Source organism: Martes martes (assembly GCF_963455335.1).
Source record: "Martes martes genome assembly, chromosome: 7".
NCBI classification, from domain to species: domain Eukaryota; kingdom Metazoa; phylum Chordata; class Mammalia; order Carnivora; family Mustelidae; genus Martes; species Martes martes.
In genome coordinates this window covers 103,268,260-103,340,348 of record NC_137894.1, presented here as the reverse complement: position 1 = coordinate 103,340,348, position 72,089 = coordinate 103,268,260, and the positions used below count along the sequence as shown (strand labels likewise).

The following is a 72,089-nucleotide window of genomic DNA, read 5'->3' as shown; positions in this document are numbered from 1 at the left end:
GAGACTTTAGAAATTTCTAGAAGTAGCACTGACTGTGGTTATTTGTTCTCAGAGAAGCTTAGAACCAGTCCTAGCCTGTGACAGACCTGATTTTTCTTCCCTAGCTGTGGATCTCCTGAAACAGGAGGTGATCTTCAATGTCGTCCGCCTGGCTGCTACCATTGTCATCTGCATTGGGTTTCTGCTGATGCTGTTGCCAGAGGAGTGGGACGAAATCACCCTGAGATTCATCAACAGCCTGAAGGAAAAGAAGAGTGAGGAACATGTGGAGGACATCACTGATTCTAGTGTACACCTGCGGACCAGAAGCAGGGCCAATGGGACAGTGTCTATACCCCTGGCTTAACGAGGGACCCATTTTGGATGCACGTGTATGTATATTCTGTGAATATAGTAAAATTTTCTCACTACCTGTACACTCAAATGACAGTATTAATTCTGGATTTGGATAAGTCATAGGTGAAATCATGCCAAGGATAAAAGTTTACATTTATATGCTTATCAAGGAACTGGTGTAAATAATCATAATAAAAATTTTTTATTAAAATATATTCATCTTTGTTCTATTTCTTCTGTTTTAGAGGGAATTGCCTGCCCCAAATTTGCAAAATTTCCTGAAAACATGAGACTCTACTAAGTTATGGGTTTATCACGACCTTACCCTCACTGGAAACTGAAATGTTTTCGTTCCATCAGAGAAAGTTGCATAAGAGGAAAACACATGTAAAGGATACACAATTTATATATACTTAAGTCCAATAAGACCCTTAAGTTTGAAGGCTGGGAAATAATTAAACAACTATCAAAAGAGCATCTTCTATATACAAGACTTACACTAGGAAAAATGAAGGTATGAAGACAGAGAAGACTCCGTCTCTACTTTCAACGTGCTTAGAGTAGTATAGAACGTAAGAGTGGTTATAAATATCTCTAATAGGAGGCAGACATTTAAAAATGGTAGAGGGGTTACAGAGAGCACAGCTCTACAGAATCTGACATGTTGACCACTCCTTTTTCCTGAAATATCCTCTCTACTTGACTCCCATACTGTTTCCTGGTTCTCTATCTGCCTCACTGGCTGCTTCTCTAGGGTCCTCTTCCGAGCCTGGTCTCATCACTGTCAACCTTCAGTGCCTGGTCTTCTTATCATCTTGTTCCACACTCTCTTCCTCAGGGACTTCATCTACTCCCATGGCTTCAAATGTCACCCATGTGAAGATGGTTTTTAAAATCTTTGTCTCCAGCCCAGATTTGTCCCCTGAGCTTCAGGTCTGACTATCCAAATGTCTCCTGCAAGCTCACTTGGATACCTCATTGTTGACTTCCAGTTCAAGAAAAAAATTTGAATTTATTGTCTCTCTTCTCCAGATCTATTCCTTTCTCTCCCTGTTCCCTGTCTAGGCTAAGGGTGCCATCATTCACCAGCTGCCCAAGCAGGGATCAACCCTAACTCTGCCTTTCTTGCTCTCCACATCTAAACTATAAGTCATGTTGATTGTCTCTCTTAATGGTTCTTGAATTCAGACACTTCTCTACTATGATACCTGTTCTGGGCACTCATCATCTCTTTCTCTAATGAATGAAAGGCTCTCTGAGTTGGTCTCTCTAATTTCTAGTCTTGCCTCTCATTCCTTCCATGCCCTGCAGAGTGGCTTTTCTAATATAGAAATGGGATAATTCTCCTCTCCTATGTAAAACAGTTCAGTGGCATCTTATTTTCCACAGAATAAGGTCCAAGTACCTTTGCACGTCGTTCAAAGTTCACCACTGGCTGGCCCCACCTGACTCAAGAAAAGCACCATCCAATGGAACTTCTGTGGTAAGGACAGTATTGTACATCTGCCCAGGGCTCCACAGTAGCCCCAAGGGCCTACTGAGCCCTATAAGTATGGCCAGTGCAACCAAAGGGGCTGCATTTCTCATTTTATTTACTTTCAATTAATTTGAAATTAAATTTAAAGAGCCACAGGTGACTACTGGCTACCATATTGGACAGCACAACTCCAGAGCCTCATGCCATCATTCCACCCACTCTGGGCCCCTGGAATCTGGGCTTTCATGATACTATGAATTCCTGTAATTCTTTAGTCGAGACCTACTCTCTTTTTTGTACTCTCTTTGCCTCTAATGACTAACCATTACCTCAGCTTCATGATGTGATTTTTTTCCTATTTTCCCAGAAAGACTTTTCTTCTCCCCCATTCCTTACAAGCCTCTGCTTACCCTCATGATAGCGCTGGTCACCCTCTGTGGCAATTACCAGTCTACTTGCCCGAGGTCCCAGGAGACTAGGAGCTCCTTGAGAGCAGGAACCGTGTGCCATTCATCGTTGTGTTCCTAGCATGTGTCTGGCGCTTGCAGACATCCAATAAGTAAATATTGCTTGACCCTGGAGATATACCCCCTCCTTCAGACTGTATTAGATCAGTCTTGTTTAAGGACAGACTTTGGTACAGATGAGACCGGTGAAAGTAAGGAACATCGGGGGTTAAATGGGCCACCGCCTTTGTTGTGTTTCCACAAAATACCAATTTGCTGAATTGCTGAAAGACACTTCTCTCTGAAGAGGCTGGTTAAGGCACAGAACAATTTAAGATAGTCTGCACTTTCTGGGGAGATTAGTGCCATAAACCAAGCCTTTCTGGCATCTGTTTTACTCTTCTTCTTTTTTTTTTCAAGTGTCCCCAGAAATATAGGTGAGATGATCACAAGGCAAGAAAAGGGGACTCAGGCTATCACGCCCACTGAGCATCATGGTAAATAAAAACCTTATTTTTTTTTTCATTTCACTGTCATTTTTTGAAAAGGCAATGCCAGTCTTCCGGTGTAGCTAGGTGACATCATATTCACTAAAATAATAACCATGACTCACTTTAAACTTCATGAAAAATTGTACAAAATAAATGAAATATATTACTAATAAATGTGAATTAATTCATTATCTAACTGGAGTTGGTTTTGACTACTTCGGTGCCATATTGGTACAAACACCACTCTTGCCTTATTTTTAAATTACTGTTAAATAGCAGTAATCACAGACTAGCCCACTCCAGCATCTTACCATTACTTAGCATGACATTTAAAATTGCATTTTGACATCTTTAAGAAATGAGTTGTTTTGCTCTTTTTGATGATTCATTTTGAAAAATGAAGTCAGCTACTCTGGAAAGCTCTAATTCAACCTATGACTGATCACCGTAATTAGCTAAGTCTATATTAAGAAAACAGTTCCATTATGGTATTCATTCATTTATTCATTCAAAAATTATTAAGTTCTACCTCTGGCTCTGAAGTAGAGTGTTACATTAGGTGATCAACTAGCCTCTGCCTGCCTCTGGAGCAGCTCTGTCCAACAGAACTTTCTGTGATCATAGTAATGAACTCTGCACTGTGGGCGGAAGGTATACAAGATGGACAGGAGGTGGCCCCTGCTCCTGGGACCTTCAGTCTTTCTAGGTTAAGTTGTCCACATGACAATTAAAATGACTCAGAAACTTATTGGAATCACTTTGGGAATATGAGATATTCCTTTAAATTCGGGGAAAGTCATCATAAATAAAGATAGTAATACCTTTCCTTGCTACCTTTCGTTGTGAAAATCAGATGGGATTATGTATTTTAGTCACTGAAGAAATATGACTGTGCCTCCTATGTGCCAAGGATGAAGCAAGTTCAGTGGGGCTTGGATGATATTTCCAAAGTCACTGCCCTCGGAGGTGGAAATGCCTTGGTGAGGTTACTGTTAGCTTGCCTCTTTATCCAAACCTGGTTCTTCCCCAGTGTCCAAAAGGCAATGGCTTCTGTGGGTGGTCGAGCGGGCAGCTCAGTCCAGGGATTAAAAGCTCCCATGTTGCAGCCACGACTCTTCACTTTGATTAATTACCAACCTCTGTCCTGATTTCATCATCAGTACAATGAAGGTATTAATATCTGTTATTTAAGATTGTTGAGGGCATGAAATGAAACCACGTGGTGAAAAGCCTAACACACTGCTGGAAGTAGTAACTAGCATTAGGGTTTGACCTCCTTCTGGGTCCTTACCCAGAGCGCTCATCCCCAGCACGGCGCCCACCAAGGTCCCAGAGCCTGGTGCTCAGCAGGCGATTTTACCTCAAATAAACCGGACAGACAAAAGAAGCCTGGTGTGAGGAACACACATAGGAAGCAGAAAGAAAGGCTACACTGCTTCCATTTGCCCGGTTCCCCTCGGCCCCTTGTACCGCAGCATTCTTGCCCAGCTAGCGGAACTAATTGCTTGACAAAAAGACAGACTGGTGACTTGGGCTCTGAAATTAAAATCACTTCAACCACGGCCTGATCACTTCACAAACAAATTATAGGCAAATACATTTGGCTCATCCAGGTTTTGCATGCATGTTAGTTTTCTGCAGACACTTTGTCAAGATCCACCAGAGGACAAATAATTTGGAGAAGGACAATGCAAGTGACAAAAAGAGTGAACAGTATAACCGCCTAAGCATTGGAATATTCTTAATATTTAAGTACAAATCCTCTTTCTTACTCAACCATAAGCCCCTGTCACGAATACAAAGAATACCTACTACAAGGTGATTCTGGTTTACCTGACAGGCTGGAACAAGAAGTCTCTATTTTTTTTAAAGATTTTTATTTATTTATTGGACAGACAGATTACAAGCAGGCAGAGAGGCACGCAGAAGAGAGAGGGGGAAGTAGGCTCCCTGGCGAGCAGAGAGCCCGATGCGGGGCTCGATCATGACCCGAGCCGAAGGCAGAGGCTTTAACCCACTGAGCCACCCAGGCACCCCTCTATTATTTTTAATACTTTTTATTTCTTTGTCTCCCCACTCCGCCCCTGAACACACATACACCTGTAGCAATTGAGAATGAAGTAAAAACAGGAGAGTACAAGATGTAATGGAAATGGGATGCTAGTGCCCAAAACCCAGAGGCAGAAAGAACATAAGACCCACAATTTAAAGTTCTGATTGGCCAGTGTGCCCACCCTTCCCTCACCCATGTGTGCCAGAAAAGCAAAGCCTGCTTTGTCACTATTTGTTGGGGATCTGAACACCAGATCCTTTGGGAGCTTGAGGCATCTTAAGAGCAAGAATTTTAACCTGGGATTAGAAACCCCATCCAGGGATAAGCTGCAGGGTTTGTTTCCAAAACTCCTGACAGAGTTTTCAAAATAGTGTGAACTTAGTGGCTTTATTCTGGAGGAATATATTCAGAGAATCCAGAGGCTCTAAAACCAGACTGTTCAATATGGTAGCCGCTAGCCATGTGTGGCTAATGACATACAGCTGGTCCAAATTGAGAGCTGCTGTGTCAAATGCACTGGATTTTGAAGACTTAATATGAAAAAAAGAATGTAGGCTTTTCTGTTAATAGCTTTTATACTCATTACACATTGAAATGAAAATATCTTCGATATGTTGTTTTAAATAAGATATGTTATAAAATTTATTTCACATATTTCTTATGTGTACTTATACCTAGCAGACATTCAAAAATATATAAGAGTCTGGTAGTGAGTACTAAGGAGGGCACTGGGTGTGGTGCATGAACAATGAATCTTGGAACACTGAGAAAATTAAATTAAATTAAAAACAAACAAAAATATATATGAGACTTGTATTTGTGGTTCACATGATGTTTCTGTTGAGCATAAATTCTCTAAAAATTTAAGAGTGACTTGCTTAGAGAAGAAGAGGGAACAGTGAGGGAAATTGAGGAGGTAACAGCTTTGGAAAGAAGCAATTATTTGGTCAGATTCTGTCAGTCAAGACAAAATATACTGAGTTTTTATGTCATGCAAATTCAAACTGTCAGAGAAGGAAGAAATAGAGTAGAAGAGAGTAGTTTGGAATTGCAACCAACTGGAAAGCTTTGTAAAGACCTGGAAGAATGAAAGTTTGAAAACCATCGTCGAATACCAGGTTTTACTGATGCAGAAGTGATAGAAACTGCTTGGGGTTAATTCTGGACAGCCAAAAGACATTAATGCAGATTACAGTGCAAAATTATTTTGGAAAAGACCACTCTGACTTCTAGATATTGTAATCAACTTGCAGAAAAGAAGCTAAATTGTATTCTGCAGAAGGCAAGTAGAATTGTCTGATCTTACGACATTAGTAAATAACAAGTAGTCCAAGTGAAAATCAGAAATTTATTAATGTAAATAGTTTCTGATATAAATCATAACATCAGAACAGATTTGGCCTATAGTACTAACTTATTCTGATCAATAATTAAAAGATGCTCTCCAAAATAGAGTAGTCTTCGGGGACGGGATAGTTTAGCTAGCTATCAAGAAGCTCCCTAAGATGGCATCTACATAGAAGTCACCACTGTTTTTGGGTCAGGGCTTTGCACCAGGGGCTCAGAAGCTAAGTCTTGTCAATGCCTTAAAAATTAGCCCAGGGATCTCAACTTGTGATACTGACGTAGCAGCATAATCCGCAGATGAGAAAGCAAGTACTTAAGCCTTATCCCCGATCTAGTGAAGCAGAATCTCTAGGAGTGCGGCCCAGCAACTCCTCTTAATAAGCCCAGCCTGAAATTAACCAAGCACAAGCTCAGGTGATACAGGTGATTCCAATGTATGATAAAGTTTAGAACCACAAGACTAAAGACCACTGAACTGAAGAACCGACTGGCACAATTGCTCCCATTCCAATCTAATCACACAGTCCAGTAGCAGAGTGTGTTCTACCAAATCCCATACCAAAGTTCCTTTCCATTAATATTAACAAGTAGACATCATAGATTTGCCAACACTTGATTTATAGAACTGGCTGTGACCAAAACAGGCAATACAGGTGCCCATGGCACCCTGAAGTGTTCAGCTGATAGACCATCCTCTTTATGAGCTTGTTCTTTGCTACACATATCCCTTCTAACAACCTTTTCCCTCAGGGGAAAGGCTAACAACTTGATCTTTCCCTAATTACTTCCCTTACGTATGGATTTTACTTTTATAATATAATTAGGGGTGCCATTTACCTAGATAGATAAAAGTGATGCACTGAAGTTCAGTCTTTGTTAAGATTTCTGCTCTATCTCCAACAGCATGCTTGACTTATTCCACTCTTAAAGTCCCAAGAAGGCAGAAAGGAGGTACCTTCCAGGTTCTGTACATTACTTACCTGGGCACATTTGGCCAAAATTTCTCTTTTATTATGTTTTTATTTGCATTAACTCATCTTAATGTTAAAATATTTTCACTTTTCATTCTCTTTCAAAAAGCCTTCTATCAAATCCAACTCTGACGTCTAATATTCAAACTTCACCTATATTTTCATTTTTAGTAATCCTCCTTCTGTCAGCTAACACCAGTCCAATGCCCTCTTTTTACATAAAGTTTCCCCTTTCCCTCAATAACCGCTACCAACAATCCCACATCCCTGCCCAGTGCTGAGTGAACACTGAGATGTTTTGTGTTTCGTTTTGATCATCTCCTTTTGGTTGATCAGTTTCTTTTCTTGGAAATGTTAACTTCATCAACTACATTCCACCTGGACCCTGCAGTTCTTCCTATTCCTGGCCTTTGAAAGAGTGCTATCTTTGAGATGTCATTCCTATTACCTAACCTCAATACCAGTGTTAACTTTTATCACTTGACTCTGTTTTCCAAGGACCTCTCTGGCACATCTGTGTCTCCTCTTCATTCTTATTTTTTCTCTTTATATCTACAATAATATAAAAGTCCACATTCATAATGTTGTTCCTGTGGTTCTATATGTTCTGAAGTAGTTTCTGAATCATCAAGAAAAACTGCTATTCAATATGGTTTTGGAGTTGGTATATTTGAACATACTGTGATTTAGAAAACTGGCAGTCCAGCTCTTCTAAATAAGAACAATATATCAAAAGGAATATTTATTTAATGAAAGCAATCTATTCCTGAACCATAAAAATGACCATTCATGTGGTAATTATAAGATTGATCACATGATACCAAAGTTCAATCATCTATTTATCTTGTCAAATAGTTATATCATTTCTGATATCTGTTATAAATAATCAAAACATTAAGGAACTGTGTAGTACACAAAAGCATTTGGGGGCTTTTGAAAACAGAGACTCTGTCCTCCTCTCTTTGCTTGCGCAGCAATAGCTCATAAGAAGAACTCAGTGGAGGAAGGAAGAAGGAATCTCAGTCCTGCCAAGATAGAGATTTATTCATTTATTAAACAAGTACTTATTGATTTTTTTTTGGTACTTAAAATTCCATCTCTCATTGTGTGGTCAAGACCCAGTATCACTGGGAGAGAGGGAGAGAGATTAAGGACACTGGGTTAAAAAAATAAAATTGGTCAATAGTCTTATGAATACTTCATTTTTCCTAAAATGTATGACTGAGGAGTGGCTCCAGGCTGACACAGAACAAAGAGGTATCCTGGATTTCTTTGCAGACACACATGTGGTTTTGTACAAGAACAAAGGGGCTATGAACCAGCCCAGAACATGGACAGATTTCTGTCTCGGGATATTTTATTTATCCACTTCAGTAAGAATTCTGGCTAGAAGCATGAAAAGATGAGGAAGGGAAAAAAATTCATTTGGATAATGGCCAAGAAATCTGGGCTCCTCATCGTAATTCAGATCAATGTCCAGAATCATGAAATCTCAGTTGGAAAGTTCCTCATGGAATTTTCATTCCAGTCCTGCCTACTGCCTAAATCTCTTCTAACCCATCCTAGAGGAGTAGACACCCCAGGGGAAATAGGTTTTAACTGTTTTAAGTAAACCATCCATTCCAAAACCTTATTACTGTTACAGAGTTCCTCCCTGAATGAGCTGACATTTGCTTTTTTGAAAGTTCTACCTCATGATGCAAACTGTTACTTAGGGCCCACATAAGTCAAATCTCTCTAACATAGAGGTGTTATCACATTCCTTCTGGATTTTTCCTTTAAGTCATATCCTTATGGGCATACCATCCCATGTTGATCTACAAAAATTCTTTTTTGAGTTAATTAACACATCCATCATCGCACATGTTTACCTTTGGGGGGGGGCAGTGAGAGCATTTAAGTTCTACTCTCATAGCAAATTTCAATGATATAATACAGTGTTATCAATTATTGTCGTGTTATACATTAGATCCTCAGGCCTTATTCATCTTATAACTGAAAATTTGTATCCTTTTACCAGCCTCTCCCTAATCCCCCCACCCTCCACCCAGAAACCACTTCTCTGTTTCTGAGTTTGACTTTTTTTTTAAATTTCACATATAAATGATACCATGCAGTATTTGTCTTTCTTTGTCTTGCCCATCTTATACCATACACAAAAATCAACTTGAAGTGGTTAAAATACTTGAATGTAAAATCTGAAACTATAAAACTCCTAGAAGAAACCATAGGGGTTTAGCTCCTTGACCGTGGTCTTGGAAATGATTTTTTAATGAGACACCAAAATGGGACTATATCAAATTAAAAGGCTTCTGCGCAGCAAAGGAAACCACAAATAAAATGAAAAAGCACTTTAAGTAATAGGAGAAAATATTGGCAAACCGAATATCTAATAATGGTTAATATTAAAAATACATAAGGAACTCATATAACTGAATAACAAAAAAACAAATGACCCAATTAAAAAATGGGCAAATGGCTCAAATTGACATTTTTCCAAAGAAGACACGCAAATGGCCAACAGGTATGTAAAAAGATGCTCAACATCACTAACTACAAAAGAAATGCAAATCAAAACTACAATGAGATATCTCTTCCTATCTGTTAGGATGGCTATTACTAAAAAGACAAGAGATAACAAATTTTGGCAAGGATGTAGAGAAAAAAAAAAAAAACAACCAACCACCACCCTTGTACACCATTGATGGGAATGTAAACTGGCACAACCACTATGGAAGTTTCCTTAGATATTAAAAATAGAACTACCATATGACCCAGCAAACCCACTTCTGGGTATGTATTCAGAGGAAATGAAACCATTATCTCAAAGAGATATCTGAACTCCCATGTTCATTGCAGCATTATTCACAATGGCCAAGGTGCAGAAACAACCTATGTGTCAGTCAATGGATAAATGGATCAAGAAAATGTAGTGTATGTATGCTACAATACAACACAATAATATTCCATTGTGTGTGGTATGTGTGTATTCGTGTGTGTGTGTGTGTGTGTATATATATGTATGTATATGTATATCTCCTTACGTATATATACAGCTTTAAAAAATAAGGAAATCCTGTCATTTGCAACAACATGGATGAACCTAGATGGTGTTATGCTAAGTGATACAAAAATCCTTTTTAATGTGAGATGCTCCAATTGGAACTCAATACCTTTTTTTCTTTAATTTTAAGATTTTATTTGTTTATTTATTTTTGACAGAGAGACACACAGCGAGAGAGGGAACAGAAGCAGGGGGAGTGGGAGAGGGAGAAGCAGGCTTCCCGCCAAGCGGGGAGCCCTATGCGGGGCTTGATCTCAGGACCCCAGGATCATGACCTGAGCCGAAGGCAGATGCTTAACGACTGAGCCGCCCAGGCACCCCGGAACTCAATACCCATTTTTTAGTTTTAACCAGCTCACAGTGTGGTGAGAGTATTAATTCCCTTGTCAGTGCTACTCTATTTCACTATTCTTTCATTTCATGTTATTTACCCTTCTGCATTATTTACCCTAAGTCTCAATTTCCACATTTGTACACTATAACACTGACCCTCAAGGAATTGCCAGGAGCATTAGCACCTAATTCTAATCAGGTAGAAAGTGCTCAATAAAAGTAAGCTATTATTGCTAGTCATTAAACATTTAGGGCAAAGAAAGGATGATTTTTCCTGTTGTAACACTGCCCCCAGCCTTCTAATAAACTCAGTTTGTTTGTCAAGTTAGAAGGTGAAGATTTTGATGAGTATATTAGTTAGCTAATGATGCATAAGAAATTACTCCAAAATTAGTATCTTAAAACAACAGACATTAATCCAAGTTTTTTGGGTTAAGAAATCCAGGTGCAGGTTGGAAGATCTGCTACAAGTTCACTCACATGGTTGTTGGCAGGACTCAGTCCTTGCTGGTTGTTGGAAAGAGCCATCAGGTCCTTGTCCCATACCTGAGCCTCTCCCAGGGCAGCTCATGACATGGCAGTTAGCTTTTCTTGGAGCAAGTGGACAGGATGGAAGCCACAGTCTTTCTGTAACCCAATCTCAGAGACATCACTTCCACTGTTTATTTGTTAGAAATGAATCAGTAAGTCTTGTCAGCGCTCATTGCAAGGGTTGGAGGGACTACACAAAGGCAAGAATTGCAGAGGCAAGGTCCACCAGGGGTCATCATGGAGGCCACTTACCACAGTGACGTTACACCATGGTGCCAAGAAGAGGGTGGGGGAGAAAAGCGCTCACCTGTGTGTGCACACAGACACACTAGCCGCCTGTTTCCAGATTCCCAGCTTTGAGTGTTGAGGAAGGTGGGAACGATCGCTGATAAAGTACTATAAAATGTCAGAGAGGGAAAGGATCTTAGACCATATCTAAGACAGTTCCCTCACTCTGGAAAACCAAAGTCCAGAGAAATGAAGTGGCCTGAGCCCAGGCTGACTTCTGGTCACTGTTGTTTTCATTAGAGTTAACATTCCGTCTTTTCTTGGGTGAAGGCATTCATTTTCACAAAAGTAGTAGCATTTATTCTCTCTTCCCAAATTAGTGGATCCCATTTTCCATTGAATTTCAAGGTCAGTGCCTACAAAATGGCAAATTGATAAGCAGATGTTCCTGGTTGTTTCCTGATTGTTCTTCAACCACCTTTGGTCTTACTTGGAAGAGAAAGTAGAACAAGATTCTCCTATTACAGATAAACCAGGAAAGTTTCGTGCCCAGCAGTGTAAATAAAGCACCATTTTCCTAAAACAGCACAGAAGAGTGTAAAATTAAGCTGGAACCCAGAGCATCATTTTAAAAGAACCCATTTTCACAGTAGGAATTTATGAGAGTCTTGCAGTTTGTAAAAGGAATATTTTTCTTCAGTGTGAATGCCTTGATTCATGAAACATTCCAATCTAATTTCACCACCAACTATCTTTTGACCCAGGTGCATGGCTAACTGAGAGGTCCATTGGTCCAATAATAACCGACTGACCAAAAAGTCCCTCTTAGCTTTGGCTGCTGGAAAATGAAGTGTTGCATTCTTTCCTCTGTGTGTTAAGTGCAACACAAATTATTCATGATACTGCTGGAAGGTGCAGTGAGTTAATAAATCATAAAAATGGCTCTGTGATCTTTGCTCATATCCATGAAATCTGACTTGCTGCAGTTGATGGTGGGCCTAGAGAGAATCAAGATGCCTTAATACTGGAAGCAGTGTGATTAAATCAGAATCTTCCAGATCTATGGTTGTTTTTACTCTGACATGTGACATTTCCTTTTCTACTGTAACTCTGCCAGTATACTCTCTATTGTAAAGGGAGAGATGGTTAGACCTTAAACAAAATGGTCTTACTGTCAGTCAGCCAAACACGCACAATCCTAGAGAATGTTCAGCCAGTCCCATGGTTTCTCATCCAGTGAAAAATTCCTAACCTTGTCAAGACCGTGGTTTCTAGCCAGTTTGGTATGCCTTCAAGTGTCAGGTCTTGGTATTAGATCTTGCCTTTCCTGCAGTGAATTATGGGACAGTCATTCCATGTCTTCTCTGGTGCCCCTTAATGGATAGAATGTGGAGGGGTCAATTCCTATTCTACTGCAGAAAGGAGAGCGTGACGCCCTCAGATAAAGTGTCTCAAAGACAACTAGCACTTTTCAGCTACAATGACGAACCCTCAGCCAGCACCTCTCCTGCAATGTATTTTGCTAAGAATATCTATCTCCTTTCTCGCATTGTGTTATATTCTAAGGTTTCACTTGTCTCCATGGCCTTTGTAAGTGACAGTCTCCCTTTGGGGATAGACAGAAGGGATAAAAATCTCTCTGATACTTAAGGCTCCTGAGTCACTTACAATTTGATGAGCCTCATTCAGCATGAGAGGGTCTATATTGAGGGAACTAAGCAGAGTCTAAGATCCAGGTGGGGAGACAGGGGGAAAGGAATAGAAGCAGCCCCTCTCCCCGACCTCTAGTCTTAACACTCCCTCCCCTGCCATTGCCTTTACAAAGAGGAAAATAAAGAAAATTAGAGTATAGTCTTCTCAAAGCCTAAAATGGAATAAAAATTGGCCTCCTCACTAAGAATAAAATTAATCTCAAGTTCTTCAAATAACTAGAGCACTGCCTTCTCTCATTCCCAGTGTTAAGGGGAATGGGCGCTAGGAATAAGGGGGAGTTTATACTCACTGTAGAAAATAATCCGTGCATATCTGAGGGTAATGAGTAAATTCTGGACGAAAAGAGAATTGTATGGTAAGAAAGAGGTGGACTCTGGCAAATGAGGACACTTTTCTCCAAAGAAGCCTTTGAAGTGGTCTTTAAGGATAAATGGAGAGTTATCTCTTCAGGGACTCTGGACATAAAGAACATGGCCTATCCTAAGGATGTACTGTAATTTTCCCGAAACTACACTTAAGGCCATTCCTAGTCAATGTGGCAAATTACACTGATGAGGGAAATCTCGCTAGTCTTCACATACTGCATTACAATAAGGTTGAAACCAAGGAAGAGAACCCATCCCACGTCAGAAATAAAGAATGGACTAGAAGTTAGAGGTGTGAGAGTAAGCCTGATCCAAACAGCTCACTGTGTTACCAGATTAATGTCTTTGGCTAGAATTCTAGCACCCCAGAGGGGGAATCTAGCCCCAGGTTCTACGTCTGCTTGGATCTAGAACTGAGTTACCTGAACAAAGCTGAGGGTCACAGCATGAGTGCCCATTCAGGAATGCCAAATAGAAATATTCTGTCTACTGACTGAAAGATGACGGAAGGAATCATCTCCTTGGGAGGTCTCATCTCCTTGGGACAACATGAATAGGAAAAGAGTCACCATCAGTGCTGGAAACCACGTTGGTGCCCTGCACAGGTGAGGGATCTGAATTCATATTACCTGCAAGGTGCAGGGATTCAAGGGCAGTAAATTAGCGTGAAACAATCTGGAGCTGGCGACAACTCATTGGGTTGCTGGTGGAACTTCTCTACAGAGACAACTTAACAGAAGGATGCTTAGGGAGACTCACTTATATGCTCTAACATTTTAGTACATATTTAAGTGTGAAGTTATTATTTCCATTCTCCTTATTTCCTTCCTCAACCCAAATCACACAGACCTCCATAGAGAAAAACCACTGCTCAATTAAAGTTCATACTCAAAAGTTATACGCCACAGAACAAAAGAGGCATCACGGGAGCAAATGAGAGAATTTATCAAGAACTCCCAATAACGGAATTGTTTTTGAAAAACTCATAAGTAGGTGTTCTTGGGTAGCTCAGTTGGTTAAGCATCTGCCTTCTGCTTGGGTCATGATCCCAGCGTCCTGGGATCAAACCCCGCATTGGGCTCCCTGCTCAGCGGGGAGTCTGCTTTTCCCTCTCCCCCTGCTCATGCTCTCTCTCTCCCTCTCACTTGCTCACTCTCTCTCTCTCTCAAATAAATAAATAAAATCTTAAAAAACAAGACTCCTAAATAAAAATTTTCAAAATGTTTAAAGAGATAAATCGAGAAATAGAATGGCAAGGCAGGAAAAGAACAGTTTGAAAAGCGTACTTTGAAATCAGAAACAATTAAACAGGAGGGTTTAACCAAAGAAGTAGAAGCAGTAGGAAATAGTGTATTAAGAGATTTATTACAAGGAATTGGTGTTTGCAAATGTGGGGTCTGACTAAGCAAGTCCAAAATCCACAGGGAAGGCAATAAGGATGGGAAGATGGATAGCAGCCTACAACCCAAGGGCATGGGATGAAGCCATTGTGCACAAATAGAATTTTCTCTCTCGCTCTCTCTTCCTCCTCCCTTCATTTTTCCACCTCCTTCTGAAACCTGAACCCCATTTTTTAAAGTAAGCTCTGTGCCCAACATGGGGCTTGAAATCAATACCTTGAGATCAAGAGTCACATGTTCTACTGACTGAGCCAGCCAGGTATCCTTCAGACCCACCTTTAAGGCTTTCCAACATATTTCTTCTACCTTAATCACACACTCTTATTATTCATTCCTACACACATTCTCCAGATTTCTGTCTATATAAATTAGAAAAATCATGCAGTTTTGATGTGTGTATTGCACCTCCTCGTGGGAGGAGGATGGAAATAATAGCCTTATACTTAAACATGTACTACAATGTTAGAGCATGTAAGTGAGTTTCCCTAAACCGCAGCTTCATTAGCATCATAGAAAATCTACCTCTAAATCTCAGGAAAAAATAACAAGATTGTAATAGTGGCTGCCTCTTTGGAGTGAGGCTGGGAATCACTTTTAAGGAGACTTACATTTTCTTATACCTGGAGGAAAGCAGAAGTAAAGGAAGCCACTAAAAGAATATGAAAAGTATGCACAGCCTTCAAACCAGGAGAGAGGGAAAAAAGAGAATGAAGAAAACTCAGTGAAGAATGAAGAATGAATCAGTGCAGATCATTCATTGATTCATACATTTGCTCACTCAGCAGAGTTTCACTGAGTGTTAATTGGATGTCAGATACTAAGTCCCTGTTCATATTCATAGTGGAATAGTCAGGAAGTGCCTATCTTCCTAATGCAGGAAAACTTAAAAATAATTACCTCCTAGTTTGTAAGTTTCTCTTGTAATCTATTAAAAGTACAATATTTTCAATAGTTGACCTATTCTCTAAACCCATCGGCTTTTCTGGCTCTCTCCTTCCCAAGACTCTCATTTGTTCCAGGATTTGGTTCTGTAAAATAAGAATGAGCCACAGGGACTCACACTCAAGAGCTACCATGAGGCAGTGAATTTCTTCAATTCAAGTGTAACTTCTGAGCTTGTCTCCCAAGAATCACTGATTGTTTCTTTCAGTAGGAGGGTTTAAATTCCAAAATCTGAAAAAAGGAGAAAATGATAATGAAACTTAGAAAATAGTTGATTGCAGTCATTTTTCCCATTTCCTGAAACAATATAATATGAAAGAATTATAGGATTTTGAACTTGGAACAAACACAAGCAATTGTTTTCTCTAACCTCATTTTAGAGATGAGAAAGTGAGACTCAGGGAGGTTTGCATAAGGTTACAGAAGACACCAGCTTGGTTACCAAGTCTCTAATTACTAATTCATGAAGAAAGCAAAGAGGTCTCACTTGAGGAACCCCCTAAAAGTCCTCTCACACTTTCAACCTACCATTTTCTACTCATTATTATAGATGCTAAGCAAACGAATGAATGGTCCCTGCTCTCTAGGAGTCTACAACGCAGGGTAAAGTTGTATGCTGCAGTGTTCGCGCAAAGTAATTTGCTCACCTGAGTCTCACATTTCCTTTTATTATTTACTTTAAGATTGCAAGTGAAGTGATTCATGGAGATCTCTAAACAACGTTCCACTTGCTCAGGGTTTTTCAAAGACACCAAGTGAAGTATGCTCTATCCTTAGGGGCTAAGCTTAGGGAGAGTCCAAATGATCCCACCAGAATCCCAGGAAAATATTGGCTTAACCTCAGGAACAGCAAATACTTTCCCTTTCTTTATGCTTCAAGCCAACACTGCATGTCCGATTGAAAAGTATTTTGGAAGGGAAACCAAGACACCCAGGCCGTGGGCTTTTTTTTTAACCCCCAAAATATTGATTTCCCATCTGTGTACTTTAGCACTGGGTTGCTGAAAGGGTGAGAAGAGATTAAAAATGAGAACGCAGAGTTTGGGTGGTTTTTTGTTTTGTTTAGAGAAGTCAATCCACCTCATCCTGTCTCCCTTAACCTGCAAATTGTGGGTGTTGGATTAGTTCAATGAGGCAAACACAAACGTCCTTAGGAGTGTGACAGATGGTAGAAACAAGCAAAAAGGGGGCAGACTTGGTGTAAAACAAGAGAGTTTGTTGGGGTCCATGACCAAATTGGGGAATGCAAGCCCATAAAAAGAACGCAAGTCAAACAAAACAAAACAACCCTGGGGCAGCGAAACTGGGGTCCCCAGGTGAACACTCTGTAACACTCCATGAGAGGTACAGCCTTGACCACAGACAGGCACATATATTTAAGCTGTGGATTAGAGGTCTCTCCACCGGACACCCCACCCCCACTCCAGCCCACCCCACCCCCAACCAGGAAAATCAAGTAGCTCAAGTACAAATGTTTGGAGACACAGTGAGGTGGGGGTAAGAGGTAGGGAAATGGTACAGGGAGGAGCCTGAGGTTGTGAGGAGAACGATCTTATGGAGTGATGGCTTAAAGCAAACAATTGATAATAACTAATAATTGATAATTGATAAAAACTAATCCATTCAACCAAGCTCCCACCAACGCTTTCTCAGGAATTGAAGCGTTAAGGAGATCCCTGATAGATAGAGCACATCCCGAGACTTCTGGCCTTACCCGATTTTCCTGCATCACCAGTTCTTTCATGGAGAGTTTCCTTCTCCTTTTGCAGAACGTTTCTGAAGATGGTATGCTGTGTACTCATTGGCAAAGGCGCTCTGCCACTACTGCCATCAAGAAGTGGAGGAGTCAGTTTCCCCTCCTTTTGAATCTGGGATGGCCCTAACTTCCTTTGACCAACTGAGTACAGCCAAGATGATGCTAAGTGACTTCTAGGCTAAAGCCTAAAGAGGCTTTGCAACTTGTGTTTTCATCCTCTTCAAAGCCTAAAGTTCTCACAAAAAGAAGTCAGGATTATCCTGCTGGAAGGATAGATGGAGGAGAGTTGACATCTCTAGCCAATAGTCAGAACCTCGGCCCCCCGTGTGTGAGTGGAGCCACCTTGGACATTCCAGCCCCACCTAACCCCCCAGATGCTTTCAGCCATGTAATCGACCCCAGAGGGAGCAGAAGAGCTGCCCAGCTAAGCCCAGCCAACATAGCGCTAGATAACAAAACAGGGAAACAAAGTTATGGCCATTCAGATATCAGGGCTCTTAGTTCAGATATTTGACTTTCTAGAAGTCAAGCCCTCATAGGACATTCTGAACATGAGCATGTTTTTCAGAGAATCTGTCTTCAGGGACTCCCGCATGGTTTTCCCTAGTTGGATGGGGTTTACTGAAGAATTTGAGAGCTGTAAAACAGGACAAATATCATCAAGTTTGAGCACCTTGTTTAGTAGAATCTGAGACCAGAGGGGTTAACAAGCTGGCTCAGGGTCCCACAGCCATCTAGTGGCTAAACTGGGACTCAAATTCAGGGCTCAAGAGTTTTAATCTACGGCTCTTTACAATAAAGCATGCTGCCTCCCACTGTTCCACAGGAAGATGGTCACCACACCAGAATTATAAATAAACTCCCAGGCAAAACAATAGTCTCAGAAAGAATGGTTGCAAATATGTTGCAGTCTAATGGGCAAAATGTTGGGGGCTGCGGTATTGAAAGCACAGGCTCTAGGGTCAGAAAGTCTGGGTCAAAGTCCCAAGTCTTCCCGATTATTTCCTGTGCGACCTCTTTGAGCCTATCTCTCATCTGTGAAGCATCCCAGGGCTGTGTACAAGGAGGGGCTTTACAACTGCTAAAAGCACTCCACAGACGTTAATAGGAACTATTAATAGGAAAGCAGCCTGTACTTAGGACTTGACACTGTTTCCTTAGACACCCAGGAGAATTTTCCGAATGTTGACTTTGGAGTTGAAATTTGCCTCCACTGTGAAAATCAGTCAGACTAGAAATTATTCAAAAGAAAGCCTAAACCTGCCCCCAACCCCTTGCCTGGAAACCTTCTCCTAGGCTCCCACAGGAATGATAGGGCCGCTGAGGGCTGATGTGGGAGTGAGGGGAACAATTGAGGGTGCCGGAGTCAGCTCCACACCAGCCCCACTCCCCACCACCCCCTAATGTGCTCTTGAGCAGTGTTGACCCTAATCACCCTGAGTGACGGCATTAGACGAGACCCAAAGCATCATTCACCGTTGTGGGGCACAGTTTCCAGGGCTTCAGTTACATTCCCATCCCGGGGGCCGGGGGTAGGGGATGACACCTGCTCATGTCTCCGGGGAAAATACGTGACACCCGCTTGCTAAGAAGTACCCTGCCCGGCCTCAGTCTATTTTCTGCAGCCGTTCTCATGTGTATTTCCCAACTGTGCACGTTCTCTGTGCTCTGGCAACCTGACACGTTTTTTGGTGACGTGAGATACTGCTTCTCTTCGCTCAACCTGCTCAAGATTCAGTCCATGGAAAATAGAAATTTGCAAATCAGGATCAGAAGCAGTGACAGTACCATCGATGTTGCGTGCGTGTGAGAGAGGCGGGAGGGGCCTGGCGGCAGGAGGAGATGTGCCGGGAATACATGAGGCTGAAAACTTAGCTTGAGAAGGCGTCACAGCCCGGAATCAAAAAGGGAGGCCTCGGCAGGCACTGGGAGCGCCCCCCACCCCCCTTGAAATGCTGCGGGGGGGCAGGGAGCCTCGATTTTAGGAAAGATAGAGCTTACTGAAAGAGCAGAGAGAAAGGACACAGAAAAATGGGGTTAGTGTTAGAGAGCAGCGGAAGGCAAGGCATGCCGGGCAAGGTTGGGGAAGACTGAGCCAGAGCAACAAGCCAAGGGCAACTTGGGGGCTTTGCATAGCAGGCTGTCTGTCTCCCTCTCAATAGCCCCTTCCCTTCATCTTCCAACCTACGTAACAACTGAATTGCCTAGTTTAGCGTCTTATTAGAATGCAAGCTCTGTAGGGCATGGGGGTTTGGGCCAATTTATTTTCAGTAATGTACCTCCAGCTCCTAGATTAGTAGGTGCCTAAGAAATAATTTGTTGCATGAAAGAATGGATTCACTAACATGTAACAGGTTGAAAGAGAAAAAAGAAGACAGTGAGCTTTTAGCTCATTGAGATAGAATCAGTGACTTTGCTGTGGAAACCAACTGAAGGAGGACAAAACCGTTTCCTCGAGTGGCTGGGTTTGGAGGGCAGGAGTATTTGTCGCAGATAGATACAAGTCTCTCTAAACTGAAAGGCTGAAGAGGCACTACCACTTATCCCCCCATAATTGTGTAATGTCTAAGTCCTATGATAAATCCGTCATCCTGTCATTCTCATAGGGACCCTGTTCTCCTGTATAAGCCTTCATTGAAAAAGTTATTGATAGCAGAAGTAGTTCCAGGAGAACAGAGGCTGAGGATTGGAATCTGGCATTCGTTCTCTGATTGGTTGATTTAAAGGCATTGATGGCCAAGTTTCCGCTGGTCAAAGGGACACAGTATGGCACAAAGTGACAGACTCATCACCTAAGTACTGTCTGTAGTCACCTGGAGTCAAGTCCCTACGGAAGGTAAAGGTTTTAGATGACCAAGTAGTAGCTGCTATAGAACATTTTAGTGGAAATATAGTGTAAGGACCATGGGGCTGTTTCCTTGTAAGTGAGCCTGAGAGCTTGGAGGAAAAAACTGATGAGCTCAGGGCTCTGCAGTTCCAACCCTGCCTAAGTTATCAGAAAGTCTCCATGACTGCTCTGAATGAAACCGTATCTCTCCATAGCCGCAGGGTTGAAATTTCTGAAAGCCAAGCCCAGGGTCTAATTCTGTAGTGGAGTGCCTTCCTACAAGATAAAGTATCCGCAGTAAACCAGAAGCAAATACACAGGGCCAACTCCTCCCAGCTAGCATGCTCGTGTCTAAGAATCGAGGGCTGAAAGGGGTAATAGCTTTTCTCATTATTAGGTATAAGAGCCCAGGTAAGGAGTTTTGGCTCTTTACCTTGATGCTGCAACTTTGAATTTAATAGTTCTGTAAAGCATCCTGCCTGAGGGAAAAGTGATTCGACCAGTAAACACAGTCAGTGTTCCATAACATTGGAAAATGGGATTTCCCTCTAGTCAGTTTGAGTTATCTGTGTTAATGAACAACGGTCAGTTCTGAGAGGCTGATTTTTGTTGATTATGTCAGTTGGTCTTCCTTACCACCTGGCTTCCAGGTGACTTTGACCAATAGGAGGCAACCGCGGAAGATTCACAGGGTGGGAGGAGAGAGATTGAATTATTTATTCCCGACTCCCTCGCTGCTGGGTCATGGGTTGACGGACAGTGGCTGTATTCCTCTACCAAAGACCATAGTCCCATCAGATGGACCTCTTGTATAGCTATAAACCTTTGTGGGTTCTAGAATTTGACATTTGAGGCCCAGTCTTTCTGCTGTTGTTAGATGCTGAGAGCTTGATTAACCCAACCCCCAGCTCTGTAAATAGTTCATTGAGTCACCCCTTTGAAATATGTGGGCCCTCCTGCCAGCTCCCTGTCTAATGCCAGAAAGTTGTTATCTCTGTCTCATTCTGGTCACCTTATTTAATTTTATTATTTGCTTTTGTAATTATTTTTTAAAGATTTTATTTGTTTATTTGCCAAAGCATGAGAGAGAGAGAGGGAGAGGGGAAGGGCAAGGATGAGCTGGGGAGCAATAGGCAAAGAGAGAAGCAGGCTCCCTGCTGAGCAAGGGGCCCAATGTCAGACTCCATCCCAGGACACTGGGACCGTGACCTGAGCCGAAGGCATATGCCTAACGACCGAGCCACCCAGGCACCCCAAGCTTTTGTAATTATTAAGGTGATTGCCTTGGTCTGTCTTTTTCTTTTTTTAAAAGATTTATTTATTTATTCCACAGAAAGATAGGTGGGGGAAGGGCAGAGGGAGAAGAGAGAGAGAAGCAGACTCCCTGCTAAGTACAGAGCCAAATGTGGTGATCTCAGGACCCATGAGATCATCACCTGAGCTGAAACCAAGAGTTGGATGCTTAACCAGCTGAGCCACCCAGATACCTCTGGTCTGTCTAAGAACATATTTGTACCATCTCTGAATAATTCATTTTGATCATTAGAAGGAAAGTTTTTAAAAAAGTGGCAGAACAGTTAGGCAAACATTTTTCAGCAAAAAACCATAAACAGGGGCACCTGGGTGGCTCAGTGGGCTAAAGCCTCTGCTTTCGGCTCAGGTCGTGGTCCGGGGGTCCTGGGATCGAGCCCTGCATCGGGCTCTCTGCTCAGCAGGGAGCCTGCTTCCACCACTCTCTCTATCTGCCTGCCTCTCTGCCTACTTGTGATCTCTGCCTGTCAAATAAATAAATCTTTAAAAAAAAAAAAAAAACCATAAACAAATTTGAAAGATTAGAATTCATCGAAGTTTAAAAACTGTTCCTTTTCAAAATATACTCTTAAAAAATGTAAAGGTAAGCCCACACTGGGAGGAAATATTTTAAAGGTATAAATTTGATTTAAAACAAAACAAAACAAAACAAAACACAGGGACACCTGGGTGGCTCAGTGGGTTAAAGCCTCTGCCTTCGGCTCAGGTCATGATTCCCAGGGTCCTGGAATCAAGCCCCGCATCGGGCTCTCTGCTCCGTGGGGAGCCTGCTTCCCCCTCTCTCTCTGCCTGCCTCTCTGCCTACTTGTGATCTCTGTCTGTCAGATAAATAAAATCTTTAAAAAAACAAAAAAACAAAAAACAAACCAAAACTTGTATTCAGAATACATAAAGAGCACTTAGAACTCAAGAATAAGAAGACCAAGATATCTTAATGGGCAGCAATAAAGATTTTAAAAGGACAAAAGATCTGAACAGATATTTCACCAAAGAAATAGATGGATATAAAGTAAGCAAGTGGAAACCCAAATTAAGATTACAATGAGAAGTACCACACACCCACTAGAAAGACTACAATTTAAATGGCTGAAAATACCAAATGTTGGCAAGGACACAGAACAGCTAGAACTCTCATATATTGTTGCTGGAAATATAGAATAGTAAAACTACTTTGAAAGCCCAGTTGGCAGTTTCTTAAAAAATTAAATACACACTCAACATATGACTCAGCAATTCTACTTTTACACATCTACCCAAGAGAAATGAACCTGGGCCCACATGAAGACCTGTACACAGATGTTCGTAGCAGCTCTATCATCACAGCCAATGATTGGAAACTACTCAAAACAATGCCATCAACAGGCAAATGGATAAATAAATTGTGGTATAGTCCGACAGTGGAATATGACTTCACATCAAAAAGGAATAAATTGCTCATGCATGCAGCAACACGGTTGAACCTCAAAATCCTTATGCTCAGCTAGAGAAGACAAACACGGAAGAGAAGAAATTCTGGAAGTTACAAATCTAGTCCACAGCCACAAAAGTAGACCGGCTGTTGCCTGAGACTGGGGTGTGGGGCATGGAGAGGAGAATGACTAGGACGGGGCCCAAGAGAACTCTTGGGGGAGATACATACGTAAAATGTATGCATTTCATTGACTGTCAGCTATACTTCAGTAAAGTTGATCAGAAAAAAAAGAATAAACTGTTGCAATTCTAGGGTACTCATACTCCTCTTCACAAATCATTTGTGGATTGCCGTCACAGTTGTTCCCAGCAGCCCCTAGACCTGGATGACAGCCAGTAAACACGCTCCCAGATGCTAGAACATCAGTCATGATGAAGAGATCGTATTTCAACTCTTGTTTGGGGGATGTGATGTATTCCCTGACCTCAAGAGGATGCTACCACCTGCAATGGAATAATACCATATTCTACAGATAAAGAACTAGAGGCTGATCTATGATCTTACTCTCGACCATAGTTTAACACTCATAATTTTTCTCCTTTCATCACATAAATTTCAAGACTGTAGGAAAGCTATGCAGGATAAAGATTGCAAATGAGGAAGTGTGCCCAGATTTAAAGGTGGCCAGTTACCTTCAAGACAAGTAATTCCAAAGAGACAGTCTTCACATTCCAGTAAAAATAGCTCTGATTCAACACATACAAGGAAAAGCTTAGCGGTTCTCGAGACAAATCAAATGCAAGCACTGCCTACTTTTTCTTTGCTACACTCAGCAAACAAGCATCATCCTGAGCCAACAATTTGTCTTTGACTAAACAGGCTTTATTTCTCAGTTATTACTGTTTTATACTTTCAGGGGTGAAGTGATGAAGCAAAATCTCTGCTGAATAGACCATAAAGTTTGTCACTAGTCCAAGATTTAGACACACAAACGACCTAGACAACATTATCTAGAGCTTTAAAACAAACAAACAATCAAAAAACTTACATGGAATCTGGCACGTGGCCAAGGAAATGATATGAAATCGGCACAGCGTGAGACCATGGGGAGGATGGCATTTAAGAAAAGAGGGTTGGCAGACAGGCTGATTAAATGCATACATTGTGTAGACTTACTTCCCTAGAAGCCAAAAACCTGAAAATTCAAAGACAGGATTTTTCTTGTATTATTTAAGAATACCAGATATTCATACTAAAAAGGCAATGGTATTTCAAGAGTGTAAAGTGGTGTCTAAATCAAAGAAAAGCTTGGATTAGATAAAATTTAACATTGAATGTATGGACTATACTCTGATTATTTAAAAAAGAAAAACCCAGTATTTTATGATAATAACTCTCAATAAGCCAAGATAGTCAATTTATTAATCGAAGCTCCTGAGAAGCAGGAACTATTTCCTGTTTATGTGATCCCAACACCCAGCAAAGTGCCAAGCACTTTGGCACAATGTAGCACAATTTGGCACAATGCACAAAATGTGCATTCAATAAATGTTAAAGTGAAATAAATGAAAGCATGCAGTATGGTCAATTTTTTTAAAAAGGAAAAAAGTCACATATGTGTATGCATGTATATATACACACACACACACACACACACATATATACACACATACATGTATATATATGTGGCTTTTTTCCTTTTTATAAATACATATTTTTATTTTTATAAATATATATAAATATATATGGCTTTTTTCGTATATATATGTACATATATGTATGTCATATATTCATGTGAACATGAAAAAAATGTGACAAGATGCACACTGAACCAAAAAAGACCTCATGGATTTGAGTCAATGGGGAGAATTTAGCTCTTCCTGTACTACATAACACAGTGGTCAGAATCATAGACCCAGGAGTCAGACTAAGTTTAAATCCCAACTCTACTTCTCATGTGTGTTGTTGAGCAAGTTCTTAGCCTCCCTGAGCCTCATGCCCTCAGCTGTGAGTGGCAATCCCAATAGTTCCAATCTTACAGGTTTAGGATGAGGATCGAGATCATATATAGAATGCACCCAAGGTACTTCGCATTTAACAAGTACTTGATTCATGTTAGCTAATAAGTTGCACAGGTAAATATGTTGAGAGATGGCATGCCTACAAAGGTTTTTCTCATTCTCTCATATTAAATCGTACTTGTTTGATTGGGTATAAAATTCAGCATTGGAAATCTTATTCCCTCAGAATTTGAAGACATTGTTCAGGTGTCTTTTAGATTCTGACAATCCCATAGAGAAGTTTGGTACCTTTCTGATTTTTTGTTTAGAACTTGAGTTTTCTCTGTGGAAGCTTTTAGGATCTTCTCTTAGTCCCATGAGTGCTGAAGGTTCACCATGACAACTTAGCACTTTCATCCATTGTGCTACACATTCAGTGGACATTTTCAGGCTCGCAACTCAGGTTCTTCAGTTGTGGGAGATTTTCATAAATGATTTCTTTGATAACTTCCTCTCCCCTGTTCTTGCTGCGTGCGCTCTCTCTCTCTCTCTCTCTCTCTGAAATGAAATGTCTTCTGCTGTTGCTGCTGCTCTTGCTCTCTATTGTTCCCTATTTTCTTTTTCCTTACCTTTTTCTTTCATATTTTGCAGAAATTTCAACGAATTACTCAAAATTTCTATGGAGTTTAAAACAATTTTTCTCCTGTGACATTACCAAGAGCTCTTTTTTGCTCACTGAATGTTTTTTTTTCTTTCTTCTTCCTCCTCTTCTTTTTTTTTTTTAACTTAACATCTGTAGTCTTCTTCATCTATGTAAAATATTCCCCTAGACTTTTGAAAATGTGAAAATGATAAGAGGTTGGTCTTTCCCTCCAAGTTTCTTCTCCCTGTGTGGTCTCCGTTTCCTTCATTTTATTTTTCATTTGTTTTATTTTCTATCTTTCATATTAAAGTTTTCGTCAAATGCCTGGCATTCCTTCTCTGTCTGTTCAAACTTAAGAGTGGGGCACTAAAAGGATGACTGGATGTGTTTGTTGATTGCAGGCTTCCCTGGCAGATGAAATGGCCAGGCCATGTCACTGGAGCCTCTCTGGTGTCAACTATCTCTAGGTCTTTTCTCTTGAGCTAGCCAGAATCCCCAGAGAGATACCTTCCATTTCCTACCTCAGAGAAGCCTGAGCTCTGGGAGCTAGCAGGGGAAGAGAACCAAAAGTCTCAGCCCTCAATATATAAACTTTTAATTGATCACCTTGGTTTTGGTACAGCATCAATCTGTAACAGTTACTGGTGTCCCTAGGGCAGAAACTCATTATTCCAGAGGATAAGTCACTAGCCTTTCTGTGGGGTGGGGAGTATTAATTAAGGAAGGGCAACTAGGGTTTGAACTGTCTTAACAGGCTTTCAAATTATCCACCTCTTTAGCCCTGCCTTCCTCCCTACTTCTGGATGTACATGAATACCTCCAAGTTTCTGGGCCACTGAGTTGCTCAGTGATGTGAAAATTGAGATGCTTCTATGGTCTTTTTTGCTCTTGGCTTATAGTTTAGCTTTTTCAAAGGTGTGCCAAACAAGTTATTCATCCACGTACTTTTCAAGTTTTGGTTTTCTCCTTTTTCTGTCTTGCATGGAGTTCCGCTTGTAAAAACATAACTTTACTGTCATTTTATTTATATTTCACAAAGGAACAGAGATAAATGTAGGTACACATCCACTTATCAACCAGAAGTCACCCACAAAGTTATTTTCAAAGGAGAAAATTTCAGTAGGATTCAATAATGGATTGTATATAAGAAGCAAAAAAAGAAATAAGTCAGACATAATTCCAAGATTTCTAGTCTGGGTGATCAGGAAAATACGATGTCATTTACAGAAAGAGGGAAAACTGGAAAGGGAACAGATGGGGTGAGGATGGTAACAGATGGTTCTCTTGGGTTTAGACATATTGAAATTAAAGTGATGGGAAACATCCAAATGGATGTGTTATTCAGACAATTGGAAATGCAGTAATGGAACATGGGGAAGGGTGAAGACTGGATATGTAGATTTAGGAATAAACTGTATTTAAGTCTATTAAGGTAAGTAAAAGTAGGAAAATATTGAAGAAATGCTTAGAAAGAATAGGATGGCAAAGACCTAGACTTGAAGAATACCAAAGAATAGGGAAAAGAAAAAAAAAAGAAGTTTTTACTGAGGGAAAAAGACAGATTCATAGTTAATAATGGAATATAGTCAGTATTGTGTGATACTGTGAAATGTAATAACAGTGCATAGGCTTGAACAACCACCAGGCTAGGAAGTGGCTGAGTTCAGACAGAACTTTGGGATAGAGCAGGAGGCCAAAAAAAAATGGGCCATCTTAGGGTATTAAGATCACAACTAAAGCTGAGGAACATGGACTCTAATGGAGACTGTGACACCAATACATTAGACTAAGGGAAAAGGCCAGTTGAGATCAGAATCCTACAAGTCAAGGTCAAAGCAGAGGACAAGTGCTGGTGAGTCCATCCTGGCCAGTATGCTGGGGGAGGATATAAGAAGAGTGATTGGCGGAGATTCCAACAGGTAGGTGTTGGAAGTCTCTGCGATGCTGGTGCAGGGTTCAGAGACCCAGATACGGGGGAAATTTGGGCAAGTCGCTGAAACAAGTAATGAAATACATGAAAAGCAAAGGCTCAGATAATGAAGTACTCTGGTCAGAGGTCGGGCAGCCACAATATCAGCTTAAGGTGAATCACAGGCTGCTGAAGTAGGATCTTCAAAGAGCCTCCCTACTAGGAACACATCTTAATCCCAGATTTGAGCTGGGCTGAGCTAAAAAGTGGCAGTTAAGGGCACCTGGGTGCCTCAGTTGGCTAAGCCACTGCCTTCCGCTCAGGTCATGATCCCGGAGTCTTGGGATTGAGTCCCATATCGGGCTCCCAGCTCCACGGGAATCTGCTTCTCCCTCTGATCGTCTCCCTTCTCATGCTCTCTCTCACTCTCTCTCTCTCTCAAATAAATAAATAAATTTTTTTTTAAGTGGCAGTTAAATAAAGAAAACTAACCTATTAAAATACAACATCCTATAACCCAACAAATCCATCTTGGCATTTACTCTAGAAAATTACTGAGTATGCCCAAAGAAACATATCCAAGGATGTTCAATGAAACACTATTTGCTACCAAAGAATCGAAAACAACCTTCAGGTTCATCAATAAGGGAATAATTATGTGCCTCCATACTGAAATAATGCATAGCAATAAAAATAATGGGGAAATTCTTCGTGATTGACATCAGAAGATTTCCAGTACATAATGTTGAGTTGGGGAATAAAAAATGGCACAATGTTATGAACTATATGAAACTTTATGTTTTTGAGTGGAGAGAGAAAGAGGTCTGCCAAATGTACAGGGTTCTGGCAATCATTGTAGATCATTACATTTTGACATATCTTATACTGCAAAGACGCTGAGTCAGGAAGAACTAAAAAAAGGCAGATGGCTTCGGATGGAAGGGAGCCATCCCTAACCTTCAGGAGAGCCCCCACAGTGGAACAGTAGAGCAAGAAGACTGCAGGTTAGTGGGCATGGTCTCTACACCTCCTTACCTGGGCCTTACTGGTAAGAGAGCAAAGAACACCGAAGCCATCACAGAAGGAAAGTTCCAGCACAGAATTTTTAGACCAAGGGAGATCTGGGGCATACGCTTGAAGTGGGAAGGGAGAAAGCCCTTAGAAAGAGAAACTGTGGAGAACACAGGGGTAGAAAGCAGTGGGCTTATAGACTGTTGATGTTCCAAAGGAAACTGGGAGCCCATCTTGCCCCTTTATTTTACAGTTGAGGAAACTGAGGCCTAGGGAGGTGTTACAGGTGAAGCCCAAGGTTTAGAATCCAGACTCCAACTCTTACTAGCGTGGGAACTGCTTTGAGCCACTATTTCCTCATCTTTGAACTGGAAATAAAAACTGCCTGCTTCAGAGTGGCAAGTCTTTGTTTCTATTTCTCTAATAATTATTATTCCTATTATTAATGAACATTTATAGATATCCACCATGCCAGGCCCTCTTGTAGTGCTTTGCACAGACTAACTTATTTAATTTTCATAATAACCCTGTAAGAACTATTATTATTCCTTTTTACAATGCAGATACATGGAGAAATAGTAAGTTACACAGCCAGAAAGTGATGGGAGCGGGGTTCAAAGCAGGCAGCTTGCTCCTTAGTCCAAGCTCTTAATTACTCGGTCTACTGCCTCTAAATTCGGTTACATGAAGTGCCTGACACAGAGCCTTGCAAGTGGTGAGGGGTCAACAAAATGAAGTACTAGTTCCAGAAGGAGCTAGAATACAGGCTTCTTGGTGGCCCAGTCTACCCCTTGACAGCCCTCGGCATTGGTTACCTTGTTCTGAGCTACCCTGGAGAAGAAGGAAACATGAAAAAACAAAACAGAAAACCAGCGACTCTCTCAGCAGAGGAAGTCAGGGCCCAAGTGACTCTCAAAATGAGAACTTCTGAAGGAGGGGGGCCTTATGGCCCATCAGTCAAACCTCATTTCAAGCTCATTTGCTCTACTGGAGGAGCTCTGAGCGAAGGATTGCTTATGAGGGGAGCATGAAACGCCATTTGGTAGTCTTTCTGGCTCTGTGGAGATTTTTTACTCCGTTTTATAGTCTCAACACAACTGACTTTTATCTCTTTTGTTGTGACCCCTCATCGTGGGCATTAGCACACAGGATATAGTGGTCTGTAGTGGCTTTCCAGGAGGCTGGCCCGTCTCCATTTAAAGACGGTGAATGGAGGGGAACACTCCTTCACCTTCTCTGTGAGAAGATCTCCACCTCCCCAAAATAGATGCCCTCGTTTGCAGCCGTGGTGAAGTGGTCAGGGATGGAAGTGCTGACTGCCGCTGCGCAGGTGGGAGACTGACCCAGGGGAAGGGAGGCTGCCCTTCAGCTCTCTAGGGAGGGGGCATGCCACACTCCTCAGGCCACACGTGCCCCCAACAACATTTTGGCTTTTAACAAAGCAGTTTTGGCATCCAAGATGGTCTTCAAATGGAGGGACTAGAAATGCTTTGCGTGAGTCTTCACAATGTACATCACAATGAAGGCAATCACAGATCAACAGCTGTGAGATCCAAAATGGTCACTGTTCTTCTTCCTCTTTGTGCCTGTAATGAAACTCATTAGGAGCTTAATGAGAATTGAAGGACTTTTTTATGTTATTCTGAAGATGTAGCACTGATTAGAAACCCAGAGTGTTTTTCCACAAAGCCTGGAGCAGAAGCGGGGCAGGGCAGTGAAGTATAGGTAAGATGTCCTTTCGTTCCAGAAACACTCACAAGGACCTGTTATGGGCTCTGCATTGAGTGTTCAGAGGGTGGGGGTGAGGGATAGCAGAGTATAATCACTACCTTCAGAAATGAAAATTTACTACACAGTAAGACAGAGAGCCAGGATTCTAGGCTGGTCAGAGCACTTGAATTCATCTCCTGGTTAATATGTACCACGTAACTCCTCAAACTTCCTTTTCTGCATTGGTAAAATGGAGTAATGACCGGATTGCCACCATAGTGTTGTTGCAAGAATTAAATGAGGTAATGTATTTAAGAAATTGTCTAGAGTGTCTACCACATAGAGCTCATTGTATGTTAGTTATTTTTGTAAATAACCAAAAGCAGATAATAATCACGTTAATCATGGTGATCATGAAGATAAAATTCATAAAGAAAGAAGTGTTTTGAATAGGAATATACTTTGAAGGGATTTGGCTCCCTAGGGGGTTGGAAGTTTCAGAAAATATTTGACAAGAATGGAAGCTGTGAGTTCTCCCAAAATAAGGATTCCTCTTCTTTTCAAAGGATCTCAACTCTAGTCCCACTTCTAGACTGCTCCATGGCCTGACCCCACTGTCTTTGCACTGGTCATTCCCTGGGATCTGGACCTGACCTCATGGCATTGTTTCCTAGGACCCTGTCCCTCCAAATGCAGAAACAATCTTCCTAACTAAATCTTTTTCTTTTTCTTTCTTTCTTTCTTTTTTTTAGTTTTTATTTATTTATTTGAGAGAGAGAGAACACAGAGGGAGAGGGAGAAACAGGCTCCCTGCCGAGCAGGGAGCCTGACACAGGGCTCAATCCCAGGACCTGAGATCATCACCTGAGCCAAAGGCAGAGAGATGCCAATTGACTAAGCCACACAGGTGCCTCCTTTCTTCTTCTTCTCCTTTTTTTTTTTTTAGTTTTTATTTATTTATTTGAGAGAGAGACAAAGGGAGAGTGGGAAGGAGAAGCAGACACCTTATGGCCTCTGTCAGTTATCTGCTACTCACAGTCTCCTCATTTAGCCTTAACATTTTTCTTTAAAACTTTTTTCCTTCTTGCGGACTTCTTTCCTGCCCTCCAGAAACGAGGTAAGATCAGAAATGTGACCAAAAGTCTGGGCAACTACTTTTCTCTCTTAGGGATATTTCCATGTGTCCTTTGCTGACCTGGCAAGACGTGTGAATGGGGGAAGGAGATGAAGAGTTTCTTCCAGGTGGATTGGCCCTGCCGTCACATACTCCAAACCCCCATGCTTGCCCTTTAGAGTGAACACGATTAGTTCATTGGATGTCATTTTTTTGGAATGGAAGAGCCCATGAACTTCTTCCCTGGACCTGGGTGTCAAGGAAATGTAGCAAGGGTGAGGGAAAGTGACGAGCCCTTCCAGAGGAGTCTGCCTCCGGGCCTCCAGGTTAGCAGCAGCAACAATTCAGCCCTGGGGTCCCCCTGTAGAGTTCTGGCCCCCAGGACACACCTGGCTATTGCAGAGCAGCTCATCAGACTAGGCGGAGGGTTAACGAAAACAGAGATGGTGGGAATGTCATCAAATCACTTGAAGCTTTTGGATCTGTTCTGAGGCTCCACCTGATCTGATGGCGTAATAGACCCATTTGACATAATTGGAAGAGGAATCTGGAAATTTCTTTGCTTGTTTGAGGACTGCAGCAGCTGGCATGAGACGAAGCATCATCTGGAATGAATCTGGGTAAGTGTGGGAAAGGAGGAGCCCTTCCAACCACTTGGCCAGTGTCCTGGGCTCTGTGTTAACATCCCTAGACTGACCTCAGGGTGCAACCTCTGTGGTCCCAAGGGCCTGACTGTTATCTCCACATGGAACCTGAAAAGATAAGGTTCTAATGTTTCTATGAGGGCCAGGTCTAGGGAAATGCAAAGGGGACTAGCCCTCCCCTTCTCCATTTATTTTTACTTTTTAAGTAGGGTCCACACCTAGTGCGAAGCCCAACTCGAGACTTGAACTCATGACAGTGAGACTGGGATCTAAGTGAGATCAAGAGTTGGATGCTTAACTGAGCCACCCAGGAACCCCTCCATTTATTTTTAAAAGAGGGTCTGAGACTCCCCTGTCAGAACAAGCTCGGTCTTTCGTAGGCATCAGATTTGTCGTGGTGGACACCAGTCTGCAACTTTGAGGTTGAAAGTGGTCCACTGCATTATGGTTAGGAGCACTGGCTTTGAAAGTATCACCCCATGGGTTACTCACTGTTTGGCAGGGGGTGAGGAGGAGCAGCTTGACCACGGATGGCTCCGTGGTCACCTGGAGAACCCATGGATCAATCTTAGCATCCAGACTCCCCATGGATGCAGCTTGCCGGCTGCAGGACCAGCTAGAAATCAGTGTTGCCCACTGACTACACCTGCATCTAACAAGCCTTCAGACCTAACTCCCAATTCACAGACAATACAGGGGCTGGAGAAACAAGTGAAATGACACCAGAAGGAGACAACCCGATTTGGAAAATGGGACATTCCACAGGCTCTCTAACAAGTTAGTGGCATGAGAGGGTGGGAGGGTTGCTTGAGAGAAAGAAGATATGACCATTTTAGAGATAGAACAACACCAAAACACAGAGCACAACAAAAGGTTGTGGCCTCAGACAAGTTACTGAACTTCTCTGAGCCTGACTTCCTGTCCTGCAAGAGAACAGTGGGTGGTACTTCAAAAGGATGTGGTGAAGACCAAGAAAACACACAGGACATCCTGGAAAGAGGGCCAAAGCAGCCATGTGGGGAGCACACTAGACATCCGGGTACTCATTACGTGGTCCCTGTGGCCCAGTCGGATGGTGGCCGGCCTTCCTGCTTACCGCTTATCAGCCCCTTTACATAACAATACCGAACACACCCTGTTGGAAATATCATCTCCCCAAACGCAAAGCCCTTCATATGCTTGGTCTTCCTGAATTAAGGCTTGAAAAGTCCCCAGAGTCCTGCCCACACAGGGATCCAGTGAGACATGCTCAGCAGAGGCTGGTGGTGCCCTGCCCTGCCCTCCAGGCCTTTGCCACTTCAGGATGCCCTGCCAGCACTCATCCTTCTGTATCTGGGGCTTTCTGTCATTGCTAGAGCCTTAGTCAAGACTCAGTCAAGTCTTGACCTCAGTCAAGACTCTGGTCAAGAGTGTGGCCAGCTGGACACGCCAGGAAATCCACATCTCTCTCATCCACATGCCCTCCTGGCTGTTCCAGACCCTCACTTCTCCACTCACTGGGACGGCTTCCAAGTGTGTCCTCTACATCATTTCTTACCACCTGGCAACAGGGCTAAGTTTCACTCACACACAGCAGAACAAGCTAGATCATACCCCCTTTATTAGTTTTAATTCCTTCTCTGCACTACTTTCCCCACCCACCACCTGTGTTTTCTCAGAGAACATCCTAAATGAACCACGTGCACTCCAAGGTTGTCTAACACCACACAGATGAGTTTGGCTTTTACCTTAAAAGTTGGGGAGGTACTCATTAGATTGCAGCTATTAGTACATGTCCCAGAGATCCAAGTTCTGCCCCACTCTTTGCCTTTCCATCATCAGTCAGTGCTGGATTCTGGGTCCAGGAGGAGTCTCAAGTGCCATGTCTCATTCACCTCAGACACTTTCCGTATAGAGCCTGGAGCAGCAGGCTCTCCTGGCTTCTCATGAACAACAGCATCCCCAACCTGCTTGCCCAGGGGCGACAGGCAAGGAAATGGGAGCTGCCCCAGAGTCCTTGTTTCCACAGGACTTATACGTATGCACGGTAGTCATCTTGGCAGTGAACTGTTACGTAGAAATTAGTTAATTTCTGCTCTCTGCTAGGAGGCATATGAAGTCTTAGCATAAAATCCTGCAAAGGGCATCATGCCAGTTATAGCAAGAAACATCTAGAAGGGACGAAGGTCACAGGGAGCCCCAGGCTAACCTTCCATGGGATAACTGAGAGAGCCCTGGAAAAGATCCATGGGAAACTGCACTGTGCTAATAGAGAACTCTAAGCCCCTGCCTTGCTTCAGCATGCTAAAACATGCCGACAAGACCCAGAACAAGCCATGAGCACTGAGATCAGGCAGCTGGCCAAACCATCCGCGAGGCTTTGTGTACTGCTCTTGGAACTACTTCAGAAAGACTATGGGTCCAAGGGGGTATTTTGATGGGAGACTCTTGGGAAAATCTCCATAGAACCCTGACAACTTCTGGGTAATATATTTTCCTTCTTGTGAGAAGCAGATGGAATAAACAGATTGAACCTGTTGTCCTATTATTCTATTGTTCTAAGTAAGATATACCAAGATCTGGGTCTCTTACTAGGATACAAACTGGTAGCAAGGGAGCAAATTTAAGATTAGCAAATTCTTTGCCTTTATCCATTTGTTTAGCAATCGTGCTGATTTGCTTTCTGTTTCTGTTTTAGGAAGAAACGAAAGAAAGGAAAGGGAAAGAAAACCAGAAACCTGCCCCCATAAGGTCCCCAAAGTACGCATTGCGTTAAGATCAGATGTCATCATGGGCATGTGATTTCTGCCCTGGGGAAAGGCATACGTGAAGTCAGAGCGGCACGGAGCTCAGGAAGCCCTCTGTCTTTGCTGCACTTCCAAGGGCCCTGGCCAGGTTTCCGGGGCCACCTGCAGAGAGGAAGACTGTCAGGCAGAGGGCCAGAGCAGCGAGGAGGCTATCTGTTTATTGCCTAGCATTCCATTTAGTGCAAAGAAAAGTAATATGGAAAGATCTCTCTTTATGGTGTCCTCTAAGTTTCATCTCAAAGCCATTAAAAATAAACAAAGTACAGACTTTCCCAGAATAGGGAGACATCCTTGATCTGTGCAGAATGCAGAACAGTTGCAGTTTACAACACATCACTGACAGCAGAGGTTTCTGGACCCGGACATTAGCCCTGGCCAGGCTAGCATTTCGTTCGGTGACACCAGCCACCAGCGGAAGCAGCACTCTGGGCCACTCTGATCCACCGTGAACTTCAGGACACCTGGCTTCATCATGTACCTCTCCACCCTGTTTTTATGCCTTCTTGAAGGCCAGAAGCTCACATTTTCTTTTTCTTTTTCTTTTTTTTTTTAAGTTTTTATTTATTTATCTGAGAAAGAGTGAGAGAAAGAAAGCAAGAGAGGCAGGAGGGTCAGAGGGAGAAGCAGACTCCCCGCTGAGCTGGGACCCTGATGTGGGACTCCTTCTGGGACTCTGAGGTCATGACCTGAGCCAAAGGCAGACAGACACCTAACCAACTGAGCCACCCGGAACTCACATTTTCACTTCTGAGTCCACAATTTAAATTTCGGGGGGGGGGGACTCTAAAATTTGTTTTTAGTAGTCATTAGTCATTAGTCATTTGCCTTAGGGGGAAGAAAATACATGTTCTGCAATTTAGGCCTATTCTGAGTGACTGTTTAGAGCAGAGACCATATTTTAAAGAGTAAATTTCAGTGTAAATTCTTGACACAAACATCTATGGACAATAGTTAAAGTGTAAACTTATTTTAGGAAAGGAAAGAAGAGAGGGTGGGAAGAAAGAAGGTAGATTTCCTAAAGGTGTCTTTAAAAGGATTATTATAACCAAAGGTTGATGTTCTCCCAATGAGAGATGAAATATATAAAAACTCCTTGAGCTTAAGTGAAGTCGTGGTAACTCTCCATTTTAAGAAACTCATGTATGCACTGGCTGTTCTCAGAGTAGCGTTATGTGATGGTCTGGTTTTAACATTTAATTCAATGATGCACTTGCAGATTTGGGTAAAGATATAAATTTGATTCAATTGATCTCATTTAACAGTTTATGAAAAAAAATCTTCAATTTACCTTTCTTCATTTGTTTTGTTCCAGCATTTCCCTACCAAGTAGGTCTGATTGTACTGTTACCCTCACACTCAATGTATAGATAAATATAATGGGAAATAATCGCTGGGAGGAAAATTAAGGTTTGGGTCATACATCAACTCTGCTTAGCTGGCATCCGAGCACATAATTCACATTGCTGAACAGACCCCAATGATTGCTTATCCATTACAGATCAATTGCAGAAAAGGCTGTAACATTATTAGAAGCGTAATTTAGGAATCCTTTAAACATTTAAGATTTAAACCTCACTTACTGAATAGCCAATACATAGTAATTAACCCATGTGTGAAATTAAATTCAGCCCTAAGGGGTATTTGTATACAAGTTGTTTTCAATCCTGTTTGAAGCCTTTCTAAGCAAACTGTATGCTCAACGATCAAAAGGCAGTTTTAACCCACTTGACTCCAAACCTCTGCCATCCTCTCTTAAGGAGAATCACCATACCATTCATCACCTGCTTAATATAAAACATCCAAATGTATATATCCATAGCCCATTAAGGAACTCATTTGTCCAATATTAAGCTCTTTAAATTTTGGAATGTACGATCCATTAACATTCACAGTCATTGAGCAGTTGAATAGTTTTCTCTTTGTTGCTTTTTAAAACCCCACTGCTACTGCAGTCAGCATTGCTGTTGATCACATAGTATCTGCTGAGCTACCTGCAGAAAATCTGCCTTTCTTTGCCCCTTCTCTCCAAGCATCATCTTAACCAAGGTGGAGGGCCGAGAGAGTGGGGCTGACCCCGGGAAGCCCATCAAAACTAAGAAGAGAGTTTGTAAACCACAATCCTATAGACAAAGATAGGAAAGTTTTCACACCAGAAAAACCATTGCTGTTGTCTTGCCAGCTCTGAAAGTTATAAGGACATGTAGAGGTCACCTCACCCACCTCAGATACCAAACTCCTATATAAAGCCTTCTGTCATTCAAATGTGAAACGTTCTACTGTTAGAGAGCAGGAAAATCCATGTATCCCAAGGAATGTGTATTGAGTTTCTGTAGAATTTAAATCCCCTACACAAGATTCCTTAAGTTTTGCACGAGGCCAGTTAGGTATGGACCAAGAACAAAAGCAGAGATTTCTGGCTGTGAAAAGCAACTTTGAAGTTTTACCTCCTACTTTCCTTTGGCTCTAAAGACTGAAGAGGAAGGTTGAGTAAGAGTAGGGTCCGTAGGCTCTTGGCTCACTCTGGGTCTTGAAAAAAGGAGTGTCTTGAAGGAAGGTGTTCAAAAAAAGGTCCATGCTTTCTGAGCTGGTGCGAGGATATTGTGTGGGAGCTCCATGGTCCGGTTGCCCTTGGAGCTGCTCCAAGCTGGGGACTCTAATCCCTCGCTTGCCAGAATAGCACACTTGGCTACTGGGCCCTGCTTCACTGTGTTGCTTCTGGGACCTCACCACTTCCTCTTCTCTCTGGGCCCACTGTCTTAGTCAAGTTTTCTCTGGGCTCTCTAAGCATTAGAAAAGTTTAATCCTTTCTCTGACTTAAGAGATTGGTAAACTTACATTCTTATTTCATATTCACAAATTGACTGTTACAGATAGCATCATGTCTTATCACCTTTCCACACAGTAATGCATGAGCATAACCACGCTTGAACTGGAAGGACAGTTACATGCATCATCGGTGGTCTGGGGAGTCCAGGTTTTGGTGAGTGAGAACTTTTTAATGTTTTCCAGGTCTTATGGTTAAGAAATCACATCTTACATGTAACACTATTGCTGAGATTAAATTCTCCTGTTACTTTGTTAATGAAATCGAAATTATTTTTCGTCATCCTCCTTATAAAAATCCTCTCAGCGCATGAACACTTTTTAAAGGGTAGTTCTCTCTCTCTTTTTTAAAAAGATATTTTATTTATTTGATGGAGAGAGAGAGCACACAAGCAGGGGGAGCAGGAGAAGCAGGCTCTCCACTGAGCAGGGAGCCTGATGCGGGACTCGATCCCAGGAGGCAGACGCCAAACAGACTGAGCCACCCAGGAGCCCTATACGATAGTTCTTAAACACCACTGTCTTCTCCATTGAATAGACCCAACTAATGTACCCTTTCCTCATCGGTCTTTTTTATATTTAGGTGTAAACTGCTTAGGCAGAAATATGTCTACTTTAATGTAAACTGCTTTAGACAGGAATATGTTTATTTTAATGGATTCTGACCAATAGGTAATAAGGACTCTCCTATTACATGCACTACTTTCTTGGGAGGAGGAGAATACTGGCTAATATTTACTGAGAGCTTAGCATATATTGGGTATTACTCATAGAGCTGTACATGGAATCAACTGATTCATTCCTCATGAAGTATGATTATTAACCCCATTTCACAGATGAGGAAATTGAGGCATGGAATGGTCAAGTAATCTATGCAAATTATAAAGCTTAGTAGGGGCTCATAATAAAAAGAGAAACAAACACAGTATAAATCCACTGCTTTGATCATTTCCTCAACAAGTACCCAACTCCCCCCACAAAGCTCATATTCTCCACAGATACAGTCTCTTGAAATTAAATAATAAAAAAGCTAAAATTGAGAGAAAAAATCCTTCTCACTGGTCCACATCCATGAAGTCCACCATTTCCAGCATAATTTCTAATTATCTGGTTGTTTGCTATACTTCCTCTGCCCTTAGAAATACTTAAACTGATTGTACCCAGAAATAAAAGATCTTGTTCAAGGATTTTAATCTTTATAATTAAGCTAGTCTCCAGTTGCCAGAGGTAATTTTGTTTGCAGATACTGTTAATATGTGAGTCTTTCTTACAAGCCTCTGCCACAGAAAAAATTGTGTGTAAAATGCAAAGGGAGTAAGTAGGAAAAAATTAAACTCAGATATCTTCTGAGATGAACTCTGTTGGCTAGCAAGACTTTCTAAATCCACATCAGCCTCTTAGCAAACAGATTTGGAAAAAATAAAAAAATATATTTCTATGAACTTCTCAATAGGGAAATGATGAAAACATAAGTAATATGTGATCATGAGCAATTAACACTTGAAAGCGAGTTTTGTTTCTAAGTATGAAAAATAAAATAAGAATCACCCATAATCCCATTCAAAAATCACTGCTTAACATTTCAACACCTTTTCTTCCAGTCTTTTTTGTCTATTTTTAAAGCACTGTTAATAAGCTACCTTTGAAAACTCAAGGTTTATTTGAATCATCTATTCAAGAAGTTTGTCCCCTGGGTATTTACTCAAAGAAAGAGAAAACACTAATTCGAAAAGATACAGGCACCCCTATGTTTATTGCAGCATTATTTACAATAGCCAAGATTTGGAAGTAGCTCCCAAGTGTCTATCAATAGATGGATGGATAAAGGAGGTTTACACATGCACAGACACACACAATGTAATAGTAACCATAAAAAAGAATCAGATCACAAAAAAAAAAATTAAAATTAAAAAGAGAAAAAAAAGGATCAGACCTTGCCATTTGCAACAACATGCATGCAGCTAGGGCATATTGGGCTAAGAGAAATAAGTCAGACAAAGACAAATACCATATGATTTCACTTCTATGCAGAATCTAAAAAACAGAACAAATGAACAAACAAAAAACAAAAACAGAATCATAAAACAGAGAACAAACTTGCTGAAGCTTCCTGAAGGAGAGAGGGTTGGGAGAATGAGAGAAATAGGTCAAGGGAAAGAAGAGGTACAAACTTTCAGACAGAAAATCAATAAGTCACAGGGATGAAAAGTACAGCATAGGGAATATAGCCAATAATATACTAGTAAACTTGTATGGTGACAGATGGTAATTATGCTTATCGTGGTGAGAATAGTGTAATGTATAGAATCGTCGAATCACTATGTTGTACACCTAAATCTAATACAAAATTGTATCTTAACTATACATCAAAAAAGAAGAAAAAGTTGCCCCCCTTTTCTCCGGGGAAGAAATTCTACTATCTCCATGCCCTCCTGTAATGTATTAATCCCCTTCAAAGGCAATTCAAGGTATTGAAAGAAAAATAAGATTATTTTAGCCACTCTGCTGTTAATGATCCTATTTGGAAAAGAAATTCTTCAATTAAAATGAAAGATTAACAAACGATGATTAGCATGCATCCGCTCGCCTCTGACGGTGATTTAGCTATTATCAGTTGGTAGCTCTCAACGATGGCATTGAAGGGCATGTGCAATCAAATAGTCAAGTTTAAGGCTTCCTTAAACCTCCGCCCTCCATCCCTGTTAATGGCCTTCCTGGTGTTACAGATTTGTTTAATGATCAACCGTGGCTTCGTTCCTACCCACGAGTCTTTCAGAAAGTAGCATAACCGAGTCAATGTTTAACTGGATTCTTTGGGTCTGAAATGGCAAAGGAGTTGAAGGGACATCTCCATGGAAACCATCCTCCCAGGCAGTGGCCAGAGGGTTTACTGTGCGGTGAAAGAAAGCTAGAAAGATGCCATGAAGTGCTTTGTGGAGCTGAGGTAAAATTCTGACGTACCTTAATTAGGACGAGCTCAGTTCAAGGCCCCAAACCACTTCCCTCATAGTTGTGCTTTGAATGTCCTTAGCGTGAAATGGGCCTGAGCCACTCTAAGGCTCACCCTCGGGTGACTAAAGTAGCTCCCTTGCAAGACAAAGAGGGAGAGGCTCCCTCTGCCAGCCCCGTGGACTTGGCACTCAATCAGAATCTGGAAGAAAAGAGTTCCTACCTGTTCGCAAGCCTGCAGGACCCGAAGAAAGCTCTGGAAAAGCAGCTGCCACCTCTCCGGGAGACCTGGTGTGGAAGATACTCCGCAGGTACGTGTGGCACCCACCGTGAGGTGTGTGGGTTTGGGCCAACGGAAGCTACGGACAGAGGCACTTGACTGTCTGTCCCCACAGTCGTACCAGGAGGTTTCCAAAATTGCTGAAATGTAAGGGGATATCTTTCAGCTCGAGGGTGCGTGTTTGTCGAGTACTCCGGGTGCACTGGAACGGGTGTGTAAACTGCTCACCGAAGGCTTTTTACCATTCCACATGAGAAGGAAAAAATCATTCTGTTTCAGCTTAGTTTACAGTGCTTTCAATGTTTATACCTAGCTTTGCCAGACGATTAAAATTATATAGATAAGATGTGATAAATTATGACAATCATATGTTTCAGTTGGATTCTAAATTTAAATCATTCTCTCCAGTACCATTGAGTGCATCGGGCTTTGTTGTTTTGAAAGCAACACTTTAGGAGTGAATTCATCCTAATGTGAATTTGGAAACCACCCCAAACAGAATTGATTTATTGCAGTACAGATGAGAGAATGAGTCACCCCCTCCCCAACCCCACATTCTTCATGCAGAATCTGAACTAAGTTCTGTCATCTGCCGAATGAGGAGAATTTTCCCCCATGATGATTGGAAGCTCTGAGCCTGAAGTGGCTATAAATTATCCTGGGATATTTTATAAGACATGTAAAATTTTTATATCAACCACAAGGATAATTAAACAGTGATGCTAACTTGGGAAGAGAAATACAAGTATATAATGCATGCATATGCACATATCTATGTAATTTTATTCTTTATATTCTGGATCAATAACACAAACAAGTTCCCATTACTGGTCAACTTGGCCAGAAAGCCTTATATCCTCTTTCTGTATCTGGTGGATCTCACCCAGACTGATTCTCGTGGCTCTTTCTGTAGAACGAACAACCTTTGACTGGTATATGGCCTATTTTTATGTCTCCAACTTCCTAGGCACGTGAACGGGAATTTTCTCCCACATTCATTGAAGAGTTCCTTTATTATTATTATTTTTTAATCCAAACCACGCATCCAGAGTTTTAAGATTCTGGTAACTGAATAGTGAAAACTGATTGAAAACTGATTCTAATGCCTTAGTGTCCCACCTGAAAATATTCTTATTTTGAAAATATATTCAAAATATTCTTATTTAGACAAAATCACATTAAAAATAACAAAGGGATGGTGAAAGTTCTGATCGCTAATTTTAGGAAACCCATATTCTGACTCAGCTCTACCAAATGCCAAATTGTATGAGTTTGGGAAAATTACTGCATCAACTTCCTTCATCTATAAATCAAGGGTAAAAATATAACTGCCTGACACAGCCTCTATCTACCATTTGGGATGAATCAAATTAAATAATGAAGTGTTATTACTCAAGTCATAGTATAAAAATAAGGAATAGCCAGGCTGCTGAAAAAATGTTGCCAGAAATACTTACATTTTTTAATCAAAAATTGTTTTTGTTGTCATTACTGTTGTTTCTGTCTTATTCAATATGCCAGCATCTTTTGAAAGAAAAAACCGACATGGTGAAGTTCTTATGGTGGTCATTCAAATAGTTGTAAGGGTAGAAACACGTAATTACGCAGGGAGTTTTCCATTTAGAATGCAAAGTGAAATTGTAGAATAGTCGGTGCAACAACCTAGAAATTAGAATGCTTCCGATTACTAAGAGGAAAACACAAAACTTTCTTCATGCAGCGTTGATCATGGTAGCTGTCCTAACGCTCCAGGGTAATCAAGCTAAAAAATAAAACCCATAATGGACCTTTTCAGTCCTAGCTCTGTTCCCTAACAAGGCTTAGTTCTGTAGTGTAGGCTCACTTCATCAGGAAAGAATATTGATATGTTGTATTATAGGGCAACTTGTGAGCATTTCTTTCCCTAGTTGGGAGAACTATTTATTTTTTTTTTTTTTTTTTTTTTTTAAAGATTTATTTATTTATTTGACAGATAGAAATCACAAGTAGGCAGAGAGGCAGGCAGAGAGAGAGGGGGAAGCAGGCTCCCTGCTGAGCAGAGAGCCCGATGCGGGGCTCGATCCCAGGACCCTGGGATCATGACCTGAGCCGAAGGCAGTGGCTTAACCCACTGAGCCACCCAGGCGCCCCGGGAGAACTATTTAATTGGGAACGTACAATGCTAAACACTGCATACTCCTATCACAAACTCATGCTCCATTTTTTTAAATCATCTCTCTATCTAATATCTACCCATCTATCTATCTACCATCCATTTATTTCATCTGAAAAGAAAATTCATTTTCAATTCTTAAAAGTATATTTTTTTCTGATTTCCCAAATTTATTTTGGAGAGATTTCATGAAATTAAGACAAACGAAAAAGTTCCCATTTTCCAGACCAACTTCTGTGTTTGAACAATATTTGTAGTCAATACATTGTTGATTTTTCCAATCCCTTATAATATAAATCCAATATGAATTCCATCTAGTATAAATCCAGAGAAGAAATGAGGAAAGCAGAAATTAAATCCTGGGTCTAGGCTAATATTTTATCACTCATGTAGGACCTCTGCCTACGTGTTTCATCTCCACATTCAACATATAGGTTGGACATATATAACTAAAAAGGTACCAAACTGTATTAACAAAGTCTCATGATTAGCCTAATTTAATAGCCAATTTGTTTATGGTTTGTTTTTATTTCTCTCCCAATCCTTCAAGCACCCAGGGCCATGTATTTTGACATTCCACTGGAACACGGAGAAACAAGTATTATTAAAAGGCATCCACCCCGAAGACTTCAAGTAAGATGAATTTAAAAGGGTTCATAAAGAATTTCTTGGATTTCATGGTAACATCCCTTTTTAACTCTAATCATAAAGGAGGGATATTGAAAATGATTAAGTTAATAAGAATAAGAATGTTGTTATAAAGAGAATGTTGTCAGTTGCAAAGACCTTACTTCTTTAGGATTTCCTTTTGTAATGATTTCATTTTTAATACCACCACCAAGAGAAGGAAGCATAGCATCAAAGACACAGGCATCATGGGATTCAAAAGATCTGCATTTTGCACTGATGAGCTAGAGGACTATGGAGAAGTCACTTGCAGTGAACAATAACAACAATCATAATAGCTAGGACTATTTAATGAGCACCTACTTCAAGTCAGATATACTCTGCACAACTTGATCAATGCCAATCATTTAATCTTCCTACACCTCTGGGGGAAAAGAGGTATTATCTTTGCTTACTACATGAGGTTTAGAGAATTAAGTAACTTGCCCAAGGACAGTGGAGGTCAGGTATCAACCAGATCTCCAAAGCCCATGCTCTTAACCATCAGCATCATTGATCTCTACATACCTTCTATCCCATTATAACCTTCCATCGTTCTAAATGTTAACTGGTTGTTGCAATTGAGGACATTGGATTCCAAGGCAGCAAAGCAAGAGCTTTAAATGCATTCACCTTAATAAATATTTAATGAATTCCCTCTAGGGAGCTATAAATTCTGAGAACACTCATCCTAGAAGGGGAAAGAGATCTGAATGGATCCTTGAAAATGGGCATCAGCTAAGAGAAGGGGTTGTCTGGGCTCTCCTGCGAGCAGGATCTATCACTGACATCTGAAAAAAGGAATTGGGGGGAAAAGAAAAAGAAAAAGAAAAAGGAATTGGAACCAAATCCCCCCTGCTACACAATTCACCCAGACATCTGGATAAATCCCAGAGGCATATGAGCTCATTTGTTGGAGATTATTTCTGTTTCAGTTGGTTTTTATGTACCTGTCTTCTCCAGAAGCTCACAGTTGTTGTTGGAAGTGATTATATCACTTGTTCACAAAAAAAAGCATTTTCCCCAAAATATTGGAAACCTTAAAACATTTTGGCTTAAATAAAAAATAAAGAATAATTATATCAAATTGATATATAATTTTAAAACCTTTGAGCGAAATCTCTAGCTAAACTGGACAATTTTAAAACTTACGTTTTATTCCTAAATCAGATGTACCTCTTCAAAGGAGTGTGCTTAATATGTGTTCCTGGGTCAGCAACTGAATAACTCAAGCAGGAGATATTACTATAACCAGTGAAAAGGATTTGTGTAGCAGTCTGAGGTTCACAAAGTACTTTTTATATCCATCTAAAGTTAAAAGCAACTAAAGTTAGGCTTTGATTCTCAAATCAGTTCGCTCAAAAGGAGAACGTTGGTGTTTCAGAACCAAAGACTGTATCCCCACATTCTAACCAACCACCTTAAAAACCAAGGCAAATGAATTATTTGAGCGCAAAGACTGTGTCTTATTCTGTCTTATATCTTCAGCCACTGACACTTAATATGCAGCCTCAAAAAGGCTTATGAATGAATGGTGAATGAATAGGTGAATGAATGACAATGAGCCCCATTATCCATGGTGGGAATAAAAATCAAAATGCATTCTCCCTGCTATCGCAGACCTATAGTATCCCTGAATTGTAAGTCTGATTGGCTAGCTGCCAATGTCATGAGTTACAGGAGTGTTTGTTGAAACCAAGAGCTGGGAGGCAGTTGGGCTTCAGGTAACAGCTTTGCCTTGGAACCTGAAAGGCACAACTCCCTCTGTGTCTCCCCTGAGCTCTTCTCTGTGCATTTGCTTTATTCTTCCTGCAAATCGACTTTCTCTGTTCCTCAAGACCACTTGGTGAAATATGGCCACCCTCAATTCCTGAATTTGCATTCAGGAATCAAACAGACAGATTAGCCTGGCTCTCTAGGCTCCAATTCGAAATTCCTGGGAGAAAAGATCTTATTGGCTCAGCTTTGCTCATGATTCCAGTTCTGTTCCAATAAGCTATGACCAGAGGAGATGCTCACACAGTAGAAGTGTGGGCAGAGACGGCCCCCCCTCCCCCACCCCAATAAATTCTGGAAGCAGCTCCCAGAGAAGAGGGAAATCACTGGGAACTTGGCAGACACTCCCAAAGATATCAGCTATAATTATCTTCACAAATGAGGCTCAGCACATTTTCCACCACAAATGGGTTTTTGAGAGAATAATAAATGCTGGGTTCCCATGACATGCTAATTAATAGCCTAATCTCTGCCAAAGAAAATTCTAAAAGTATTTTTAATTATTAAACCAAATCTAATTGCATCCTAAATAATTTGAGTTGCACGTTTGGCACTCTCCACTTCCTAAACATCTACTTCTCAAGTAAAGAGCGGGTCATGAACTAAAGTTCTCCAACTCCAACTCCAACTGCTGAATTCTGAGAGCCTCTGCCAGGGAACTCTGAACCCAATATGCTCATCTCGTGTTGAAAAGTTGATCTCGACTGTCCCTCCTGGCCTGATTCACTTTCTCATTCAACCATCTCCGGTCCTACCTAAGGTGGAGATGGTCAACCACACCCCCCCACCCCCCACCCCCCCACCCCCCGCCAAGGCCCCATGTAATGTTAATTTCCTGGGATGACTTCCTCCTTCATCTCCCAAGATTTGCTTAAATCTCACCATTCAACAGACTTCTCATGATAACTTCATGACAGTTGTCACTTACCCTTAACCTGGCACTCCTGGTTCCCATCAGCCACCATTATCTTTTCTTTTCCTCAGAGCATTGACTTCTAACACACCAAACAATTCACTTCCAGTACGTTCATTGTGTATTTTGTTCATCACCTCCCAGCCAGTATTAGGATATTGTCTTTCACACAGGCAGAGATTTTTGTCGCTTGTCTTCACTAATGTATCTAAGTGTCTAGAACAGTATCTGGCATGTAATAGGTGATCAATAAATATGAGTTGAACAAATATCGAATGAATACAAAGGGGGAAAAATGAGTGTAAACCCTGCTGGTGAGAGATAAGGAGGGCTGTTCCTACCTGGACAGCTTCATTGTGCTGTTTTCACTATTATATAATTTGTCACAAACGTTTCCCTTTCCTTGTCTTTTCTAACTCTTTGCCCATTTTCAATTATTTGTTTCTTTGTGATTTGTGGGAGTGCTTTTGTGTCTTAGATCTAGCCCTTTGTTAGTTACATGTGTTGCAAATATCTTTTCTCCATCTATGGCTTGCCTTTTCATTTTGCCTATGTGTGTGTGGACACAAAGATTTCCACTTCAAATGTCAAATTTCTCAATCTTAGTGTTTATGTTTTGTATTTCTTGTATATTGTCTAAGAAATTTTTATTTTCCCCAAGGTCATAAAGATATTCTTCTTTATTTCTTTTTAAAAAATATTTTATTTATTTATTTAAGAGAGTGAGTAAGAGAGAGCTAGCACAAGCAGGGGGAAGGGCAGAGGGAGAAGCAGACTCCCCAGTGAGCGGGGAGCCTGCCTCAAGGCTTGATCCCAGGACCCCCAGGGACCGTGACCTGAGCTGAAAGCAGACGCTTAATCAATTGAACCACCCAGGTGCTCCTCTTTTTTATTTCTTTCTGAAATTTATAATATTTGCCTTTTCACATTTAGGTCTTTTTTTTTTTTTTTTAAATTTTTTTATTTTAATAAACATATAATGTATTTTTATCCCCAGGGGTACAGGTCTGTGAATCGTCTGGTTTACACATTTCACAGCACTCATCATAGCACATAACCTCCCCAATGTCCATTTCCCCACCACCCTCTCCCATCCCCCTTCCCCCCCGCAACCCTCAGTCTGTTTCTTGAGATTGAGTCTTTTATGGTTTGTCTCCCTCCCAATCCCATCTTTTCATTTTTTTCTTTTCCTACCTCCCCCCAAACCCCCCCACCTTGCATCTCCACTTCCTCATATCAAAGAGATCATATGATAGTTATATTTCTCCGATTGACTTATTTCGCTAAGCATGATACCCTCTAGTTCCATCCACGTCGTCGCAAATGGCAAGATTTCATGTCTTTTGATGGCTGCATAGTATTCCATTGTGTATATATACCACATCTTCTTTATCCATTCATCTGTTGATGGACATCTAGGCACTTTCCACAGTTTGGCTATTGTGGACATTGCTGCTATAAACATTCGGGTGCACGTGCCCCTTCGGAGCACCACGTTTGTATCTTTAGGATATATACCCAGGAGTGCAATTGCTGGGTCGTAGGGTAGCTCTATTTTCAGTTTTTTGAGGAACCTCCACACTGTTTTCCAGAGTGGTTGCACCAGCTTGCATTCCCACCAACAGTGTAGGAGGGTTCCCCTCTCTCCGCATCCTCGCCAGCATCTGTCATTTCTTGACTTGTTAATTTTAGCCATTCTGACTGGTGTGAGGTGGTATCTCATTGTGGTTTTGATTTGTATTTCCCTGATGCCGAGTGATGTGGAGCATTTTTTCATGTGTCTGTTGGCCATCTGGATGTCTTCCTTGCAGAAATGTCTGTTCATGTCCTCTGCCCATTTCTTGACTGGATTATTTGTTCTTTGGGTATTGAGTTTGATAAGCTCTTTATAGATTTTGGATACGAGCCCTTTATCTGATATGTCGTTTGCAAATATCTTCTCCCATTCTGTCAGTTGTCTTTTGGTTTTGTTAACTGTTTCCTTTGCTGTGCAAAAGCTTTTGATCTTGATGAAATCCCAATAGTTCATTTTTGCCCTTGCTTCTGTCGCCTTTGGCGATGTTCCTAGGAAGAAGTTGCTGCGGTGGAGGTCAAAGAGGTTGCTGCCTGCATTCTCCTCAAGGATTTTGATAGATTCCTTTCGCACATTGAGGTCCTTCATCCACTTTGAGTCTATTTTCGTGTGTGGTGTAAGGAAATAGTCCAATTTCATTTTTCTGCATGTGGCTGTCCAATTTTCCCAGCACCATTTGTTGAAGAGGCTGTCTTTTTTCCATTGGATATTCTTTCCTGCTTTGTCGAAGATTAGTTGACCATAGAGTTGAGGGTCTATTTCTGGGCTCTCTATTCTGTTCCATTGGTCCATATGTCTGTTTTTGTGCCAGTACCATACTGTCTTGATGATGACAGCTTTGTAATAGAGCTTGAAGTCTGGAATTGTGATACCACCGACTTTGGCTTTCTTTTTCAATATTCCTTTGGCTATTCGAGGTCTTTTCTGGTTCCATATAAATTTTAGGATTATTTGTTCTATTTCTTTAAAAAAAATAGATGGGATTTTGATAGGGATTGCATTAAATGTGTAGATTGCTTTAGGTAAAATAGACATTTTCACAATATTTGTTCTTCCAATCCATGAGCATGGAATATTTTTCCATTTCTTTGTGTCTTCCTCAATTTCTTTCATGAGTACTTTATAGTTTTCTGAGTATAGATTCTTTGCCTCTTTGGTTAGATTTATTCCTAGGTATCTTATGGTTTTGGGTACGATGGTAAATGGGACTGACTCCTCAATTTCTCTTTCTTCTGTCTTGTTGTTAGTGTAAAGAAATGCAACTGATTTCTGTGCATTGACTTTATATCCTGACACTTTACTGAATTCCTGTATAAGTTCTAGCAGTTTTGGAGTGGAGCCTTTTGGGTTTTCCACATATAGTATCATATCATCTGCAAAGAGTGATAGTTTGACTTCTTCTTTGCCGATTTGGATGCCTTTAATTTCTTTTTGTTGTCTGATTGCTGAGGCTAGGACTTCTAGTACTATATTGAACAGCAGTGGTGATAACGGACATCCCTGCCGTGTTCCTGACCTTAGCGGAAAAGCTTTCAGTTTTTCTCCATTGAGAATGATATTTGTGGTGGGTTTTTCATAGATGGCTTTGATAATGTTGAGGTATGTGCCTTCTATCCCTACACTTTGAAGAGTTTTAATCAGGAAGGGATGCTGCACTTTGTCAAACGCTTTTTCAGCATCTATTGAGAGTATCATATGGTTCTTACTCTTTCTTTTATTAATGTATTGTATCACATTGATGGATTTGCGGATGTTGAACCAACCTTGCAGCCCTGGAATAAATCCCACTTGGTCGTGGTGAATAATCCTTTTAATGTACTGTTGGATCCTATTGGCCAGTATTTTGGTGAGAATTTTCGCATCTGTGTTCATCAAGGATATTGGTCTGTAATTCTCTTTTTTGGTGGGATCCTTGTCTGGTTTTGGGATCAAGGTGATGCTGGCCTCATAGAATGAGTTTGGAAGTTTTCCTTCCATTTCTATTTTTTGGAACAGTTTCAGGAGAATAGGAATTAATTCTTCTTTAAATGTTTGGTAGAATTCCCCTGGGAAGCCGTCTGGTCCTGGACTTTTGTTTGTTTGGAGATTTTTGATGACTGTTTCAATCTCCTTACTGGTTATGGGTCTGTTCAGGTTATCTATTTCTTCCTGGTTCAGTTGTGGTAGTTTATACATCTCTAGAAATGTATCCATTTCTTCCAGGTTGTCAAATTTGTTGCCATAGAGTTGCTCGTAGTATGTTCTTATAATTGTTTGTATTTCTTTGGTGTTGGTTGTGATCTCTCCTCTTTCATTCATGATTTTATTTATTTGCGTCCTTTCTCTTTTCTTTTTGATAAGTCTGGCCAGGGGCTTATCAATCTTATTAATTCTTTCAAAGAACCAGCTCCTAGTTTTGTTGATTTGTTCTATTGTTTTTTTAGTTTCTATTTCATTGATTTCTGCTCTGGTCTTTATGATTTCTCTTCTCCTGCTGGGTTTAGGCTTTCTTTGTTGTTCTCTCTCCAGCTCCTTTAGGTGTAGGGTTAGGTTGTGTATTTGAGACCTTTCTTGTTTCTTGAGAAAGGCTTGCACTGCTATATATTTTCCTCTCAGGACTGCCTTTGTTGTGTCCCACAGATTTTGAACTGTTGTGTTTTCATTATCATTTGTTTCCATGAATTTTTTCAATTCTTCTTTAATTTCCTGGTTGACCCATTCATTTTTTAGAAGGATGCTGTTTAGTCTCCATGTATTTGCGTTCTTTCCAAATTTCCTCTTGTGATTGAGTTCGAGCTTCAGAGCATTGTGGTCTGAAAATATGCAGGGAATGATCTCGATCTTTTGGTACCGATTGAGACCTGATTTATGACCCAGGATGTGGTCTATTCTGGAGAATGTTCCATGTGCACTAGAGAAGAATGTATATTCTGTTGCTTTGGGATGGAATGTTCTGAATATATCTGTGATGTCCATCTGGTCCAGTGTGTCATTTAAGGCCTTTATTTCCTTGTTGATCTTTTGCTTAGATGATCTGTCCATTTCAGTGAGGGGAGTGTTAAAGTCCCCTGCTATTATTGTATTACTGTCGATGTATTTCTTTGATTTTGTTACTAATTGGTTTATATAGTTGGCTGCTCCCATGTTAGGGGCATAGATATTTAAGATTGTTAGATCTTCTTGTTGGACAGACCCTTTGAGTATGATATAGTGTCCTTCCTCATCTCTTATTATAGTCTTTGGCTTAAAATCTAATTGATCTGATATAAGGATTGCCACCCCAGCTTTCTTCTGATGTCCATTAGCATGGTACATTGTTTTCCACCCCCTCACTTTAAATCTGGAGGTGTCTTCGGGTCTAAAATGAGTTTCTTGTAGGCAGCATATGGATGGGTTTTGTTTTTTTATCCATTCTGATACCCTGTGTCTTTTGATTGGGGCATTTAGCCCATTAACATTCAGGGTAACTATTGAGAGATATGAATTTAGTGCCATTGTATTGCCTGTAAGATGATTGTTACTGTATATTGTTTCTGTTTCTTTCTGATCTACTACTTTTAGGGTCTCTCTTTGCTTAGAGGACCCCTTTCAATATTTCCTGTAGAGCTGGTTTGGTGTTTGCAAATTCTTTCAGCTTTTGTTTGTCCTGGAAGCTCTTTATCTCTCCTTCTATTTTCAATGATAGCCTAGCCGGATATAGTATTCTTGGCTGCATGTTTTTCTCGTTTAGTGCTCTGAATATATCATGCCAGTTCTTTCTGGCCTGCCAGGTCTCTGTGGATAGGTCTGCTGCCAATCTAATGTTTTTACCCTTGTATGTTACAGACTTCTTTTCCCGGGCTGCTTTCAGGATTTTCTCTTTGTCGCTAAGACTTGTAAATTTTACTATCAGGTGACGAGGTGTGGACCTATTTTTATTGATTTTGAGGGGCGTTCTTAGCATCTCCTGGATTTTGATGTTTGTTCCCTTTGCCATATTAGGGAAATTCTCTCCAATAATTGTCTCCAATATACCTTCTGCTCCCCTCTCTCTTTCTTCTTCTTCTGGAATCCCAATTATTCTAATGTTGTGTCGTCTTATGGTGTCACTTATCTCTCGAATCCTCTCCTCGTGTTCCAGTAGTTGTTTGTCTCTCTTTTGCTCAGCTTCTTTATTCTCTGTCATTTGGTCTTCTATGTCACTAATTCTTTCTTCTGCCTCATTTATCCTGGCAGTGAGAGCTTCCATTTTTGATTGCACCTCATGAATAGCTTTTTTGATTTCAACTTGGTTAGATTTTAGTTCTTTTATTTCTCCAGAAAGGGCTTTTATCTCTCCGGAGAGGGTTTCTCTAATATCTTCTATGCCTTTTTCGAGCCCGGCTAGAACCTTGAGAATCGTCATTCTGAACTCTAGATCTGTCATGCTACCTATGTCCGTATTGATTAGGTCTCCAGCCTTCGGTACGGCCTCTTGTTCTTTTTTTTTGAGGTGAGTTTTTCCGCCTTGTCATTTTGTCCAGGTAGGATTTGCTTTCTCCTGCTGTGGAATTCCGCTGTTCTTGGTGACTGAAGTTGGTTTTGGATGGTTTCTTGTTGATCTTCTGGGGGAGGGGCCTGTTGTAGTGATTCTCAAGTGTCTTTGCCGCAGGCGGAATTGCACCGCCCTTGCCAGGGGCCGGGCTAAGTAATCCGCTCGGGTTCGCTTTCGGGAGCTTTTGTTCCCTGAGCGCTTTCCGTAGAGTTCCGGAGGACGGGAATGAAGATGGCGGCCTCCCAATCTCTCGGCCCGGAGGAGCCGAGAGCTTGGGGTTCCGCTCCTCAGTGCGCTCTCAGAGCAAAGCGCCCAATAGCCCCGCCTCCCTGGCTTGCGGTCGCGCCTCGAGGAAAGCAGTCAATTGTTGGAGCTGGAGAAAAGCGCCGGGTCGCTTTTGTCTCCGCGGCCTCCGGCCGCGCTCCGAGCCCACCCAGCCTGCGACCGGCACAAGGTAACCCTGGGCTTAGAGCTCACTCCTCGGCTTTGTCACTATAGCCGGCTTCCCCGCTCTAATACCTGCGAGCTCTGCGGCACTCAGACACCCCCAGTCCTTCTGTGACCCCGCGGGTCCTGGGGTTATGCTGACCCCGCCTGGGTTTCCCCCCAGTTTAGCCTCTGGAGCGATGTCTCCCAATGGAGCCGACTTTTAAAAGTCCCGGTTTTGTGCTCCGTCGCTCCGCCGCTTGCCGGGTGCCGGCCCCTCCCCCCGGGGTCTATCTTCCCGTTGCTTTGGATTCACTTCTCCGCAGGTCCTACCTTTCAGAAAGTGATCGATTTTCTGTTTCTGGGATTGTTGCTCTTCTTCTCTTCGATTTCCCGTTGGATTTATAGGTGTTCACAATGGTTAGATAAGCTATCTAGCTGATCTCCTGCTACCCGATGTCGTCTCAGCCTGCTACTTCTCCGCCATCTTGACTCCTCCCCCACATTTAGGTCTTAATCTGTCTGAAATTAATTTGTGTGCAGATGTGAATTTGGAATTTAATTTTACTTTTTTCATTTGAATAACTTATTGTCCCAACACTCTTTATGGAGTCATCCTTCTTTGACCATTGATTTAAAAAGTTACCTCTGTCCTATATTCAGTTTCCAGAGCTTCCTGAGTCTGTTTTCAGGCTCTCTCTTCTGTTGCATTGGTTTATTTGTGTATCTCCATAGGAATTCCGCACTGTCTTAATTATGTATCTTTAAGTTTTAATATCTAATACAGCAAGTCATTTTATTTTTCCTTTTCAGAATTATCTTTGTTGTTTATGGTTATTTATGGTGCTTTGCTCTTCCATGTGAAGTTTGAATCTTTTTATCAAGTCCATTAAAAACCTTGCTAACGTTTTGGCTGAAATGCATTCATCAATTAATTGGGGAAAATTCATCACATTTATAATACTGGGTCTTCTAAACCACACATTTTGTGTAAATCTCCATTTACTCTGATTTGCTTTTAGAACTTTTAATAACATTTCATAATTTCTCCACAGGGGATTTGTGTAAGGTTTTTTTTAGGTTCATTTCTAGGTATCTATATTAGTCAGTGTTCAACCAGAGAAACAAAACCAGTAGAAGGAGATTATATATATATTACATATATATATTATATTATATATATATAGATATATATATGATATATAGATATATATCTATATATATCATATATATGATATATATATTATGATATATATTATGATATATATATGATATATATCATATATATTATGATATATATATCATATATATGATATATATAGATATAGATATATCATATATCATATAGATATATCATATATATGATATATGATATATATAGATATAGATATATCTATATATATCATATATATCTATATATATGATATATATATCATAATATATATATCATATATATGATATATATAGATATATATCATATATATCTCATATATCTATATATATAATATAATATATATGTAATATATATATAATCTCCTTCTACTGTATATAGATATAGATATATCTATATATATCATATATATCTATATATATCATATATATGTATATATATCATATATATGATATATATTATATATGATATATAGATATATATTATATTAGATATATATGATATGTATATAGATATATATATCTATATACATATCATATTACAAATAATTGGCTTACATGATTGTGGAGACTGACAGGGCAAGTCCGAAACCACAGGGCAGGACATCAGGGAGATCAGGCTGCAACTGCAGCTGAAGCTGCTGTACATAAGTAGAATTTTCTGTTCTTCAGGGATGTCTCAGCTTTGCCCTTAAGACCTTTCAACTGATTAAACCAGGCCCACCCAGATTATCTAAAATAATCTTCCTGACTTAAAGTCAAATGATTATGGGGGAGCCTGGGTGGCCCAGTCAGTTAAGTGTCCAAGTCTTGATTTCAACTTGGATAGTAATTTCAGGGTCCTGAGATCGAGCCCAGTGTTGGGCTCCATGCTCAGCATGGAGTCTGCTTGAGGTTCTGTCTCTCCCTCTGTCTCTGCCCTTCCCCCTGCTTTTGTGCCCTCTTTCTCTCTCTCTCTCAAAATAAATAAAATCTTTAAAAATAAAAGTTAAATGATTATGGACTTTAATCACTTCTACAAAATAATGTCACAGCGACACCTAGATTAGTGTTTGACTAACTGGAGGCTGTAGCCTAAGCAAGATAATGTTGACCATTAAAATAACATCAGGGGGGTTTCCCCTCCTATTTTGAATATCTTGAGTGAAATCATGGTTTTTGTCTTTCTCAGCCTGACTTATTTCACTTAATGCTATACTTTCTAGGTCTATCCATGTTGGAGCAAATGGCAAGATCTCATCCTTTTTTATGGCTGCTTAATATTCTTAATATTCAACATTCTGATAATGCTTGTAAAACAGATCTTCCAACTTCCATTTTGATGCAGCTCTCTTGTACTGGGTAAAAAGGTAGAGAACAGCTCAGCCCTTCATGTCAAGTTGTGATCCTGGCTCTAGTTTGCCATCTTACATGGAGCATTTTTAGGTCCCTTTTAATCTCTAGAAATAACTCACTGCCATCAGGAGCCCCAAATGCCTTATGGATCAGCTTCCTCTAAATATGTATTTCTGTTTGTTTTCTGGTCCATGGAGATATATATCTTGTATTAGAGCCCAACCACATCTTTTTTGGCTTTATGTTTTATTTTTCACTGCTAGATGTTTGGGGCAAAGAAAGTTATTGAAATGTGAACTCATTGCAATGCCTTGATCAAAAATTCCTCCCTGGGCTCATGATTTCTTGCTTCAAGGCTGCCCTGGACACCTTTACCTTCTTCTGAGACCCTTAAAGGACATACATTCTTAAGTCATTAAGCCAATCAAAATTTACAATTTCCTTGAGCTTCTCCTGCCCATCGTTCCCTTCCTGCTACCACACAGAAGCAACTGTCTCAGGCTATCACGAAGCTCAGTAACTTCTGCTTGTTCTAATCTCCAGTCTTTGGAGTTTCCCAGCTGACACTTCAACTGATTGGCCTGACCGTTTGTTTCACTTGAGAAGCCAAATAACCCAGAAACCTTTAGACAGATAATACATTTTTTATAACACGAGATTTAAAAAAAAAAAAAAAAGGTCATTCTACCATACCAGTTCTCCAGTCATTCCTTCCCTTGTATTCTCTCTGAAGGTAATAAAGGGAGGCGGTTTGCATCCCAAGCTGGGAAAAGGAACATTGATATGAACCCAGAATTCTGGGGCAATTTCATTTGACTGGTTGGTTTGTTTAGAGAAGCCAAGCAGCCAACATTTCTTCTGCGGTGCTTCTCAGGCCAAGTGCAAGTACTTCTGGGAGGGATCCTACTTGCAATGTTAGTTGCTGCCATCTAGTGCCCTATGTGGTGGAATAGTGTGATTCTTCTTCAGTTCTTTTGAAAGGCCACGAAAAAAGAAATTGCCTGGAGAGGGTTCTTAAAGACACCTACTCTTTAACCCTTATGAGAATTACAGGTTTAATTAAAATGAGGCTGAAAATAGAAGAACATATATTTATATTTTCAAAGAAAAATCCGACCTTAAGAATTTATAGATAGATTATTTTAAGTAGCTGAAAATATTTAAATAGCTGGCGTCTTCAGACTCAAATTTTTAATAATGCAGCACAAATAAATATTCTGTGGTCTACTCTGATGTAGTTCCTTTATTCACTTATTCACAGTATGGAAGCCAGTGGACCTCAACCTAGAAAATCAACAGAATGCCCTGGAAATACATTCCAAAAAAACAAACTGAGAAGCTGGACCTCACTGAAATTAAAACCTTTTGCTCTGCAGAAGGTAATTTCAAGATAGTAAGAAGGCAAGTAGAGACGATCAAAGAGGGCTAGTAAGCGTATAAAATTTGTTCAACATCATATGTCATCAGGGAAACGGAAATTAAAACAACAGTGAGATACCACTATACACGTATTAGAGTCGTCAAAATCCAGAACATTGACAACACCAATGTTGGCAAGGATGTGGAGCAGCAGGAACTTCTTATAAAATTAACATACTCTTCCCATACGACCCAGCAGTTGTGAGTCTTAGTATTTGCCCAAATGAATTGAAAATTGATGTCCACACAAAACCTGCACAGGGATGAGTGTGGCAGCTTTATTCATAATTTCCAAAATTTGGGTGTAACCAAATGTCCTTAGGAAATGAATGGATGAAGATATTGTGATATTGATACATCCATATCACAGAATATTATTCAGCACTAAAAAGAAATTAACTGCCAAGCTATGAAAATATGTGGAGAAAGCTTAAAGACTTATTTACTTATTTTAGAGAGAGAGAGAGAATGAGCAGAGTGAGAGGCCAAGAGAGAGACAGAGAGAGACAGAGAAGCAGACTCCATGCTGAGCATAGAGCCCAACATGGGGCTTGAACTCATCACCCTAAGATCATGACCTGAGCCAAAATCCAGAGTCAGACTTCACCAACTGAACCACACAGGTGCGCCTATCTGGAGAAAATTTAAGTGTGTATTAAGTGAAAGAAGCCAATCTGAAAAGTCGATATACTGTATGATTCCAAAAATATTGATATTTCAGAGAAGACAAAACAACAGAGACAGTAAAAAGATCAGTCGTTGCCAGAGGATAAGGTGAGGAAGGGAGGGATGAATGGACAAAACACAAAGGACTTTTAGAGCAATGAAACTATTCTGTAGGATACTACATTGGTGGATACATGTCATTATACATTTGTCCAAATCCATAGACTGTACAACACCAAGAGTGAATCCTAGTTTAAACAATGGACTTTCAGTGTTAATTATGTGTGAATGTAGGTTTATCCATTGTAACACATGTACTCCTCTGGTAAGGAATGTTGATAGTGGAGGAGGCTGGGCACATGTGGGGGCAGGAAGTATCTGGGAACTCTCTGTACTTTACAGTTTTGCTATGAACCTGATCTTCCTTAAAAATTAAAGTTTATTATTTATATATATGTAGTGTGTATATTCATTCCCAGAACATACTCTAGACCTGTTGAATCACAATCCCCAGTGAATAACCCAGGTTGTGTGTGTGTGTGTGTGTGTGTGTTTAATTCCAGGAGATTCTGATGATAAGCCAGGTTTAGGAACAAGCAGAAGAGGAAGGTGCATGGTATTTGGAACGGATAAACCTGAATTTGAATTCTAGAGTTGCCATTTTCTATCTGTGCAACCTCGGACAACTATTAACCTCTCAACAATGAGGGATCATCATAATTACCCACAGGGTTCATGAGAGGATTGAACCAGATGACATTTTTGACCCTGGGAGTGACAGACGGGGGCAACTGTAAAGGTTCATGGGCCTCATCACCAGAAAGAACTAGATCCTGAACCAAGTCCAGGGAGTGGCAGAAACATGTCCTTGTCCTCCCCTCAGACCCTGATTACCCCCTCCGGTCACTGCTAATTCTTCTTCTCACAGGTGCCTGGATAACTATTTACCCTTGGTCTCTATTCCCCAAAGGTTCTGGTCTGATCGGCTGCTACCTCTTTATACCAGCAGGTCCCATTTCCCCAGCAGAGAAGAGAGCCAGACAAACCTCTCTCTTACTAGTCCTCATCACCTCTCATTACATCCTTGCACGGTTCTCATATTAAAACCCCTCCTTTCTACACCTAAGGTGAGAATGGAACAGGGAATTACTTCCCACCACAAGTGCAAATTGTCTAGCACAGGCACACATCTAACCTAAAGATGAGTTCTTTCCCTTTGTCTCTCCTCCTAGTCTCCAAATCCTTTGCCCTCATTTTCTTCCTTGCCCGGCGAGGTTTGAGTTGTGTCAGGAGAAAGGAATGCAGGTTGTTTTCTTTGGAACAGCTTGGGTCCAGGCCCAGAGGCCAGGAAAGTGTTCTACAGAGAAGTAGCAGGAGGCACAGGTCATGCTTGCCTTGAGCGCTGGCTGCTCAGCATCTATTTCCCTGCCCCACCCTCCCACCCCACTCTCTTTTTACTCTGGTCATCTTGAAAGCCAAGCGGGCCTCCAGGTCTACCCCTTGATAATGCAACCAATCAGACTGCAATAAAAATTAATTTCAAAATGAACCATCATTTGCCTTTAGCATTGAACTAAGGTGGGAGTGGTGCTTACACTTGGTGTCCTCCTCATTTTCCTCCTACTTCTTAAGTCATCTCCAGCTTCTCTGGAGATCTTAAATACAGGTCACTCGCCTAAGAACTAGAAGAGTCCAGCGGGGTGGTTAAGAAATGAATAGAACAAATTCTTGGTGCTTCTTTCATCTCTAATACTCTAAGACCCTTGTTGTTCGATAACTTTGGACTTGGTCCCTCGATGCTGACAGAAAAGGATTCCTAATGTATTTAGATCAAGAAGTTACTGACAACAAAGTAATAGGACAATAAAGAACCCAGATAAGTTGAAAAGTCTTTTGCATAGATATGACCATAATCCTGTTGAAATTGCTGTCCCTATGTGCTCTCAGGAGTAAGTGCTGCTTTTGCAAAGCATTAAGATAGTTTAATGTCTGGCTTTTATGTTTCATCATCTCATGGCATGAGGAATGCTGAATGCTCTAAATGTTGGACTTCTAGAGGCTTGAACCCATTGACCTGCCACAAGTAATTACTTCTGAAACGCTCCTGAGCAAGCAAGAAGCCAGAACAACTCACAAAGCAAAGGTGAACGGCAGCCCTCGCTGGAGGGGGTGGGTAGTGGGGGCAGGTGGGCTCTCCTTTTCATATACTCCTTGCACAGAAGACCTCAAAGACAAATCTAACCATGAGGTCATTCAGAGTTAGGACCTCCCAAAGCTATACGTTCTCTCCGGGGCCTGCCTCCAACTGGCAAATACTCTCGTCTCTGAGGTAAACTCTGGGCCCTTCTCCACTTCCTAGTGAAAACAGGGAGATGCAGGTAAGAGAGAGGAGTTTCCCTTGGACATCGCTAATTCTAGAAGTGTTCAAATTTATGAAAAATCTAGTGGAACTCTTTCTTTTTATTCTTCTCCTCCGGTGAAACCTTTCTCTTCATTCTCAGTTTTTAGGGCAAATCATTTCTATGAGGTGTTCCTAACTTATTTACCATAACCTCACCAAAAAAGAATCCTTGGGAAAGGTCTTCTGAAGAGCTTTCCCCTTTTGTTCATTTGTCATATTCTGCTGAGCAGACTCCCCTGGTGCAGACATGAAAACGGGAGGTAGTAGATTTTCAACGCTTTCCACTCCTGATTCATTTTGGCGCCAGCCAGCTAGGCGCTGCCGCACAGCTGACTGATTTGGTAAAAGATGTCAAGGCCAGGTTTGTGACGCTGGCAGCACTGTAGAGAATGTCCCCTCAGGAGGCTCGCAACTGCCAACACAGTCCCTGTCCCCAGGGCAGCAAAAGGGTATCACTGAGCACATCTGACTGCCGTACCCTTCCCTCACCTGTCCACAGCAAGTAACAAACAAGGGTGTTTTCACCACTGGCTGCCCTTAATAACTGTCTTCACTGTCCCCCTGGAGTTTGTGATGCACTGGGGGAGATCTCCAAAGTCGCAAATAATCGACTTCCTAATATACCAGGGCTTATATTGGTATATGGGGGTCCGGGCTATAGAAATGGGTTCCATTAGCTATTCTGTGGCTCCCCTCTGATGTCATAGCCAGACGATGGCGGAAGAGGCAGGAAGAAAGAGGCCAATCTTACCCAACCAGAACACGTCTCTGGGGAGACAGTAATGAGCATCTATTGACAGGGTAAGCGATAGTTCATCAAAATGAGATGCGGAAACATAGTTCCACTTACGGTTTGCAAAACCCTACACGAACCTTAAAAACTACATTATACACACAGCGAATCTCCATTCACTGATAGCGACACAAAGGACTCAGTGGGGAACTACAATGATCTACCTTTGACATCTCTTTGACAAGAGATCTCTACGGATTATAACTGATGGCTGATTAAGATCTCACTTTGGTCCAAAAAGCAAAAAAAAAGAAGAAGAAGAAAAAGAAAGAATAATCACAAGTTGTGGATTGCAGAGTCAGTAACAAATTACCCCATTCTAACGAGTGTGTCATCTTTCCCAGCAGGAACTGGAAAAGAAGATGCAAACTCCAGGGTACACTCCCAGGAAGAGACAATATTTACATAAGATGCGAATGCTGGAAATGAACCGTAACAGACAAGAGGTAAGTATGAGAAGAGAGAAGAATGCTGGCATATTCACCACGTTTACTCCACATAATCACTGCCTTCGCACTCGAATGGCTTAGCATCCAGTCCCCGGGCTTTACTTAGCATTTTAAATTTGGTCATTGGCACCGAAGCCTCAACTACTAGAGCTGGGAAGCATCGGGAAGATCCCTTCTGCCACCGAGCCTTTTGAGGCTTTTCTTTGTTTTGAGTCTCAAGGATGAATCTTTGTCCCAAGTCTCTCTGTTTTTTCTTTCTTTCCTTCCTCCCCTCCCCAACCCCCCCACCCCGGCCACAAATTGCTCTCATGACATTCTGGTTCCAGCAGAAAAATGAGGTTAGATTGCTTGTCTTGGTTCAGGAAAATAGAAGGTGGTGAGTCGGTCTTTATCTTGATACCTAGGCATCCTCCATAATCCATACCGTGGGGTTATCCTACAAGAACCAGCTCTTGTAACAGACCCCTTTACAGTAATGTCTCCTGGAATTGTCATATTCCAAATTCCTCACTCTCATATTTAAGCCTAAAATCACTGTCTTCTACAATCCCAGGTCAGTGGCCTACCAACAAATGTTTTACAACAGTCCTCCTCTTAAATCAAGCCATGCCTTTTTGAGACTCTCTCCTAACTAGACTGTGCATAGAGAAATTTCTATACCCTCTAATAGGAAAAAGAAAACTATGTCTGGTTAGGGGACCAGAGTACACATAAGCACACGACTTGCAAAGTGGCTGGTCTGGTGACCTATTCTTGGTGACAGGAGCTCAGGGGGAGAACACTAATCCATGACAGCTGATCATTTTCAGAAGAAAAGTCTTCCCAGGGAGGCAAGAAGTAATAAGCAAAAACGGAGGGACCATAAAGCCAAGAAAATCCTTCAAAGCGTCCCAAGAAATGATGACAGGGACCTTCCAACCTTGTTGCCGGATGAAACCTTAAACAGAAGAAGTCCAGGTCAGTCATGTAAATTATTTTAGCAAAATAAAATATTTCAAGTGTTTTTAAAATGTCATCAAATAAACTTCTGTCAGGGGTGGGGGAAGGGGGAGAGATGGTGGATGGACAGCAAGTAGCCTTGGGTTTCTGCTGATATTGTACTTCCTGGAAAGTAGGGATCACACGCTGTGTCGTGCAATTTGGGGCAGCTGGGAGGAAAAGACAGAAGCTCAAACACTGTTAGAAGATGTCTCTTTTTAGTGGTTTCCGGGGCTTCACATGCATTGTGGCCATCCTGGCTCCATCCCTAGGAAGAGAAGAGGCAAAAGAGCCTCTCAGCTTGTGGTTAAAGGAATGAAGCAGGGGGACTTCTATTGAATAGCAAACTGGTATCAGCCAGTCTGCTGCCTGCAGACACCCTCCCCCACCCTGCTTTTTCCCTGCAGCCCTCAGAGGCTCATTTGGAGCATTGAAAACTGAAGCCCACCCCCGCTTGCCCCTGCTCAGTGGGTGAGCTCTCTACTTTCAGGGCCACTAAGGCCAGAGACCTGGGACCTTTCCAGCTTTCCTCCTCTCCCTCTTTTCAGCCGGAAGGTCCCAAAGTCCTGTGGATGTCACGTGGCACTGAACTCTTAGCTTTCCCACATTCCCAATGCCACCCACAGGGTATCGCGTCACACCAGGGCTATTGCTCCAGCCTCCCAACTCCTGTGTTCCTCCCTCAAATCTTCCCTTTCCTCCACCAACCCTCCGTCCTGATGGCACTCGGTACAAGCCCAGGCCACCGGCACCAGCATCACCCACAGAGTAGATGAGTCCCAGCCAGAGTGACAGAATCAGAAAATGTAGGGGCAGAGGCCAGCCATCTGGGTTTAACACCCCCTTAGGTGCTTCTGATACCCCTTAAGTTTAAGAAACACGGCTCTACTTGGTCATCAAAGTATTGGCCGCAGACCAGCAGCATCTGCGTCACCTGGGAGTTTATTAGAAATGCAGAATTTCAGGCCACACTCTGGACCTCCTGAATCAGGATACACATTTTATTAAGATGCCCGGTGATTCTCATACACAGTCGTTTCAGAAGCACAGTGCTAAGAGCCAAGTAATCTTATAAAATGCCAATGTGACCATATCATATTCTGCTTAAAAAAATCCTCAGTGAGGGGCACCTGGGTGGCTCGGGTCGGTTAAGCGTCTGCCTTCCGCTCAGGTCACGATCCCAGGGTCCTGGAATGGAGCCCCATGTTAGGATCTCTGCTCAGCGGGGAGTCTGTTTCTCCCTCTACCCCTCCCCTGGCTCAGGCTCTCTCTCTCTCTCCCTCAAATAAATAAATAAAATCCTAAAAAAATAAAAATCCTCAGTGAGCCTCCATCAGCCTGAGGACAGTCTAAACTCCTCACCCTGGAGGCCCCAGGGTGGCGCAGTCAGTTAAGCATCAGACTCTGGATTTCCACGCGGGTCATGATCTCAGGGTCGTGAGATAGAGCCCTGCGGAGGGCTCCACACAGGGTTAGAGGTTGCTTTAGCTTCTCTCTCTCTCCCTCTCCCTTTACCCCTCTCTGCTCTAATAACTAAGTAAATAAAAATTTAAAAAATCAGCTCTTCACCCTGGTACTCTGAGCCTTCAGGATCTACTCTTGGCCCACCTTTGTGGCTGTCTCTGCAGCCATTCCTGTGCCTGACGTCGCCTCCAACCAGGCCAGACTGCTCAGGGACTTCCGACAGATACCTGTTCACAGCCTCTGTGCTGTGTGCTCCCACCAGTTAAAGCCCCATTACGTTTGCCCTGTCCGTCTTCCCCCTGGGCAAACCCACCCTATGAATACATGATATTGGTCATGCACATGGTGGGCAGTGCTGTGAGCCACATCCCTTGTCAGTAGGACTGACCATGGAGAGATCCACAGAAATCCCGGCTGTGTCTCTGGAGGTACTGAGCTTCTAAGAGGCCACGTTACCAGCTGAAAGACACACCACTCCTGCTCCAAAGAACAGGATGCTTAATTAAATACAAAAGGCTGAATAACTGAAAATCTACTTGGGGAATCTATTGAACCTATATACTCCCCGGGCCAGAATGAAATATGCTATGTGGGCACATAGATAAACAGCTTTTACAATTTAGAACATATTGCCAAAACAACCCCCCAAAACGTGTCTCAGCTGAAGTTAGATACCCAGAGTCATTGCTTGAAGGCAAGCCAAGAAAAATCAACATTGGTAAAAATCTTTGGAAGATGCCCCAGATCTGGAGGGGCCCAGGAAGGGTGGTGGCACGAGGAAAAGAGGGTTCTCTGAATGTCTGAGGCTTTTTAAAGCCTCTTCATTTTGTTCTAGTTAAGGTATAAAGATGTATTTATTTATTTATTTTAGCAGGAGAGAGCACATGAGTCGGGGGAGGGGGGAGGGAGAGGGAGAATCTCAAGCAGGCTCGGTGCTGAGTGTGGAGCCAGACGTGGGGCTCGATCTCACAACCCTGAGATCGTGACCTGAGCTGAAACCAAGAGCTGGATGCTTAACCAGCTGAGCTACCCAGGCACCCCTCTGGTTGAGGTCTGTCGAGTGCTTGCCATGAGACAACATACATTGTTGTTCTTAAATCCTCACATAGCAGGAACAGAAGGAGTTACTCCTGGCTGTCATGTGACAGAGCCAGAATTCAAGGCCCGGTCTTTCGAACTTCAAAGGTCTGCTCCACCATCCCCACCCCCTTCTATACCCTCATCATGAATCCAGGGACTTGGAGCTCTGTCCAGGACAGCCTCAACAAAGTCTGCCAGTAGAGGGGAATGACTCCTAACCTTATCTGCCAAGAGCAGGCAGCCCCTCTGCCCAGCCTAGACTTCACCACCACGATAGGCATGTGCTCGAGCACTGACTCCTTGTGCTTACTCCCAGGTAGCATCTTTCCTTTCATTCTTTTTAGTTCGTTTTGCTTTCTCCTGAAAGTGGAACAAAGTCAAGATCATAGATTTACAGGAGCTTTCTGCTAGTCCAGTTGTGGTCATTAAGATTCTACTGTACCCACATCCTCTTACAGAATGCTATATTTGCCCATTCTTGTTCCCTCTTTGGGAAGGTGGGATGAGAGTTACAGGTCTCTTATGAGATAAAGGTCGGTCTTTGTTTAATGCTGCCTGTTTAAAATGAAATTTTACATATATCTTACATTTACACACTTTAAATACATTTCGTATCTATTTATATAATGAATTACACATGACTTGTATAATTCTATAATAATTACATATAACTTATGCAATAAATTACTTACAACTTAGGGGATGGCTCACTTGTTCCTAACTTACACAAAGCAAACATTGTTCTTCGGGTGGACTATTTCATGAGATTTAACACATCTGTGTGATTCCTGCTTTTTCCAAAAGCCATGATCTAATCCAGGGTAGTGGATAGAAAAAGCAGTGAACTTGAAATCAAAGTTCTTCCTTTGAGCCCCAAGAAATACATTTCTAAATGTAAACTCCATGGGAGCAGGGGCCTCTTTTTGTTTCTAGAACAGTGCCTGGTACACAGTAGCCTCTCCATAAACATTAGCTATATATTTGTCTAGACAGCTTTATTCTGTATAGAGACAGAGATTTTTAACTAAACTCCACTTACTTAACTTCTTACCCTCTCTGAGCTTCAGTCTCCACATCTGTAAAACAGAATAAAGACTTGTCTACCATGTAGGGTTTATGGAAAAATTAATCCAATATGTATAAAAGTGCATTTAAATGTAAGGCGCCAAACCCATGCATGGAAATACAGACAACAGAAGAAGGATGGAACTGAGGTCTTATAGTGAAAATAACTATCTACTTCAGGGAAGGTGGCCCCTTCAAAACATTGTCACCTTCACAATTCTGGTCTTATCAGGCGACTGGCACCTTTATCTGCTTAGTATTTTCTTTAAAGTATCCTGAGGGTGTGTGTGTGTGTGTGTGTGTGTGTGTGTGTGTGTGTGTGTTTAAAGATTTTATTTATTTGACAGAGAGATCACAAGTAGGCAGAGAGGCAGGCAGAGAGAGAGGAGGAAGCAGGCTCCCCACTGAGCAGAGAGCCCGAAGCGGGGCTCAATCCCAGGACCCTGAGATCATGACCCGAGCCGAAGGCAGAGGCTTAACCCACTGAGCCACCTAGGCACCCCGTGTGTGTGTGTGTGTGTGTGTGTGTGTGTGTGTGTGTTTTAAATTTAACCTTGTCTATGAAATAACTGTGAAATCTTGAGTTTGATGCAATTGTGATACATTTTGCTAAAACATTTATGTCTTAAAAAATACATAACCATCAAACATTTTTAATGCTTTAGCGAATCCTTATACTACCTAAAATCACTCCCTATTTTCCCCTCACTGGCCTCTGTTGCTTTTCTCCCTTCCCAGATTCATTTTGAAGTTGGACACATTCTCCTTTGCTCACCCAAAACCCATTTAGGTTTTGGGTTTTTTTTTTTAAGATTTTATTTACTTATTTGACAGAGATCGCAAGTAGGCAGAGAGGCAGGCAGAGAGAGAGGAGGAAGCAGGCTCCCTGCTGAGCAGAGAGCCTGATGTGGGGCTCGATCCCAGAACCCTGGGATCATGACCTGAGCCAAAGGCAGAGGCTTTAACCCACTGAGCCACCCAGGCGCCCCTCCCCCCCATTTAGGTTTTTAAATGTATTTTTCTTTTTGTTTTTCCTGAAGTCTAGCAACCCCAGAGAATCAAGCAGGGTTTTATCAAAATGCAACAAGTAAAAAGACATCTAGCTGAGAAGTTCTTAAACTTTAATGCTATGTATACAGAACTATGTATATAATATTTTATGAATGATTTAAGAGATACTCAAGGATAAAATTCAACATGTGAACTTGGTCTCACGCACTAACTTTAGGCCTGCATTATCATAACATCAAGAGTGGTGTGGGACTTAAGCTATTATTAATATTGCATTAGGTCTCACCATCAACAAATATTCTCTTCCTGTTTCAAAGCTCCTGCCTCTAGTCAGCAGAAAATTGCTGTTTCCAGTCTGAATGATGCTTCTAGTAGTTCTTGGCTCGTTTGCAAAGCAGAGATGATTACACCGCCTGGTCTTTCCCAGTCCCAGTTACCAATACTTCTCGCCTCCCCAAATTCTCTGATGGCTCACTGGTTCACGCATGTATTCATAAATGTGGTTCTTGGCTTTGCAATGGTGCATAAAATGAACAAGGAGAAGTTCGATGACAGTATAGCTGGGAGAGCTCACCATCTGAGAGAGTTGGAAGGTTTCCATGAGGGAGTGATATTTAGGCTGACACAGGAAGTAGCTGGACAAAGGCGATAGGGATCCATGTAACTGTGAGGATCAAGGTGCTAGAACATTCAGAACTATTAATGGTCACAGTACATGCAAAAGCTCTTGAGTGGGAAGGAACCTGGCAGATTCTAGACACTGGGTGGGAAAGAGAAATTCAAGTAGTGATCAGAGATGGCTCCGGAGGCACACAGGGTCTTACAAGTTGTGTCAAATAATAACTTTGAACTTGAATTTAAGATCAATGGGAAGCCATTGAAAGGTCAGGGGAACCACACAGTCAGGCTTACATTTTGAAGCATCACTCTGCCTACCCCGTGGAAGATGGATGAGAGGAGAATGCAAGAGAATGTGGGGAGACAAGTGATACAGACATAATAGAAGTGCATGTGAGAGATGGTGCTTGGACCAGGAGAGAGGGTGATGGAAGAGGAGCCGGATGTGAGATATTTAAGAGAGAGGATTTGCAGAGCTCGGTGATGGACTGGATGTGGGTGTGTGGAAAGAGCAAGAAGACCAGAAGGCTTCTTGGGTTACTCTTGAAGAACTAGGCAGACATTGGGGCAAAGCTGGAACAATTTGCTGAATTAGAGTAACTGGGAGAAAACACGGGTTTGAAGAGAAAGAAAAGGTGAGTCGGTCATGTTGCCAGGAGGTAAAAATGGAAACGTCCAGCTGTACCAAAAAAAAAAAAAAAAAAGTGTATTGTAGCTCAGGAGAGAGCTTGGGGTTGCAGACATGAATCAATTATGGTTTTTGGTCACTACTATGTGCACGGACAATAACAATAATTATAATAACATTCAAGGAGGGGAAGAGGGTAACCCCTTACTGAGGCAGAAAGGAAACTAATAAATCACAAGGCAGAAATGCTCACACTGAGATGTTTGATTTTCTCCTGTAACAGTATGTAATGTCAGCTATCAAGGGCTTAAATAAAATATTCCATAAGATTCAATAAACAATTATCCTTAAGATGACATCCAAATATTATGGCTGGTTCAACTGAATGGAGGGAACATTATGGGTTTTGACCCAGGATGATTTTCCTAGCTCAGAAGTGGCCATTGCTTTTGTTTTGTTAAAGTCCAGGCTTGCTTGAGTAAGGCACCTGTTGTTCTGAAGTGCATTTTATTAATTTTTTAAAGATTTATTTATTTATTTGTGGGGGAGAAAGAGAGAGAGAGAACATGAGCCAGGCAAGGAGAGGTAGAGAGAGAGGAAGAGAAAGAGAGAATCTCAAGCAGACTCCCCGCTGAGCATGGAGCCAGACCTGGGGCTTGATCCTATGACCCCGAGATCATGACCTGACATGAAATCAAGAGTTGGACACGTAACTGACTGAGCCACACAGGTGCTCCCTGAAGTGAATTTTAAAAGGGCACTGGGTGCAGCTTGAATAAAAAGCTACAGACATAAGATCCTATGCCAAAAAATAAACGACTAAATCTCTCCTGGAAAGTAAAATAAAATGCATGATCCTTTGAACTTCTTAGTTCTATAAGTCTGGGGTGTAGCCCAAGCATTTGCATTTCTAAAAGCCTTCACAGGCAATTCTAATATGTGAGAGCAGATGTAAAGGTCAGAAAAATTGTGTATCATGCACCTAGCACATAGTAATTGTTCAATAAATAGCACTAGGTAACATCACCTGTGCAATACTCTTGCCAAAAATGCTTAACCTTAATCACAAACAGACAAACCAGATTTAGGGCCATTCTGTAAAACAATTGATCTGGATTATTATTATTATTATTTTAAGATTTTATTTATTTGACACACAGAGAAAGAAAGAGTACAAGCAGAGGGAGTAGCAGGCAGAGGGAAAGGGGGAAGCAGGCTCCCCACTAAGCAGAGAACCTGATATGGGACTCGATCCCAGGACCCTGAGATCATGCCCTGAGCCAAAGGCACCGCTTAACTGACTTAACTGACTGACTTAACTGACCCAGGCGTCCAGTCTGGATTCTCTAAAAATATCAGTGTTAGGGAAAAAGAAGAAGACAATGAATGGAGGGGGTTGGAGGAAGGAGAAGGGAGGGATCAAGAGTGAGAATGAGGGAGAGAGAGAGAAGGAGGAGTGGGGAGGAGGGAGAGAAAGAAGAGAAAAAAGAAAAGAGATAGGGAAGATTATGCAATATGTAATCCTAGATTGGATCCTGGATCAAAAAAATAAAACACAAACAGGCAAATAAAAAGCAGCTATAAAAAGCATCACTGGGGCAATCATGAATATTAGAATGTGGACCATATATTAGAAAACAGTAATATATCAACGTTAAATTTTGAAGTATTGTAGTTAAGCAGGAAAAGGGCCATTGCTCTTAGATTTGTGGTGCTGTATTTGTGGGGGGGTGGGTAACTACAACTAATTCTCAAATAGCTCAGCTGAAAACCATGGGTGTGTGCATGTGTGTATAAAATGAAGGCAATAGTGTGACAAAATGTTGTCAGTGAGTTGGGATATATAGGTATGTATAGTGTTGTTCTTGTGACTTTCAGAAGATTTTTAAAAATTTAAAATAACAAGAAAAACATTTTTAATGCTTATGGAGCCATATATATATATATATATATATATATATATATATATATATAAAGTTGAACTCATTTATATATTTGAGTTTATATATGTGTGTGTGTGTATGATATATTTACTGTTAAGAGAAAAAAAAATATTTAAACTTTAAATTTTTTGTAGGAAATTCCCAGAATGAAGATTTGGGAGAACACCAAGCAAGGAATGACTGTTGTCCTCAGAAAATTGGCAAAATGGAAACGTGGCTCCGTGAACAAGAGGCACAGGCCCAGCTTCTCTGGGACAGTTCTAGCTCTGACTCAGAGGAGTTGAGAAAAAACGAGAAGAAACCACAAGCGCTGGTGAGGACCAGGACAGAAAGAATCCCACTTTTTGATGAGTTTTTTGATTGAGAATAAAAATACTATTCACCAGCCTAGAAACTGAGTGCACTGAAAGTTTGTATCCCTATAGATGTTCTTCAGGTTAGTTGTATGAATTATTTGGAGGAACCCAATTCACTGTCTTTTCTTTTGGAGTCTTACAGTTAACAGATTTGTCCTATATTATTAACTATGCTGCATAACTACCTCAAAACTTAGGGTATTTGATCGTCCCTCTTTTCTGTGGCTTGTGGGGCTCAGCTGGGTGGTTCTGCTGGTCTCTCATGTGATCTTTTCCATAGTGAAAGTCAGATGGCAGCTAGACCAGAGTCATTTGGAGGTTCAACTGGGACGAGGAGGCAGCTGGACCTGACCCCCTCCCCCTGTAGTCTCAGAGCCCCTTTATGTGGGTTCTCTGAGTGGTCTCTCCATCAGGGTAGTGAATTTATTTTATATCAGCCCAGAACTCCCCATCGCAAATGCTCCAAGAAGAGGAAACAGACCCGCCAGTTCTCTTAAACCCTCAAATCGGAATGGTCTCCCCACCACTCTCACCACATCCTCTTTGTTAAAGCAAGTCACAGACCAGGTCACCATCCATGAAAGAGAGGGCTACCCAGGGTAAGAACTGGAAAGCATGGTCTGTTGAAGTTCACCTTTGAGACTAGACTCCATATCATACTTTCAAAAAGCAAATTAGGTCTTCTAAAACAAATAGATAGAAAAGTAGATTTGATACAAATAAAAATGAGTTTTTAAAAAGTCACAGTAATACTACAGTAGACACTAAGCTCATGGAAGTCACTCCTTGGGAGTTAGTGGCTTGTTATAACAAAGGCTGCAGGAAAGAGTTAGAATAGGGTCAAGTGTGGAAGGTCAGGGTGTATGAAATTTCAAAGTAAATAAGGATCTTTTAGATTATGATGTAGATCTTAGGACTCTTTAAAACTATAAAGAATCTTAGAAAATCTTCAGTCCCAAAGTGACTCTATTAACAAAAATCAGATTTTTTAGAAAGTTTTAAGAACTTCTTTGGTGTAAAATTAGGCTCCACTCTTAGCATAATCTAAAAATACTTTAAAGCCATTCAGAAGCTTCTAAAAATTTAGTGAAACTTTAAAACAAAGCAAAATGAAAACATCCATTTAAGCCTTCTGTAGGAAACATCTAAAAAGAAAAAAAATAGGGAAACACCACTCAAATTTAACATTCGGCACATTCAGACCAGTCACTAAAAAGCCTGCTGGGTTACGGGACAAACGTTCATGTTCTTGTGAGGACAGAAGGCACTTAGGTCATCCCTGGGCATCTCTGCTCCCACTTTCAACTTGTCTCTGGTCAGTGAGAATCACGTTTCCTGCAAAAGAATGCACAAGTTGCTTGACCAGCCAGTCTTGAAAAAGTAGGATCTCAGAGAGGAGAAACGAGTCCAACCCAGCCATCATATCCTCACACATGAAGATTTCTCTGGAAGAGAGTGGGAGCCTAAACATGTCTTGGTCACTCTGGGCTGTGACTTGAGATTGGATGATACCCCTTCTCTTGCCTCCCTGCACTGCGAGCTCCATCAGGGTATGGACTGCGTCTCCCCCCTATGAGACCACCACTTCCTAGCACAACATCTAGCACAGAGTTTATCATTAAATATTTGTTGAATTCATTAATTTCTGCGTTGGGTTAACACGGCAATTAGAGAGATGCTTGTTTCTCCCCAGCTACACGGTTGTCATTCTCATCTCCATCATTTCTCGAGATTCACAGACATACAAGGTCGATGATATAGTTGGAAAAAAAAAAAAAGGAATTTTTTTTTCCCCAAAGCTTTTGGAATTTATACATCTAAATGGAGGGCATGAATTAAGCATT

General features: G+C 41.4%; 2 protein-coding genes across 3 annotated transcripts in view; both read left to right on the top strand.

The window, feature by feature from the left end:
• Window positions 1–346, top strand: part of SLC35F4 (solute carrier family 35 member F4) — a gene marked incomplete at both ends in the record, with an annotated part of 229,567 nt that extends 229,221 nt beyond the window's left edge. Inside the window, one exon of the mRNA XM_080808913.1 lies at window positions 105–346. Coding sequence (XP_080665039.1) covers window positions 105–346 — 242 coding nt within the window. The remainder of the gene's footprint in view (window positions 1–104) is intronic.
• Window positions 347–40,407: 40,061 nt separating this feature from the next.
• CCDC198 (coiled-coil domain containing 198) lies at window positions 40,408–70,280 on the top strand. Of its 2 annotated transcripts, none has more exons than XM_080809500.1 (6): window positions 40,408–40,902; window positions 43,574–43,656; window positions 59,516–59,602; window positions 61,001–61,099; window positions 61,912–62,059; window positions 70,024–70,280. In XM_080809500.1, the coding sequence occupies exons 1-6, from the start codon at window positions 40,680–40,682 to the stop codon at window positions 70,251–70,253; spliced, it is 870 nt and encodes a 289-aa protein (XP_080665626.1). In that variant the 5' UTR covers window positions 40,408–40,679; the 3' UTR covers window positions 70,254–70,280. The 2 variants fall into 2 exon arrangements, with proteins under 2 accessions (XP_080665626.1, XP_080665625.1); XM_080809499.1 differs by having other exon boundaries at window positions 40,655–40,902; window positions 60,998–61,099; window positions 70,024–70,278.
• Window positions 70,281–72,089: the final 1,809 nt, after the last annotated feature.

Excerpts from the sequence above, each read along its gene's own strand:
- CCDC198 (XM_080809499.1), top strand. The coding sequence starts at position 40,680 with ATGGGCCTGAGCCACTCTAAGGCTCACCCTCGGGTGACTAAAGTAGCT. Across the intron at positions 40,903-43,573 it reads GTGTGGAAGATACTCCGCAG|CACCCAGGGCCATGTATTTT; the intron begins GTACGTGTGGCA and ends CAATCCTTCAAG. Across the intron at positions 61,100-61,911 it reads TGAACCGTAACAGACAAGAG|AAGAAAAGTCTTCCCAGGGA; the intron begins GTAAGTATGAGA and ends GATCATTTTCAG.